This window comes from Camelus ferus, chromosome 13, assembly GCF_009834535.1.
Source record: "Camelus ferus isolate YT-003-E chromosome 13, BCGSAC_Cfer_1.0, whole genome shotgun sequence".
NCBI classification, from domain to species: domain Eukaryota; kingdom Metazoa; phylum Chordata; class Mammalia; order Artiodactyla; family Camelidae; genus Camelus; species Camelus ferus.
In genome coordinates, this window is record NC_045708.1 from 64,882,976 (window position 1) to 64,950,539 (window position 67,564).

General features: G+C 39.5%; 1 protein-coding gene across 1 annotated transcript; it reads left to right on the forward strand.

Moving 5' to 3' along the window:
• Positions 1-10,469: 10,469 nt before the first annotated feature.
• On the forward strand, positions 10,470-40,571 carry CLCA1 (chloride channel accessory 1). Its single transcript, XM_006190157.3, has 14 exons — positions 10,470-10,673; positions 14,881-15,021; positions 15,342-15,489; positions 17,831-17,936; positions 20,105-20,282; positions 23,365-23,583; positions 24,141-24,368; positions 30,321-30,495; positions 32,313-32,419; positions 34,381-34,596; positions 35,203-35,464; positions 36,578-36,748; positions 38,984-39,223; positions 40,037-40,571. Exons 1-14 carry the CDS (start codon positions 10,512-10,514, stop codon positions 40,411-40,413), a joined length of 2,730 nt encoding a protein of 909 aa, XP_006190219.1. The 5' UTR covers positions 10,470-10,511; the 3' UTR covers positions 40,414-40,571.
• The last annotated feature ends 26,993 nt before the right edge of the window (positions 40,572-67,564 follow it).

Below are 67,564 nucleotides of genomic sequence, written 5' to 3' on the forward strand. Positions count from 1 at the left end.
CCTTACACCTTACAGAATGGCCATCATTAAAAAGTCCGCAAATGATAAATGCTGGAGAGGGTGTGAAGAAAAGGAAACCCTCCTACACTGTTAGTGGGAATGTAATTTGGTACAGCTCTATGGAAAGCAGTATGGCAAGTCCTTAAAAAACTAAAAATAGAGTTACCATATAATCCAGCAATCTCACTTCTGGGCATGTATCAGGAGAAAACCCTAATTTGAAAAGATACATGCACCCCAAAGCTCACAGCATCACTGCTTACAATAGTCAAGACACGGAAGCAACCTAAATGTCCATCAACAGATGACTGAATAAAGAAGTTGTGGTGTATACATATATATATAGTGGAATATTACTCAGTCATAAAAAAGAATAAAATGCCATTTGCTGCAACATGGATGGACCTAGAGATTATCATACTAAGTGAAGTAAGCCAAAAAGAGAAAGACAAATATCATATGATAGTACTTATATGTGGAATCTAAACAAAAATGACACAAAGGAACTTATTTACAAAACAGAAAGAGATTCATAGACAGAAAACAAACTTACAGTTACCAAAGGGGAAAGGAGGGGGAAGGGATAAATTAGGAGTTTGGGATTAGCAGATATAAACTACTGTATACAAAACAGATAAACAACTAGGTCCTAGCCCACAGCACAGCACATTCAATAGCTTGTTATAACCTATAATGAAAAAAATTTGAAAAAGAAAAAAATATATAACTGAATCACTGTATTGTACACCAGAAAATAACACAACATTGTAAATCAACTATACTTCAATTAAAAAAATAAGTAAATAAAACAATGTGACAAATCCAACTGCATTAATGGCAGTGTTGCTCACATCAAACTAATCCTTTTGCTGGTAACAATTAAAACTATTAAAAAATATGAAACACAACTCTTCAAAGGTACTGGACACCAAAAAAAGCAGGCAGAAACTGGAGGAGATATGACCCTTGAACAAAGGGAAGCAATATAGGTGAGATCCACATTTAACCAACTTTCCCCTCAAAGGCATTCCCAGTTTGCTCAGAGCATCTGGATAGATCTCAGCAGAAAGCAGCAGTCTTATTGGGTTGACAAGCCAGAAGTAAGAGTTCTGGGTCACCAAAGAGGGAGGAAATCTCAGAAAGAAAGCAGCTACAAGGGAGAAGTTCCCAAATCTGCATTCTCGCAATTCTTGAATGAGTCCTAAGCTTCAAAAATTCTAATGGAAAACAAGAACTTTGAGGCTAAAATAGCTGAATAGAGATTTCAGCAACTGCCCAATCTTAAGGAGAAAAAGTTAAAGGTTCAACCCCACCCAAGTTAGAGGTGTTGGTAAGCATGTGTGTTTCCATTAAAACTCCAGCAGGGCCACATTAGGAGTAAGGACCATACTCCCAGACTAAGAGTTATGCCTTAGGAAAGAGGGCAGAACTGAAACAGATCCACTCTGACAAAATCTAAAACCAAGTCTCCATAGAATCAAAATTATATTCACCAATGATTAAACTACAGCTGTAACATAACTCAGAGGAAGATAACATAATACAGAGTCTCTACGACATATCATCCAGTGTATAATAAAACATTAATAGACACACCAACAAGCAGGAAATGTGTCCTATAAGTAATAAGAACAAAAATCTGTCAATAAAAGAAGATCCAAAAATGATCCACATTTAGAATTAGCAGATAATGAGTTTATAATAACTATTATAAATAAGATAACAAAATTATAGGAAAAGATATATATATAGGTGATGAATAGGGGAGAAATTTCAGGAAAGATGTAAAACTCTTTGAAAAGAAGCAAATGACAATCCCAAAGATTGAAAAATACAACATATAAAAAAAATTGTGCAGGGGGAGGGTACAGCGCAAGCAGTAGCGTGCAAACTTAGCATGCATGAAGTCCTTGGTTCAATCCCCAGTACCTCCTCTAAAAATAAATAATAAACCACCACCCCCAAAAAAAGAAAAAGAAAACAATTTGTAATGGATTAACAACCAACTGTTACCGCAGAAGACAGGATCCTATGACTTGAAGATAGGAAAATAGAAAACATCTAAATGGAAGCATTTCATTAAAGAAAAAAAAGAGAGAGAGAAAGCCCAGATGACCTGTGTGACATTATCCAGCAGTGTAACATACATGTAAGTGAGTCCCAGAAATAGAGGGAGGGAAAATAGGGCATAAAAATATTCAAATAAACATTGGCTGAAATGTTTCCAAATTTCCAAACTATCGACCCACAGGAAAGATGACTGACTACTCATCAGGAACAACTGAGACTAGAAGACAGCAAAGGACATCTTAGAGTGCTGAAAGCAAATCTGTCAATGCAGAGCCCCGTATTGAGTGAAGACATCTTTAAAAATGATAATTAAAAGCTGAAATGATTTTCACCAGCAAGAAATACAACAGGAATTTATTTAAGCTATTAAGGAAAATGGTATCTGGTGTATATACAGGTCTACAGCATGAAAGAAAGATCACCGGAAATGATAAATAGGTAGGTAAATATAACACACTGTTAATTTTCTTTACTTAATTAATTCCTTTAAAAGACAATTAGCAGTTTAAAGCAAAAATAGATAGTATTGTGGTACAGATGACATAAAGAAGTGAGATATAAAACGATAAGAGCAGAATGGAAAGAAAAGTGATAAATGGAATTATACTGTTTAAAGGCACTTATATCACATATACAATATTAATTCAAGGTAGACTGGGATAAATTAAGGATGCTTATTGTAACCCATTTGTGCCTATTAATAATAGAAAAAGGCATAAAATAAAGGCTAATAAATAAGATAAAATGGAACATTAAAACTACTCAATTAACACAAAAGAAGACAAGTAAAGAACAAGAATAAAAGAACACAAGGGAATAACAAAAAAGCATACAGCAAGATGTAGACTTAAAACCAGCTAAATTAATAATTATATTAAATATAAATAGACTAAAAACTTCAACTAAAAACAAGAGATTTTCAGACTTGACGAAAGAGCAAGACCCAACTATATGGAATTCACAACAGATGCATTTTAAATATAAAGATATGGAAATTGAAAGTGAAAAAAAGGAAAATGGTATATCATGCAAACACTAAGCATAAAAAAGCTGGCGTTAGTATATTATTATGGAACAAAACAGAACTCGAAAAAGGAAAGAAAAAGATGAGTCATTTCAAAGTAATAAAAAAATTCATCAAAAAGGTACAGCAATCTTAAATGTGTATGAACCTACTAATAGAACTTCAAAATACCAGAAACAAAAATTGCCAGAACTAAGGGAGAGATGATCAAATGATCAATGATCAGACTTGGAGATTTAAATCTCCCACTGTCAATAACTATAGAACAACTAGACAGAATATTTGAACAACAGTATAAACCAATCTGACCTTGACATTTATAAAGTACCAAAAGCAACTAGTGCAGAATACATATTCTTTTTGAGTGCTCATGTATATGCTATGCCATAAAACACATCGCAGAAAAGAGTCCAGAAATAGACTTATACACATTTGTCACTAGATTTTCCACAAAGGCATGTGCAAATCAATGGGGCAAGGAAACTCAATGGGTAAAAAAGAATTTCTTTTAATAAATGATGTTGGAACAATTAGACATATGTTTGGGAAAACAACTTTACTCCTACCCTGTAAAAATATGAATTCATGATGAATCATAGATATAAATATGAGTTAAGATATAAACTTTTAGAAAAAAAATAAGAAAATATCTTCACAACTATAGTGTAGAAAAATTTCTCAGAACAGAGAAAAACTAAGCATAAAAAAATAATAAGTTGGATTGCATCAAAACTAAATAACTGTGCTCATCAAACGTCATCATTAATAAATAAAAATGTAAGCTAGAGTGGAAAAAAATATTCACAACAAATCTAACAAAGAAGTTACATCCAGAATACATAAAAATGTTATAAATCGGTAATAAAAAGACAAAGAACCCAATAAAATGAACAAAAGACTTAAACAGACACTTGACAAAAGAGGATATATAAATAGCCAATAAGCACACACAAAGGCGACCAACACCTGAAACTGACATAATATTGTAAATCAATCATAACTTCAATCAAAAATGGACAATAATCAACACTATCAGTTATCAACAAATTGAAAATGGTAACTATCATGAAATACATCTTCATTCCCCAGAACAACTAGAACAATTAAATTATAAAGATTGGCAATAAGAAATGTTGACAAAGATGTGTAGCAATTGTAACTTTTCTACATTGGTGAGTGAGCAACCACTTTGGAATACTGCCTGGCCATTTCTTAAAAGTTACACATGTATCTAAACCTTGACCCAGCAATTCCACTTCAAGAGAGATGAAAAGATACATCCACCAAAAGACTTGCTCAAGAATGTACAGCCGCTTTATTCATAACAGCCCCAAGCTGGAAAAAAAATAGTTTCTATTAAAAATGGATAAAACAAATGTTGCTATTTGTGTGAATTCACAATGGAATTCACCACTCAGCCACAAAAAGAAACAAACAAGTGACACATGCAAACAAAACACCTGAATCTCAGAAGCGTTATGCTGAGCTAAGTAAGTCAGACTCAAAAGAGCACAGACTGCATGATTCTATGTATAAAAACGTCAAGAACAGTACTAAACTCTGGATATAGAAATCATAACAGTGGTTGTCTCAGAGCACAAGTGTGAGGGCTCACTGGAAAGGACACAAGAAAGCTTTCCAGAGCCATGAAAATGTTATAGGTATTTATCGGGATCGTGATTGCCTGGGTGTGCACACGTTTGTCAAAATTCATTTACCTAATTACACTTGTTCTGTGCATTTTATTGTATATGCATTTTGCCTCAAAAGAAACAATATGAATGGATTTACTGTATTCTTCCCTTTTATCAAGCATTATAGCAACGATTCTCAACCAGGAGTGATTTGTTTCTCAGGGGACACTTGGCGATGTGTGCAGACTCTTTTGATCATCACAGCTCGGGGTGTGATCTAGCAGGTAGAGGCCAGGGATGCTGCTGAACACCCTACAACGCGCCGGACAGCCCCCACAACAAAGACCTACCCGACCAAAATGTCAGTGGTGCCAAGACTGAGAGACCCTGCTTTACAGGGAGGAAGGGAAAGGCATCATTTACAAGGAAATTTGACACATGAATATAAGAAAAAGTGGCCTTAGTGAAGGGGGAAAAGGGCACAAAACTGTGAGCCAGATTTAAATGAAGTAGAGAAGACAAAAAGAAGATAAAAAGGTTTAAATAAAGTGAAGATGGTCCATGTGAGAGGACTGAATTCATAAGGCTGGTAGAAATCTAACTGACGAAAAAAAATAAAGAAGGGGGATGGATATAAAGTTGAGTAGATGCTGCGTTATGTGCTAAGATCTGTGTTGTGATCTGTGAAGGCAAAATACAGGCAAACAGGGAACAGAAGTAGAGGGGATGTCAGGTAAGCAGTGGGCTCCGAGGGAATGAGAATCTGATTTATTTTGTATGTATCATAGGAAGTAGAAAACGCACAGACCAGGCACTAAGAGAGAGACAACGTGAGATATGAAAGTGAGGGATACAATTACAGGCACACGATGACAGAGAAGCACTCAGGGGCACAGAAACAGGTGCTCACACCCATGGAGGTAATTAGAGCTTATCCTCAAAGTTCAAAAGAAATGCCTCCCTCCATAAACCTCTTCTGCACTTAGAGCACAGAGCTCTTATCAGCAAGGTGATTCCCTAGCTGGGTGGAGAGTGCCCCAGACGGTGGGTGGCCAGCTTCACGTGCCCCTCCCTCTCAGCTACAGGCTGCCAAATCTTATCAAAAATCTATCTGAGAACACTTATCTCAGGGGCACAAGAAGGAGGAAGCTATCCAGTACATCCATCTCCCTGGCTTTGTGGAACAAAAGCAATGTAAATTAACAAACATCCAAATGGAACATTACAAAAATCGGCATAGCTTATTTCACACGAATATAGGAAAGAGGAAGCAAGAGTGTGAAGAAGGCGAAAGGAGAAGAAGTGAGTGAAATGGAAGAGTAAAGAAGGAAACAGGCTGGAAATGTAACTGGAAATTAAATTTAAAGAAGACCGCACCACCACTCCTATGCTAGTATGCCAGGATTTCCAAATGATGGTCTTTAGTCCAGTATGTAATTTTATGTATAAATTTATTTCAATTACAAAAGTAATACGTGCTATTGTTAAAACTACAGATGGTGAAGTAAGGTGTGATTAACAAAATGGATGTCAAATAAATAAGCTTATTTATTCTTTCATTAATGGACATTTGGGTAATTCCACTTTTTACTATTATAAAGTGAGTTTTGAGGAACAAGTATTACTCTTGTACATATAATCTTATGCACCTGTGTGAGTTGTCCTTGGTCTATGCAATTTTGTGCAGCTGTGTGAGTCTATCTGTAGGGTAAATCTCTAGAATGGAATTGCTATGTTGAAAGATACACTTTTGATGCATATTTCCTTCCAAAATATTTGTACCAATTTTTCTCCCATCAAATAATGTATGAATACCCATTTCCTCATTGCCTTATTACCATTACTAAAGGAGGTAATGAACTGGACAGGGGAGTGGAAGCAGGAGTCATATTGAGCTACTACATGGCAAACAGCTAAACACTGACTCTTAAACATCAATATCTTAAAAATACACTTTGGTCATTCTTACTTGATTCCATCTAATGCAAAGTCCCAGCCTTCTCCTTCTTGTTGGCTCCTCTCTCACCTTTCCCTTCAAGGCTAAGGTTTGGGTAAGCAGGAGTGAGGAAGAAATGCAAAGATACTTCGTTCACTGAATAAACTCCATGTGCCAGGCATTGTGCTAACCATGCTGTATTTGCTTTAAATTTTCCCATATTCATAACACCAGTATATCATAACTAATGTCATTAAAAGTAGATATGATGCAAGAGATGTTATTAGAGATAGAGAAGACATTTTGCAATGATAATTATATAACAATCCTAAATTTGCGTGCAACAAAAATATAGCTTTAAAATATATAAAGCAAAAGTTGGTAGAACTGAATAAAAAGAAAAAGAAAGAGACAAATTCACAATTATAATTGGACATTTTAACACAGCTCTCTCAGTAACTGAGAGAACAAGCAGACAAGAAATTGGTAAGAAAAGAAAAGATTTGGATAACATGATTAACCAGCTTGGCCTAACATATATAGAACATTATACCCAACATCTGCAGAATGCACATTTTTCTTAAAAGCACACGGAACATTTTGCCAAAATAGACCATAAGCTGAAGCAAAAAGGCAAGTGTCAACAAAGTTGAAATGATTTAAATCTTAGACTATGCTTTCTGACCTCAGTGGAATTAAATTAGAAATCAAGAATAGATTAACTAGAGAATCCCCAAATGTCTGGAAGTTAAGTAACTCCTTGTTGTATAGCCCATATGCTAAAAAAAAAAAACAAAAACCAAAAAAAAAAAAAAAAAAAAAAAACCCTCAAAATGAAAGTTAGAATATTTAGAACTGAATAATAACTAAAATATGGTATAGAAAAACTTATATGATGAAGCTAAAGCAATAGTCAGAAGGAAATTTAAAGAAGAAACAATGTTTTCTAAACAAACTATTCCAGGGAATACAAAAAAGGAAACATTTCCCAACTTGTTTTATGGGACCAGATAGCCTTGATACCGATACTTGGCAAGGCCCTTACAAGTCAGTAAGTAAATCATGGTAGAGTTTTATAATGGAATGCAATGGAAAAAGAACATATTACTGCTACATGCAGCAACATGACTGAATTTCATGCAGAAAATGTTATGTGAAAATGAAAATGTTAGAGGACATATTTCTGGTTATATAAAGTACACAAATGTAAAATTAATCAGTGTGGTGATGGAGGTCAGTATAGTGATTACCATTTGGAAGTTTTTGACTAGATAGGAACACAAAAGAAACTTCTGGAATGTTGGAAATACTCCATCTTCGGTGAAAGCGTGTCTCTTGAGCTGTTACCCCCCCTGCGCCTCTGGTCTGTGTCACTGGGCCCATCTGGATTGTCTCTGACAAAGCCGGATCCCAGGTGCCCTGGTGTGATGCTTTATGTGAGCCGAAGCCTCTGTGGACATGTTTAGGGTGAACCTGGGCGCCAGAGAGGGTGGGGGTGCCCCCACAGCCTGCCCAGGGGAGGCCATGCTGAACCCTGCCCTCTGTCTGGGGATGCAGAGAAGAGCCAACGGTGCCAGGAGATGAGAAAACTGGGGCAGCAGCAAGGACTCGCTCCACTGGAAAGGCAGCCGAGGCCCAGCAGCAGGGAAGGCCAAGCGAACTCTGGAGAGGCAGCTAAAGTGGGAGGCACACCAGCTGACCCTCGGCGGGGGTGCCAGCCCCAGGCACAGCCCTGCAAGGGCAGGGCAACTGAGGGCCCGGACCCCTCAGGAATGGAGGATTGGGCTGTGCTAACAGGTAAACAAAGACGCAGATCAGCCAAAATGCTGGCGGAAAGTGAGAGAAGCTGGAGGCGAAGGGAGGAGGCGGAACCACGTACCTGTGATGGCCTTGCGACCAGCGGTAGCAGCAGCACGGCAGTTTGTTTCAGTAACTCTCTTGCTTGGGGTGAGGAGATCGCAACTGCCCACGACCTCGGCGGAGATTCTCTGAGTGAGTAGGTGTATACCTTCCCTCGGGAAGACCTGAGAGAGCGTGTGCTCCCCCCAATTCCAGCTGTACCTTATACTGTGGGAGCCAGATAGGATGGAAGGACAGGAGTGGATCTGAGCAGTCCAACGAGTAAATTGCACTGCACTCACCTCACGGAACCTCTGTAGGTTTTCTCAGCCCCAGCTGTCTACGTGGCCCTGCGGGCACTTGGTCCCCCTCAGTCACTGCCTGCTCCCTGCAAGCCCACGGGGTCCCACTGCCAGAGGCCAGTCAGGCTCTGACCCCCTGTGCGCCGCAGGGCATGGGGTTTCCTTTCCAGCTTGCTGTGAAGGGGCTGGATGACACAGGCAGAATGTTCAGGGGAGCCGAGCACCTGCAGGAGATGAGCAGGAGCCAGACACTTCCCCTTCCTCCCTACAGCGGCCTCTTCCAAGGTGCAGTGTCTCTGTACAGCCCATTAGGAGACATCCCGGAGGGCAGGGCGGGCTGCTGGGTCTCCACTGAACCACAGTGGCCAGCTTAGTCAGCACCTTCCATTGCTTCCCGGCTTCCCTGACTCATTTCCCCCTTCACTCACTCTCACTGTTCTGCAAATCATTAGCATACAAGCTTGCATTTAGCTCTCTTTTCTAGGGAACTCAGGAGAGACACATATAGTTGGTGGTCTGAGATATTTCAGAATCTAAATTTTTATGACATATGTATAATAAATGCATACATTTATTCAATAAGCATTGAATAAATTATTTTTATATTACAAGCGCATTTGGATCACCTGGACAACCACTTTATAATCGAGTACTTCCCCTCTAGTGCAATGCTTCCCTTTTGATGGATTAAAGATTATATACTTAAGCCGTAAGTACTAATTCTTAGTAACAAGTACTAATTTAATTTTTATGAGTCAAAGTCAAAGAAAAAAGACAAGATGAAATTGATGGTTACCACCACGTGGAGATCAAAGGAAGTCATGGGATGAAAGGATATTTCAAGTAATTTGAACACAGGAAAGCAGTGGACCACTTTGGGTTTTCATCGGAGGTTTGGCAGACTCAAAAAAATCTACACAGCAGCGGGCAGTCCACAATTCACGTTCTGAGAGGCATTTAATTTCAGTAAAATAATTTAACTTGGAATTTTATTGGGCAATCGAAGCTATGGAATAGAGAAATGAAGGTCTGATGAGGAAATCTGAGGGAGTCTTCCTTGCACAGTGAGAAATAAATTTTATCTTTTCTCTTCATTATAAAATATTCAATAATATCTATGTTGCTTGCTAATTGTTTTGGTGCAAGTGGATTGTCTAAGGGAGTAACAAGAGGTGCTGAGCTTACGCAGAGATTGAAGAGGTAAAGATAAAGTCCACCATGAGGGCTAACCGATACTTGGTTCACACATAACGCAGAACAGTCGGTTCTCCACGGGGCAGGCAGGGGTAAGAGCGTGGGGTTGGGTGGGTCAGTGTCCCTGGCTGGGCAAACATTTGTAAGAAGTAAACATCTTTCAATGGCAAAGCTGCTTGTCACCTGTGAGTCCTTCCAGGGAACAGGATGTAGCTCCCCACCCTTGTTCCCAGATACTGGCAAAGGTAAACGCAAGATAAATGACCCTTTCAAAATAAAATATTTAAAAGTACACAAAATTTGAGACTAAGCTATGGTTACTGTTCCTCATAGTGGAGACAAGTGCAATAGTGAGACTATTTTGGGTCAAGGGGTTAAATTCCTGTAATAAACGGCCTCTGATAACTTGGGAAACTGTGTGTCTATGTATTCATATATATAGGAGTAAGGAAAGGCGCCTCCATAACCGACACTTCTCCACAGAGAGAGCACTCAAAGGGAGATGCACAGCAATGGGGTCTTCTAAGAGTTCTGTTTTCATCTTGGTCCTTCACCTTCTGGCAGGCGCCCTGAGCGAGTCGCTCATTCAGCTGAATAACAATGGCTATGAAGGCATTGTCATTGCCATCGACCCTAATGTGCCAGAGGATGAAACACTCATTCAACAAATAAAGGTAAGTCCAAAATGGTAATGACCCGTGCTTTTTTGTTTTTAATTAAGCATAATATGTGAAAAAGCAAACATGAGATTCCTAACTCCAGCTGCATGATACTGGCAAGTTATTTTTATATCTGTGCCTTCATTTCTTCAGCTATAAAATGGAAATAATAACACTTGACCATTATGATTCTTCCGAGGGATGAGATAATAAATGCAATGCACATGACTCAGACTTTGATACATTGTTGGCGCTTAATAAATGATGCCCACGTTTACTGGCTGTGGATGATTTCATCGAAAATTATTTAGTCCTAGACTAAGGCCGAGCCAGCTACATTTAGCAGATACTGTGAGACGCACAGAAGATAATTTCTTTGCCTGATTTTACCATTGGCTCATGTCAGATTCTCCTTTTAGTTTCCTAATTGTAACCCTCCTCTGTGATCCTAATGTAGGAGTTCAGGATACAGATCTCTGACTCAGGAACAAGACAGACCCCTCCAGTGGGAGGAAGCTCTGCATTTTGCCAACCCCAGTGCCAGGGGTCCTCTCAGGCTCACTTGCTGTTCTTCTGCAGGGGAAGGAAGAACTAGGGAGGAGAGGCTTCCTGTCCTGCTGTAAAATGGAGGGACTAGACAGCTTGTGTACAACTGCAAACAGCTAGAATAAGACGGAACGAGCTTCTAAAAAACCAGCCTGGAATGTGGCTGGAGCCCACCCAGAGGCAGGATTGCATAATGAGTTAGAGTACTGGTCTGTAACACTGGGATAGTAGTAAGTACCTTCCTCACAGGACTTTGTGAGGATTGAAAATGCATGCATATAAAGGAACCTGGGCGAAGGGTGTGTGGGAACTCTGTACAATTTCTGCATATCATCTATAAGTCTAAAATTATCTCAGACACTAAAAAAAAAAAAACTTTAAAAATGCATGCAGAGTGCTGGGTACACAGGAAGAGCTCAGTAAATGGCAGGCATGGTCCTCAGTCTCCAGTCCCCCTTCTCATCCCAGATGGAAAGGGCTCATCCTTCCTGTCCAAGCCAAAGGGACTGAGACTTACTTCTCAGTGTGATCTCAGAAGTTAGTAGTGCAAGGGTCCCAAGGGCAGCTTTGAAAGATTCCTTGCTGTGAAGAGAAGCGAACCCAGAGAGATGGAGCTTGGAGAGAGAACCATCTCCACCACCAAGAGGAGTCTGGGGCTGGACAAGTGTAGCAGTTGGGGGTGTGGGCGGGGAGTCCATCTGTTTAACCAGAAGACCGTCAGATATTACTGCCATTGGTGAAAGAGAAGTTCATACCTTTGAAACCTCTCAACAGTCAGAAGACTTGGGGAAACTTTGATAGCCTCTAAACTTAGAGATGGCATCAGCAAAAAAATGAAGCAGCCACTTGGAGCAACAGGCAAGGAAAGCATGGGAGGAAATGCGGCCACCATGTTTCTGTCCCTGGCTGGACACGGGGGCTCAGGAACATGCTGGAGGGAGCACGTAGGTGCCTTATCTCTAATGGCAACGGTGATTTATGTTTATACGGTGCTTTAGAGCAAAAGCAAGAGGACTTCCACCTCACTGTCTTTCAGGAGGGGGTGCTTCCTTCTGAGAAACATACTTTTCACTACAATTATTAAGTTGGCTTTCTGCTATGAGTCCTAAGTGAGCGGGCTATGAGAGCAGTCGTTTGCATATTTCCTTCTCTGTCGCAGGAACACTGAAGGGCAACAGTGTGCTCAGAGTCCCCGACTGAGTAGTTAATACAATGAGTTCCTCCCTATTTGATGTTCCACACTTGCAGTCGAGGGCACTCACTGTGGGCTGTGCCACTTTCCTGGCCGTTCCTCCCTCTGCTTTCTCGGGGAGACTCTTCCCGGTGCCCCTGTGTAGGTGGAAGCCTTCAAGTCAGCTCTTAATTACTCGCTTCAGCAGGGCGGCCCCCACTGTCTCCCCACCTCCAGCACCGCAGATGGCGGCGCTGCGCTGGTTCCACCCACTGCACCTGCTCGGCAGGCAGTGTCGCAGGAGCGGTGGGAGCTCCCCTCACTAGACGAGGGAGTGAGAGTCGGGGAGGAGCGCGCGCTCTCTGTCTGTCTGTCTCTCTCTTTCTCACACACACATATGAAAGAAAGATACACAACGGGAGTAGTTTGGGGTCTTCTCAATTCATGGGAGCCCAGGGACTGCCTGTCTCTGCTCTCCTGGACAGTTTGCCCCTCACTGTAACCACTTCATTCATTCATTTGTTCATTAATCCCACAAATACTTCCAGAGCATTTACATTATGTCAGCTAGCAGGAATCCAGTGCACATCCCACCATCCCTGTCCTTAAGGAATTACCACCCATCCTATAACCTTCATCCTTGACATTCTTCAGATCTCAGAAGTGTAAGTGTCTACCTGGGTGTGAGGTCACTTTCTCAGAAACTGAAACGTCAAAGCAAAGATTCCTACTAATGTTTCTATTAAAACACAGAAGATATTTTATGCTGTTTATTCTTCTTCCTAGGAGACACTGAAAATTTACATTTCACAAGTCAAATTGTAATCTAATACTCTCACATAGGAAGTTTTACACCTACTTTACAGCTTTTGGTGAGACTGACTCAGTATTTGTATTGTTTTAAATGATACAATGTTAAATTCTCTTAGTGATTGTCAAAACTTCAGCTTCTTTTTTGGAAGAAGAAAGTGCAAATCATTTTGAGAACTTTTTTAAAACTAGCAAGGCAACTATATTTATCACCATTTGAAATGATGGAAACTGAGGCTCAGAGAATCAAACAAATTCCTCAAGTTTACCCCATTAGGAAGAGGCAGAGCAGGATTCACCCTTGCGTCAATACGCAAGTGCTATTTTGCCCCGTAGAGTGAGGAACTGTTTCTGCTCCTAAGACGATCCCTCCAGCAATGATCCCCTTTCTCTCCTGCATTATCAGGTTTTTTGTTTTTCCATTAACATCTACATATGTTATAATAGTTTCCATTTAAAAATCAAACGAAGCTCCCTTGCCCTCATTACTGCTTCATTTCTTGATTCCCCTTTAATCTGCAGTAAAACTCCTCGACCTGCCGTCTGATTTCACTGTCTCTGCTTGCTCGCCTCCTGCTCTCTTCAGTTCACTCACATGGAGCTGTCATCTCCGTTCCACTGCAATAGCTCACTCCAGGTGCCAAATCCTTCGCTCAGTTCTCAGTCCTCCTCTTACTTGATTGCTCAGCAGCATGTGACTCTGATGACCACTCTCTGCTTCCTGAAACGCTCTCACCCCATGCCTTCTCATTTCCTTCCTGCGCACCAGCTGCCCCCTCTGAGTCTCCTCTGCCGGCTCTTCCTTTTCCCACTTCTAAATGCTGGGGGCCCCTGGAGCTCAGTCTTCAGTCCTCTTCTTTCCTCTGTCCACACTCATTTTTATGTTTTTCAGTGGTTTTCAGCCCTCATAGACCCAATTTCCCTTCTATAATAAATACCGTGTAATACCCTTTCTGCAATCTTGTCATGATGCATCTCAGGGGATCTGCAGAGGCGTTTAGAATTTAACACTACAGCTCTTTCATTTCAAAGACCTAGAGTTAGGTATAATTTGAAAAGAAATTATGTAATTATGCCATTTTCTTCTACCTAACACTTCGTGCTATACTGGAAACAAATACTATCCTAATATTTAGATGGCCCCCCAATTATCACAGGAGTCAGCAGGTGTTAAAGTCATACTCATTTTGAGTTTCTCCCCTACCACTACTTCATGTGAAACGAACTCTCAATTTCTCCTTTAAAGGTTTATTGATTCTCAAAGGAGCAAATGAAATGAAACTAGCAGCTCATCCTTGATAAGCACTTGTGCGAGTAAACATGGTTCCAAGTGCTTTCTTGACTTCACATGATCGTCACAACAACTTTACAGCCTGGTCACTGTAGTAGTTTCCATTTTATATGTGGGGAAACCGAGGCTCAGGAAGGCTCAAGGAAATTTCCTGGTGCTCCACCATAAGTGGTAGAGCCAGGATTGGTGTCTGCTGCTGGAGTCTTCGTTGTCAACCATTACACTGTGACACAGAGCGTATGGTAAAACCTTAGAAAAGGTTAGCCATTATTATTAACAAAATAATCTCTTCTTCCCATTTTAATAAGTAACTAGTTTTTGGAAATGTTCAGATACAAATGCAAGTTTGTACTTTCATCTATGTTCTGTCGTAAGTGTGCTTGCTATGTTTTCTTTTTTTCCAGGATATGGTGACCCAGGCGTCTCCATATCTGTTTGAAGCTACAGAAAAAAGGTTCTATTTCAAAAGTGTTGCCATTTTGATTCCTGAAAACTGGAAGACAAAACCTGAATATGTGAAACCCAAACTTGAGACCTACAAAAACGTGAGAATATCAAGTTCTTTTTTCAAATTCAGTTTTCTTTAGTGATTCAGAATTTTTTTTTTTTTAAATCTAGGGGGAGGGTACAGATCAGTGGTAAAGTGTGTGCTTAGCAAGCACAAGGTCCTGGGTTCAACCCCCAGTACCTCCATTAAAAAAATAAACGTAATCACCTGCCCCCTTAAAAAAAAAAAAGGTTAGCAGAATATTTTCATCTAAATATTCTAGAGTCTAATAAAATTGATTCAAAATGCTGTAGTGTGAATGAGGTCACTTCATTTGCTGAAATTTTGTAATGAAAGAAATGTTTTCTTAAATTTCAGGCTGATATTCTGGTTGCTGAACCTAATTCTCCAGGTAACGATGGACCCTATACTGAGCAGTGGGGAAACTGTGGAGAAAAGGGTGAAAGAATTTATTTCACTCCTGACTTTGTAGCAGGAAAAAAGTTGCCTCAGTATGGACCACAAGGTATGGGTAGAGATGAGCTATTCTGCTATATTTCTCATAGTTGAATAAATTTTATGTTCCAAGTAAGTCAACAATAGCATTATCTTTCTGAGTAAGCACATATAAACCAAATAAACTACTACAGCGCTTTTTTCCACGTAAAATAGATTCAGAATAGTGCATTTCTCAGTTAGAAATTTATTTTCTTCATATTTTGCATATATGTGTAATTTTTTTAATTTTGAGAATTAGTGTCAGATAATAAGTGTAAAATAGTCTAGTATGTAGTGTTAGGTTTCTATGGCTCTGTGGGGAGACCCCTGAACAGATCGACCCTCCCTGCCTGCAATTCAGATAGTATCCACCAGATGGCAGAGATGCACAATGTTTTCGGACGTTCATGTGCTTTCAAATTATAAACAGATTTTTAAAATGAAGATTCTGGTTCAGTAGGTGTGGGTTGGGACTCAGAATTTTTTAACAGGCTCCCAGGTGATGCTGATACTGCCCAACCATGGACCACACTTTGAGTACCAGACAGAATATCCTTTGTTGTTCAGCTCTCAGAAAGATGACTAAAGAAAAAGTCAAAATTTCCTTCACAAAAATATCATTTATCATTCCCATATGAAACAAATAGAGCAATCTTTGGAGGAAATATTAAAAGAAGCAAGCAATGGAGTATATATAATATGTACTATCCAAGTATAATCAAGTGTGATTAGCATTAACTAATTAGATTAACTAATAATATTAGTACTAGGTTTCTTTACTCGCTTGAAAAGATTAGAACCAGATTGATTTTCTTGATTTAAATAGGCAAGGCAGAGAAAACAAACAAGCAAACAAAAGAGCACAGGCGCCTATCCCACCCCAAATACCCTAGAGAACTTACAGACCTTATCAGAAAGACTCTTTGTTGCTATTTTAACAACACCTTTATAAGAGGAACAGAAAATTTCCAACGTATGGCTCAAAAAACCTGTGTTGAATTGCTTTACCTAACTATGCCATCCCACCCCTGAGCCCACTCTGGCCATCAAGGTCACCGTATATAACATCATTCCTTTATACTCTCTCCTTCCTGTGTGATGACTCCACGCCTGACCCTCACCATCTTTCCTTATCTTCAAAAGGCCATCAGCTGTTCCCTAGCACCTGGAACGGTCTAAAGCCTTAATGTGAGGATATAGGGCTTACTTAAGATGCACCTCCTTTCTCAACTCTCCAAATTCAGCCTACCTAGGGATTTACAGCCCAGAAAAACTGAGCTGTACATTAGTCACAAAGATTCATCCAAATTTAGCAAATACTCACTGAGCACCTATTAAGTTCTAGACAGTACGTGCCAAGGCATGACAATGAATTAGTCACGATACTCGTCCTTGTGAAGACAAGTGTCTGCAGAGAGAGACGGGCACATAAAGAGCAATGACAGTAGAACATGATAAATGCCATCATGGCATATAGTAAGAGTGAAAAGGAGGGGTACCTGGACCAGCCTGGGGATGTCTGAGAAGACGTCTAGGTGGGTATAAGCTTAATTTTGAAAGAAGAGTAGGAGTCACCCAGTCAAGATACGCAGACAGTATCCCAAGCAGAGGAAAGTTACGTAAAAATGAGCAGAGACGAGCAAGAGCATGGTGTGGCTCTAGAAAGTAAAAGGAGCTCAGGAATTCACTGTCACTATAGAGTTTTAGAGGTGGGTGGAGAACAGCAGGAAATACGGCTGCAGAGAGGAGGAGGGCCTGAGTCATCAGGGACTTTGTATGCATACTGAGCACCACAGGGGAGCCATTGAAGACTGGAGACATGGAGGCCAATGGGTGACTTGCAGCAATTCCGGATTAAGTGGCAATGAGACTGGAAAGATGAGGTCAAAGCAAAAAGGCAGATGTGGAGTAGGCAGGCCTTGAGGTTTGTCCATATATGAGCCACTAGGAAGAAGGACCTACTGAGGGTGCCTCCCCAGCTGCCCTGTGCATGCCTCTGGCTCTCACAGCAGCCTTCACCGACCTCCGTCATTACACTTGCACTGCCAAGGATTTTAATTATCTAAAATGCTGTGTGTCATCTGCTAGACCAGGAGCTAGGTGAGGACAGGGCAGTTGTGTTTTCTTTGTATGAATAGCTGCCCGGCACTCCCTAGGAGCCTAATTAACACTTCCTAACCCAAAATAAGTAGTTGTACTTTGCAGAAACGTGCAATTGTCATATTAGATTGTTCTTTCTAAGGAAATCACACTCTTAATTTAAAAACATAGCAAAGCATAATAACGTTCAGAAGAACTTTTTTCTCCTTTTAAGAGGCTAATTTTGCCATTTTTATTGCTAATCAGGTGTTTAAAATATTTTTTCACAGGAAGGACATTTGTCCACGAATGGGCTCATCTGCGCTGGGGAGTATTTAACGAGTACAACACTGACCAGAAGTTCTACTTATCCAATAGGAGAATCAAACCAGTCATGTGTGTATATTTTGATTAACTCTTCCCAAACTATTTTAAATTGCAACCAATTTTGTCTTGACTACTTTAAAATATCAATCTTGTGTCTCATTTTCTAGCTCTCATTCTCTTAGTACCTTCTTTTTCAAATTCCCCAAAAACTGCCACTTTTGTTCACTTTACAAGTGCTTCCATTAGTTGAATTCTCTACTCTGCAGTTAGTGTGTGTACGGCTAGAAGAAATCCACAGGTGCTATGTTCAGCGTCTCCATCCTCCTGTATCATAATCAGTGACGTGAGCAGAGCTTTAGTGCCTGGAAGGTAGAACGCCGTCTCTGTGGACTATGTCAGTATGAATGGGCCCGGGAGAGGCGGGAACTTAGCTGAAAGACAGCCGGAATATTGAAACAAGACAGAAAACTCCTCCCAATTTGAATAAAACCCTGAGTGGTGTCAGTAGAAAGCAAATTGAACACATAGAAAGTACCTTGGCTGCCATGATTTTATGGGTAAGCTCCTGCAACCAAAAGTTTCAGTGAATATATACCACTTTAGTACAAACATAAAAGGTAGGGAAATTCCCAATTTATTTTAAAGAGCTAGCATAATTCAGGTACTAAAACCTGACAGGTGGCATGAGAAAGAATCCTGTAGATACAGCTTTCTAAAATGATTTTAAATAAAAGCATAGTAAATTACACCTGGCAGAGTTAAGGGATTAACGAACACACTGAGGCCAAGAAGGATGCCTTCCAGGAATCTGAAAGTGCGGTGACACTGGGTAAGTAATAACACGGCGTACCAAGTAAAGAAGGAAGATCAGTGATTATTCCAATAGGTCCTCGAAAGGACTTTGATAACCTTGAACATTTGTGCCTGAACTAAAAACCACAACCTCTTTGTAGAGACTAGAAGCTGGCACGACGCCCCTCTTCACTTTTGCCTCCAGTTCTGCTCCCCTGATGGCCGTTTAAGGAGCCGCGCTCAGCTTCCGTTTGTGACTGTCTTTACTCGGCAGTTTCCAAGGGAGGCTGCCCTGGGCTCGGAGCTCAGCCTTGGCTTCCCACTTCTCCCGCGGGAGCATCACTGCTCTCCCCCTTCCCAGTTCTGGGTTACGTTCAAACTCCTATTTCTTGATCCAGTTTCATTTCTCATTTGACAATCTATCTTAAAGGAAGCGACAGAACGAGCTCCATCAACAAGCTAGAAGACGCTCAGATTTGGGGGTCTGCTAATTCACTCCGGGAATCAGTCATGTAGGCAGCTTTTGGCTACAGAGTCAAAATTTTATGTGAAATTTTATTTATTCATGGAAATGTTATTTTTAGTACTGACAAATGGGAAGGGGGGACCAAATTAAGTAAATTAGGCTAAAGTCATATTATAGTACCAAAACATGAAATTATTAAGACCGTTTTGAAAGAATATTATTTTGAAAGAATATTATGAATCATAACAATACATTAAAAATTTAAATGTACTAAAATACTAAGTTTTCTTTAAAGCAGGAAGCAAAGCTGTATGCAGAATATTATGCTGATATACAGAGAAGGAAACGTTTCAGTATGTTAATAGTAGTTTATCTCTGACTGATGGTGGGACATGATTTTTTTCTTTTCTTCTTTATACTTTTTTGCTATTTCCCAAATTTTCTATAGTGTTCGTATATTATTCATATATTAAAAAAATAAGATGTGGGTAAAAAGCATTCCATTTATAATAGCAACAGAACTCTTAAGCATATAAAGAAAAATCTAAAATACCTATCAACATATAAGAAGTGTGCAAAAATTATATGACATAAACTAATTAGATCAAAACAACAAACAGCAATGTCAGCAAGACTTCTGAGGGAAACCAGAGGGCTCCTGATTTTCCAGGAAAGAGGGGACTAAATTAGAAAGTGCTTTAGGACTTTGATTCTTCTTAATTCTTAACAGCAACCGTAAGCCAGCCTCAGCTTTTCTGCTACACAGAAACACTCTGATATCGTTTTGGAAAGCGCTCAGATACTTTCTGGCAAATGGAAATTAATGAGAATTTAGTAAGTTTTCTATTTAGGAGGATATATTGGTTTCTTGAATTATGAAAGGAGATTATAGACAAGGCCATCTGTAGAACGTGACCACAGAGTTCAACCCTTCAAAACTATCGTGTCACCTAGACATCTAACCTTAATATATTTTCAGATGCTCGGCAGGTATTACTGGTCAAACCGCACGACCGTTGTGTCAGGGAGGCAGCTGTGTCGCCAAACCATGCAAACGTGACAGAGTAACAGGACTGTACGAAAAGGGCTGTGAGTTCATACCTGGTAGGGACCAGACGGAGAAGGCTTCCATAATGTTTTCACAAAGTATTGGTTCTGTAAGTACCCTGTTTGCTCTTATTTTCCTTTTTTTCTTGACATATGAATTTAAAGAGGTTTTTAATCCCAGATTCTACAAGACAGGGTCTAATGTTAGGAAATTATCAGTGAGCAGCTGAGTCTCTGTGGGACAAGGTGGAAATACAAAATCGGAGATAAAGTCGTATCTTCCCCAGGTCCCATTCTTAGGTCCATTTTTGCTTCTGCATCATCTCCCTCCCACTAGCTTTTAGTTTAAGGGCTCAGAATTACTTTAAATGTCCTTAAAGACAGACAAGCACAAAAATCAGTTAAGTAAGAAATTTACCCGGGGGTCAGGCGCTTCCCTTTATTGGTTAATATGGACATGATCAGTAGCCTTTTATTTAACTTTCGGAGATCTGTCTTCAGCCTGCATATTTGCTTTCGGTTGTTAAGTAACATCTTCTATCTTTTTAAGAGTATTGGTGCCCTTAGGAAGTTTGTACCTAGTTTTAATAGCTTTAAAATACAGATCTTCCTCCACTTATGAAACATAGTAAGTTGAAAACACTGTAAGTTGAAAATGCAGTTAATATACCTAACCTACCTAACATCATAGCTTAGCCTAGCCAGCCTTGAGTGTGTTCAGAACACCTACATTAGTCTACAGTTGGGCAGAATCATTTAACGTAAAAATCTGTAGTATAATAAAATGTTGCATATCTCATGTAATTTATTGACTACTGTTCTGAAGTAAAATACAGAATGGTTGTATGGGTATAGAATGGCTGTGAGTGTATAGGTTGGTACCTGCATGGTCATGTGTCTGACTAGGATCTGTGGCTCACTGCCCAGCATCACCAGGCAGTATCCTACCACATATCGTTGGCCCAGGAAAAGATCAAAATTCAAAATTCCAGGTGTGGTTTCTATTGAATGTGTATTGCTTTTGCACCATCATAAATTCAAAAAATCATAAGTTGAACCATTATAAGTCAGGGACCATTTGCAGTACTCAATGATTATTTTAATGACAGACTGGCCATAAAATAGACTTGACAAATTATCTTTCTTTACCAATGCCAAGCATACACATCAGCAAATTTGCACAAACTAAGATAAGTGCATCAGTTAACTGACTTCAGTGAGGAGTGCCTCTTATCTTCCAGTCTCTTACATAAAATTATGTTTCCCTTTTGGAATAGAGAACGAAATAACTTGCAAGAGTCTGTTTGTAACAATGCAGCGTAAGCTTTAAAAATGCAATGCGCATGGTTCGCCAGGGCTGCCCTTCAGTCCGGCTTCACAGTTATTTCCAGACTTACTCAGAAGCTTCCCAGACGGGGGCCTGGATAGTTTTACATTAATCATAGTTAAATTTGATGCACAGTCAAGTTTGGGAAACTCTGCTTGGGGTTTACATGGAAGTTTTTCAGGTTCCCTTGCTATAAGTAGCCATAATGATAATATGGAAACACTACCAAAACAATCTGAAAAAATGCAAATAAAGAGAGAAACAGGTGTTTTACAGCTACTGATTACTCTTTAAATTCCTAGAATCCCAGATATTTAATCTTTTTAATTGAATGGTAATACTGTAAAGTCACCGAGAGGAGGAGCTAGGCTATACCTTCTTTGTTCCCCCAAATGCCAGGGATAGAAAACTTCAGAAAGGGGTAGACACTATCATTGGCTGTATTAGTATTGTCACTATTGCATATTTTCACATATAATTCTTGCACAACTATTGCCATTTTTTAGATTAAAAAACTGACATGCAGATCGGTTAAGATTACTAAAAAACAACAAACTTATATTCAGCTTTATTTATGTGTCAGGCATAGGGCTAAATTTTGAGGAAGGAATATTTAATGAGACACATTTAATGTGTCACAGACGGATCCACATCCCAAGAAGCGCACTGCAGGGTTAAAGGGGCCTCATTGAAGTTTCTGGGGGGGTCCTGCAAGCCCGGAGGGTTGAGTGGGAATTCTTCTGCGGAAGGATATGAAATGAGAAAACATTTTGAAAACATGAAGGTAAAGTTCACAACGCAGAAGACAGAGGAGGAGGAGCTCCTTGACCAAGTGGGAATCCTGAGCAAAGACACAGAGATAATAAAACTGTCTGGCAAGTCTGAGCACTTACAGGCTTCAGTGGGGGAAATTAGAGACTTGGAGCGCATAGCCAGGGCGAGGATGGAGAGCGAAGGGTAAGTCCCAGCCGTGGAGATTGCTGTTTGCTGTGCGGGGTAGTCCAGACTGCAGTGTGTGAGCAACAGTGAGCCACAGAATGATTAGAAGTACAGGAGTAAGAAGGAGTGAGATGGAAAAGTCAGACAGCAGACTGCAGCAGTCTGAGGGAAGGACCACGAGGGCTTGAATGGTGGAGGTTCCTTTGGAGAAGGAGAAAAGATGCTGAGCTGGAGAGAGTGAAATGTATTGGTCTCGGTTATTTCGTAGAGGGAAGAAGGTAGGAAAACTCAGTTTCCTACTTATTCCTGACTGAATTGACAGTGGTGACATCAAGTTAGGAAACACCTGATGATGGGGAGGAGCAGAGCTGGAGGAAAGGTGGTGAGTTCAGCAATGAGCACGTGAAGTTTGAGGAGCCTGTGGGACCTCCCCGTGGATTCTGGAGAGAGCTGGGATGTTGGCTGTTGAAAGTTGGAATGCAGGGTGTTGGTGAGTGGGAAGTAAGGAAATGAGCAGCAAGTGAAAGGATGGAGAGAGAAGACGGTACCAGGAGAGAAATTTTGAGAAGCAAGTGGCTTGCAGATCATGGTGATTACTTGAAACAGCAAATTTGAGAACCAGGAAGGAAGCCAAGAGCAGGTAAATAGATTGCTGAGGAGCACGAGGGGTCCAATGAGGTCGAAGACACGTTTGAGATAGAAACTCTGAATTATGACTGATTTTCCCTAGCAGTGCTCTGAAATGACTGTGTTGAGATTGAGCCAAGGTTATGGGTTAACAGAGCAGACTGGGGAGGAGGACAGGGAATTAAAATATTTTAAATGTCAATTTAGATGTGTTTTATTAATTAAAATTAAATGTAAATTATTAAAGGATTTTAACAAGTAGTTCATTGTTCTTTCTACCATTTTATTGACAATTTCAGGTGGTTGAATTCTGTACCAAAAAAAACCACAACAAAGAAGCCCCAAACCAGCAAAACCAAAAATGCAATCTCCGAAGCACGTGGGAAGTGATCCAAGGTTCTGAGGACTTTAAGAAAACCGCTCCTATGACAGCAGAGCCACCCAAGCCCACCTTCTCACTGCTGCAGATCGGACAAAGAGTCGTGTGTTTAGTCCTCGATAAGTCTGGAAGCATGGTGGTACGTTCCGTGAGTCCTGGTCCTCTGGATGCGGGTCTCATATTTGTACACAGTACGATCTGGACCACAACTTGGAACTGGCTGAAAATAAACACCACCCCAAGGGTCAGAACAGTTAGAACAACAACACTTCCAGAAATACCCACCTTGGTTTTATGCAGCAGAAACTCAGCATCAGGTGTCTCATTTGCCAAATTACATTAGCTTTCAATCTGTGAGCAGATCTGATGAATTACATGGCATTAACATTTTTGTATGTTTCCCTGACAACATGTAGGTCTATGGAGCTATTACAGGGCGTTGAACTAATGACTGAACTGAAGTCAAATCTAGCTTATCTTTTAGGGCTATTTATACAAAAGCCCTAAAATCCTGTCCGAAGGTTCTACAAAATATAAAGGAGGGGTTTTCCTCTGTAGAAGGATATATCTTGAGTCAGCTTGTTGTCATTTACTCTACGTTGTGGCCGTCACTTCCAGATTCCCTCTAGCCTGTTCTGTTGTGAGTCTGCCCATCTAAACCCAGCCTGACTGCTTTTCTTCTGCTCCTCCATTCAGGCAGATGACCGCCTTAACCGACTCAATCAAGCAGGCAAACTTTTCCTTCTGCAGACGGTTGAACAAGGGTCCTGGGTTGGGATGGTGACATTTGACAGAGCTGCCTATGTGAAAAGTCAACTCATACAGATAAACAGTGGCACTGAAAGAGACATGCTGACCAGAAGCTTACCCATGGTGGCCTCAGGAGGAACGTCCATCTGCTCCGGGCTTCGATCAGCATTTACTGTGAGACACGTTCCCCTACCATAGTTTGCCAGTGTTTATAATCTATGTCTCCTATGTCCGCTTTCCAGTGTTTTCATACAGTCTAGTGTCTATTTGAATTAGGCAACCAAGGGCAGAGCGATGGTTCCAATGATGCAACGACACCGGCCCCTGAAGCTTTTGTTAACAAGTTCATTCAAGCTTTTGTGTTTTTCTGCACCTATGCATTCATGCTTTTCTGCATGCATTTGAAACACGCATGGTGTGCCTGCTACATGCGGGGGCACTGTGTTGTGCATTAAGACACCACACCTGCTGCTGTGGAGCCCATACTCTTATGTGGGGGAGAATCATTAACTACATCATCACACAAGTGAGTGTATAAACATGAACTGTAATGAGCGCTGTGAAGAAGGGCACACAGGGATGTTAAGAGGATATCTTCTGTGAGGAAAAAAAGGAGCTCTGAGTTATGGTAAAGTTTTGAGGCAGCCTAACGCCCCAAAATTCTGAGTATATAGGACTTCCTTTTGGGCAAGCAAATGGTTTGCTTATTGAAATAGGAGGCCTTAGGAACTGTAATTATAATTGTATTGCAGGTGTATCCAAAGACCCCACCTGACCAGCCAGTCACATCACCCCTCTGCTTAGATGTCAATGTCCCCCCATTTTCAAAAAAATCAAGTAAAATTTTCTCTGTCTAATATTTAAGTTATTTCTACAATATAGCCTCTGCCTAACCTTTTCAGGCTTAAGTACCTGGCACTCTCTTCCAAGTATTTAGTGTTTAAGCAAATTGGATCACCTGTCCTTTGCCAGCCCAGCTCCCCACTTAACTTCTCTTCTTTCCTTTGTACAAATCACACTCCTTGAGATAACCATCGCAGACACTACCTACTTCTTGACATCCTTCCTTGTCTTTTTAACTGTGTAGAATTTTTCTTTCTGAATCCTATGAACTTTTTTTCTTTTTTTAATGTCTCTTATGATTTTTGGTTCTTCTGTCTTATTTTCTATCATATTCTTTGCTCAAACAAAACTTCTTCAGAGATAGGACTTATCTTTTGACCTCCCAGGCTGCTGGTACGATATCTTTTATACAGGAGGTTCTCAGCCAATAAAATTGAATTGAGTTATTCGATCACAATTGATGCTTAATTGCTCCAAATATCGAAGAGAATATTCTATATTTATTTAGAGGCTATTTAGGGCCATAAAATAAAGAATAAGAGGCCGAAAGAAGCTAGCTGGTCTAAGGTCTTGGCCCGGTCTGCCCTCCTGCCTGCTGTGGAGCACAACATGTCATTGGGGGCTGTTCCTGATTCCCAAGCAGAAGCAGGAACATTTAGTTTCCAGCTCACATTGTTTCATGTTGACAGCGGACTCAGCCGTTCCCTCACATGCAGCCTGTCCCTCTGGCCCTTTTATTCTGCTTTGAAAGTCAGTTCCCTGTAAGTGGTTTCTATGGCATACACAGTCAGCTGCAAAACCCCTCTCCAGACGCCTGTGTACGTCTACGTTCTCTTGCCTCTGTCACTCACCCAAGCTTTGATTAAAGAAGCAAATAAGGGAGGGAAACTGACAATGAAATCACTAACGGGGCATACTAAACTTCTGCCATGCAAAGCCTGAGGGGAAGTGACTAATGCCAGGTGGCCTGGTGGTGAAGAAAGAACTTCTGGTTCTACGTTTCCCACTCAAACGGGTGAGAGAGACAGCTGGGGTTTACATGGTCCTCCTGCCTTGTAGAGTCTGGGTGTGGGAGCAGGAAGAGCTTGTGTGTGACTTCAGGGTGATGAGATAAAGGGCCATGGATCCTGTGCTGTCTCAAGTCCCCTGGCCCCTGGTGCAGGACCCTGGTCAGTCTGGCAGTGGGTCTGCTGAGCTGGGGCCACTTTGCTTGTTTTCTTAGCTTGATCATGGACCACTGGTCTCCCCAGCTGTCTCAGCCCCACTCTGGTCTCATTGTTGGAGCAGAGTTGTGAGCATCCCCACACCCTACGTCCAGCCCTCGGCCTCCATGGCAAGATGAACTGTCCTCTTGCCCACCGACTCTCAAGTCAGCTGCCTTCTACTTCCCCTCTGGGGTATGTGGGAACTTCTGCCTGTTTTCCACAGCACGTAGCAGTGGTGGGGAAGGGGACAAGGGAATCCAAACTGAGCCCGTTCTCTGGCCTCCCAGGCCCTGCAGCTTGGTCAGACTGAGGCCACAGCCACCCTGGACAGGCTCCTGGGCTCTAGGCTTCTTCCCACGGCAGCAGTCCCAGCTCTGCTCTCTTGCCTCGGAGTGGGCCAGAGGCACCTCTGTGCCCAGCTTTCCTTCCAACCTACTGATGAGGGCCTGCTCTTTCTGAGAGTCTAGTCCAGAGAGGGGGGTTACTTAGGTTTGATTGCCTGTTTCCCCTACTTCTGGGTCCCTCTTTCCACCCTCTTCAGGGGAGCGTGAGTTCTTGCCTTCCTCTTCTTAAATGGATAGCACTAGTCTTTCATCTAATTTTTCCTCTATCACAATCTTACCCAACATTGGGAGAAGCAGTAGTCTCACTATACCATGTAAAAAATTGTAATCTGTGTCAATCAGGAATAGTTAAGACAGAGACGTCGTAGGACAACTAGGAACTGGGGATTTAGATGAGCAAAATGCTTTGCTTTAAGCAGAGGGGATATTACAAATTTTAATAATTCATGTGACCTGAGTACTGGCCAATCAGAACCAATAAACAGCTGGTATGGTCAGACTGGTGAACATCACACAGGCTAAAATCTGCCCTGAGTCTAATATCCCCCAGTATTACCCTCATTACATGAGGGTGGTTTCTGAAGGCATCTGGGAACCTCTGAAAGCTGGACAAGGAGAGATCACAGGAAGGAAACTAGAAGAACCTTCTCTTCTGCTTCTCCAGTGCTGGGCGTCCCTGGAACTGCCCTGCATCTGACCTTATAGAGCCTTCTCTGCAGCAGGATAACAGAGAGAAAGGACCACTGTCAAGCTTGATGAATGTTGCAGATTTAAAATTGTACCATTTCAAGAGAGAGAGACAGAGATCTGACCATTCCCAGACACTTCTGTTCATTCCCCCCCGGAATTTCTCTTCTCATTGCCTTTTTTTTAAATATTTTTTTTTATTGAGTTATAGTCATTTTCCAATGTTGTGTCAAATTCCAGTGTAGAGCACAATTTTTCAGTTATACATGAGCATATATATATTCATTGTCACATTATTTTCTCTGTGAGCTACCATAAGATCTTGTATATATTTCCCTGTGCTATACAGTGTTAACTTGTTTATATAGTCTACAGTTTGAAATCCCCATCTGTCCCTTTCCACCCCCGGCCCCCTTGGCAACCACAAATTTGTATTCTATGTCTATGAGTCTGTTTCTGTTTTCTATTTATTTATTTATTTATTTATTTATTTTTTAGATTCCGCATATGAGCAATCTCATATGGTATTTTTCTTTCTCTTTCTGGCTTACTTCACTTAGAATGACATTCTCCAGGAGTATCCATGTTGATGCAAATGGCATTATGTTGTCATTTATATGGCTGAATAGTATTCCATTGTATAAATATACCACTTCTTCTTTATCCAGTCATCTGTTGATGGTCATTTAGGCTGTTTCCATGTCTTGGCTATTGTAAATGGTGCTGCTATGAACATTGGGGTGCAGGTGTCATTTTGAAGTAGGGTTCCTTCTGGATATATGCCCAGGAGCGGGATTCCTGGGTCATACAGTAAGTCTATTCCTAGTCGTTTGAGGAATCTCCATACTGTTTTCCACAGTTGCTGCACCAAACTGCATTCCCACCAACAGTGTAGGAGGGTTCCCCTTTCTCCACAGCCTCTCCAGCATTTGTCATTTGTGGACTTTTGAATGATGGCCATTCTGACTGGTGTGAGGTGATACCTCATCACAGTTTTGATTTGCATTTCTCTGATAATTAGTGGTATTGAGCATTTTTTCATGTGCATATTGATCATTTGTATTTCTTCCTTGGAGAATTGCTTGTTTAGTTCTTTTGCCCTTTTTTGGATTGGGTTTTTTTTTTCTTATTAAATCGTATGAGCTGCTTATATATTCTGTAGATCAAGCCTTTGTCGGTTTCATCAGCAAAAATGTTCTCCCATTCCGTAGGTTGTCATTTTGTTTTACTTATGGTTTCCTTTGCTGTGCAGAAGCTTGTAAGTTTCATTAGGTCCCATTTGTTTATTCTTGCTTTTATTTCTATTGCTTGAGTAGACTGTTCTAGGAGAACATTTTTGAGATGTATGTCAGATAATGTTTTGCCTATATTTTCTTCTAGGAAGTTTATTGTATCTTGTCTTATGTTTAAGTCTTTGATCCATTTTGAGTTTTTTTTGTGTGTGTGTGTGTGTGTGTATGGTGTAAGGGAGTGTTCTAGCTTCATTGCTTTACATGCTGCTGTCCAGTTTTCCCAACACCATTTGCTGAAGAGACTGTCTTTATTCCATTGTATATTCTTGCCTCCTTTGTCGAAGATTAGTTGACCAAAAGTTTGTGGGTTCATTTCTGGGCTCTCTGTTCTGTTCCATTGGTCTATATGTCTGTTTTTGTACCAATACCATGCTGTCTTGATGACTGTAGCTCTATAGTATTGTCTGAAGCCTGGGAGAGTTATTTCTCCAGCCTCTTTCTTTCTCTTCAGTAATGCTTTGGAAATTCTAGCTCTTTTGTTGTTCCCTATAAATTTTATTATGATTTGTTCTAGTTCTGTGAAATATGTCGTGGGTAATTTGATAGGGATTGCATCAAATCTGTAGATTGCCTTGGGCAGTGTGACCATTTTAACAATATGATTCTTCCAATCCAAGAGCATGGGATATCATTCCATTTTTTTAAAGTCTTCTTTAATTTCCTTAATCAGTGTTTTATAGTTTTCTGTGTATAATTCTTTCACCTCATTGGTTAGATTTACTCCTAGGTATTTTATTACTTTGGGTGCTATTTTAAAGGGGATTGTTTCTTTACTTTCTTTTTCTGTTGGTTCATCATTAGTGTAAAGAAATGCAACTGATTTTTGAATGTTAATCTTGTAACCTGCTACCTTGCTGAACTCTTTGATTATTTCTAGTAGTTTTTGTGTGGACCTTTTAGGGTTTTCTATATATAGTAACATGTCGTTGGCATATAGTGACACTTTGATCTCTTCTTTTCCAGTTTGGATCCCTTTTATTTCTCTCTCTTGCCTGATTGCTGTGGCTAGTACTTCCAAGACTATGTTGAATGGGAGTGGTGATAGTGGGCATCCTTGTCTTGTCCCAGATTTTATTGGGAAGCTTTTGAGTTTTTCACTGTTGAGTACTATACTGGCTGTAGATTTGTCATATATAGCTTTTATAATGTTGAGATGTGTTCCCTCTATACCCACTTTGGTGAGAGTTTTTATCATAAATGGTTGTTGAATTTCATCAAGTGCTTTTTCTGCATCTTTTGAGATGATCATCTGGTTTCTGTCCTTTCTCTTGTTGATGTGATGTATTGCATTGATTGATTTGCATATGTTGAACCCCCCTTGTGTCCCTGGGATGAAGCCCTCTTGACCATGATGTATAATCTTTTTTATGTGTTGTTGGATTCTATTTGCTAGTATTTTGGTGAGGATTTTTGCATATATGTTCATCAGTGATATTGGCCTATAATTTTCTTTTTTGGTAGTGTCTTTGCCTGGTTTTGGTATCAGGGTGATGGTGGCTTCATAGAATGAGTTGGGGAGTATTCCCTCCTTTTCAGTCTTCTGGAAGAGTTTGAGAAGGACTGGTATGAGTTATTTTTTGTGTGTTTGGTAGAATTCCCCAGTGAAGCCATCTGGTCCTGGATTTTTATTTGTAGGGAGGTTTTTTTAATTGCTAATTCAGTTTCATTTCTAGTGATCATTGCCTTTAAATGAAGTTTTTCCAAACACACTGGCCACCCTGAGTCTGATAACTTATGCTTAAATTATGTCCTTAGGTGATTAAGAAGAAATACCCAACAGACGGATCTGAAATCGTGTTACTGACCGATGGGGAGGACAACACTATAAGCACATGCCTTAATGATGTGAAACGAAGTGGAGCCATCATCCACACAGTCGCCCTAGGACCCTCTGCAGCGAAGGAACTAGAGGAGCTGTCTAAAATGACAGGTGAAGGGTGCTCTGCTGAGTCCACTGTGTTTTCTCTTCCACTGGACTGTGAGATCCGGTGCACTGGGCAGTAGGGGAAGGATGGGTCAGGGACAGATGGGAGAGCAAACTTATTGACCAGCTAGCTGCCCTTGTCCCTAAATGACCTTTAGAACTGACTGCACACATTTATTTTAAAGCCTTGGTTCTAGGATTAAAGCCATCTGGAGAAGATGGCACCAGCACCAGAGAGAACATAAGACTCTTCCCAGACACTTTATAAGGACTGGAAAGAATCTAGGAGGTTAGCCAGCAACCACTCACCTTCAGTTGGCAGCTCCCGGGAGACCCAGGAGAGACAGAGGACAAGCCACTAACTATATAATACCATGATACGAGTGCTCTATTTGCGACAGAGGGTACAATGAGGCACCAAGAAGGGAGCCCAGACTTTATCAGGGGAAGGAGGTGTCTAGGAAGATGATATCTGAATTGGGACTTGAACAAGAAGTAGCAGGGAAGGGCAAAGGGCCTGCTGAATCAAACAGAAGGGCACTCCGAAGATGCAGAGTACAATGCAGTTTCTTTGTAAAACTACTGTGCTTCTATTTTCTACATACAGACAGGGTGGTTAAAATGGGTCCTATATGAATCTGGCTGCTTCAGCAGAGTAGGTTTTTATGAAAAAACTTTTTTTCACTTAGGGCCAGCATGATGGGTGTCAATTATTATGCTGTGTTACCTTCTGAGCCAGCTGAAATGACAGGACTGTTTGCCCCTAACACTTCCTGGTTTAGGCTGGTTTCCAAGAAGCAGAGCTTGAGACAGGGGTTTGGGTGCACATGATTCATAGAGGGAGAGCTCTGAGGAGAAAGGGACAGTGGGGAGCAGGATGGGGCAAGGGAAGGAGCTAAGCACAGATGTGAACTTAGAGGCTAGCTGAAGCCTCATCCCACAGCGGGCTCTTCATTCGGTTGGATCACATGCTTGGTCCAATCTTGAAAAAGGGCTAACCTTTTGTACCATGGCGTCCATCAGTCAATGGCTATGGACTGTCAGGGCAGGACAGAGGTGAGGGGCCATGTAATTTCTCTAGCTAGGGTGGCCCCATTTGGTAAGGCAGTTCTCTGGAAAAGAAGGCAGCTCCATGCCATTAGTCACTAACGCCTACAGCAGCTGGGGAGAGATGCACCAGCCCAGACAAAGAGATCTGGGTGAGGCCCCAACGGGATGACCAAAACACTCTCCTTAGACTTTGGATGACATTAACAATTTAAAAGTGCTTTCACGTCAACTATCTTAGTTACACCTGCTCTAAACAGCCCGAGACTGCATGGCCTGGTATATAATCTCATGTTTACTACAGATGATACTTTCCTATATCTGTCCCTAGTCAGCTGTTATTTCCTGCTGTTATAACATCTTTTCTGATTTGGGAGAAAACTTGAAAGTCAAACTCGCTAAGATTTTGTCTAAAATAAGAATAAATCAGTAGGCTCAGAGTCAGGCTTGATGGAGTCTCTCATGTGGAAGTACAGGACCCTTACTGCATGAGGTTTCAGTTACCAGTTTCGGTCTGTCAGAGGTTCATGGCTGCCTTCCAGAGAGCTGAAGTGGTCCAATAACTAAGATGATGCTAAAGCTACTATTTAGTGGGATTAAAAATTTAGTATCAGCTTCTGAGCTAATCTGGACTCTTATTTGCCGTTGATCTGTTAATACTTTAATAACACAATAGGACATTCATGTTTGTGTATTCTGCTATGTTTACAATAGCTAAAATGTTGCAAATACTTGCTTTCTGGAATATAGCCTCTGATAATGTCGCTGCATTTTAGGTGGTTTACAGACATATGCTTCAGATCAGGCTCAGAACAACGGCCTCATTGATGCATTTGGCGCCCTCTCGTCAGGAAACAAAGCTGTCTCCCAGCGCTCCATCCAGGTCAGAGTCTTTCCTCTTTAGTTTTTCTTGTTTACAAATAATCATAGCCAAGACAGAGAGTTTAATGTTTAAAAGTTTTAAGTTCTACATTCTTCTAGCAGCGAATTAAAAATAAAATACAAGTTTCAGCCTGATACTAAACATTCCTACTATGCAACGCTACTCACTTAAAGAAGGCAGTTAGTGTTTATTTGTCTGGGAACAATACTAAGTGATAACTTCTTAGAAATCAGAAACGTTAAAACAGAATGGGTCCAAGAATGGGTCTTTTTAAACATCTGTTAAGGAGCGCCCGCAGCAATATAATTGGCTCAGAATTTTCTTCAGAGGGGATCGTGTCAGTTTGAATTTTCTGGGACAAGTGTTCAGGGATTTCTTGAACTATTTTCCATTACCTCAAGTCCCTGGTATTGGCCAAGATTTTCATATAATGGATGGAAAGTGATTTGTACTGGAAGGAGTCCATGTTGTCAACCCAGAAACTTGCATCTTGTTCCTGGGTCTGTCATTGACGCCGTGACCGTGGGCGAAGAACTTTACCCTGCACCTCAGTTTCTCAGTCAGACATGAACCAGGAAACTTCCATGGGCCCTTCTCGTTCTAAAATCTCAAGAAAACCAAATTTATTTCAGAAGTCTTGGGACAATTTTTTAAAAAGGACAAATGTAATTTTAATGACTCTTCTCTAACAGTAGTAAACATTATTCACATGAATTTTAAGCTAGAGCGAGTGACCAATCAGCACCACACCTGTGTGAGTTGTAACTTTAATTGTGAATAAAAGTAAAGGAATAATGTAACGTCAAAGCCAAATAATGACAGAATTCAAAACAACAGGCTTTCTGGTCTATCGATGTAGCATTTGTTCAGGCAAGGAAGACAGCAATTATACTCATTTGGGTTATCCTAACTCAGATTTGGAATATCAACTCAAGAGCCCAGTTTGGAAGTGGGAGGAACATGTATTAGAAAAGCAAGTAAACTGGTGAAATGGCAAGTTCACAGTCAAGCAGTTTCTGCCCATTACTTTTGCATTTAAGAAATCCAAAAGAGAGAGAGACACATGGGCAGGACTCATTTACCCCCCTGATAAGAATCAGCTCTCAGGACCCCTCACTTTCTCCACACCCTAGATCACAATCTACCTACAAAACTAGAAGGGCTGGCTCCATGATCAGGCCACCCTATCTTCTAAAGGATCTCAATTTAAGGACCATTAATAATTATCTAGGAAATGATCCTCAAAATCACACTTTCTCTGCCTCTACCTCTGCTCCACCACTCCTTCATTCTGCTCCAAACAACAAATCGGCCTCAGCCACTGACTTATTTCATTTATCTTCATAAGGACTTCAGTAATACTTGACCTAGCAATTCATTCATTGCAATTCAGACAATTCATATGTGGGCGAAAATAAGTCCTACTCAATCCCCATAAGAGTTTATAATCTGGTAACAAGATGAGCTGTGTATAGCAGTAGGTATAAGGCAAGATGCAGTGTGAGGACATCAAAGGAGTGATAGAAACAAAGGATTGATGGAGATGAAAGGAGGGAGACACTATTCTCAGCTGTAGGTGAGATGGACATCAGTGAGAGCTTCATGGAGAAAGTGACTTTTGAACTGAATTTTGAAAGATAGGTAAGGCTTAGACAAATGGAGATGAACGTACAGACTTCCAGGAAAAGCAGAGAATGTGACAGTCATAGAGACAGGAGTTCATGAGAATCATTTGGGGAAGTGGTCTGGTTTGAATCAGCAATGTAGGAATCAACATTGTGGACGCTAAGGCTGGAATAGTAATTTAGAATTGGATCATAATAGATCCTAAATATCAAACCAAGAGCTCAGGCATCACTGAACCCTTTTTAATGGGGGCAACTGAGAGCTGAAGGCAGAATGGAAGAGACTGTGATGGGAGCTATATTCTCTAGAAAGTAAAGAGTTGTTTTTCTTAACAGCTTGAGAGTAAGGGATTAACCCTCCAGAACAGTCAGTGGATGAACGGCACAGTGATTGTGGACAGCACTGTGGGAAAAGACACTTTGTTTCTCATCACCTGGACAACTGCTCCCCCTCAAATCCTTCTCTGGGATCCCAGTGGAAAGAAACAAGATGGCTTTGTAGTGGACAAGCAAACCAAAATGGCCTACCTCCAAATCCCAGGCATTGCCAAGGTATGGACCCGGCTTTTTGCCTTCACACAATTTGACAAGATAAAGTAAAACTTTTGCAGAATAAGCTGTAATAATTATAAATAAATATTCTGTAGCTTTTTAAATGAGGGTGGTTGCTAAAAAAGAGCCAGTACTGAATAAAAGAGAGAACAAGGAAAAATCACCATCCAATGGAAATCACTCAGTGTGATAGTAAATCACAAAAAAGTCAAGAAGAACATTGGTGACATTTTCTCCAGGTAGTAAAAGGAGAACCTTCTGATTACACAGCAGGCAAGATGCGTAATGATCCTTGACGCTTTGGCACCATGAAAACTATTTCCTCTGTCTCAGGAACCTGTCAATTGAATCCTGCCCTTGAGAAGCCAGGGCTGTGATAATGACACAGCTTTCAGACCTCATTTACCCCAACTAGGATTTTCTTGACAATAAGAACTAAGTTAGTCCAAATTCACCAGAGTTTCCCTTGGCTGAGAGAGGATCAAGTATCTTAGATAAGCTTGCCATGTACCTGTATCGGATGGGCTCTTCCTGTAGGTGGCCCTGAAGTCAGGTCTGTATTACCTAAGGTTGTTAACTGGAAACGTCTCCATTTGTTTTGGACAGGTTGGCACTTGGAAGTACAGCCTGCAAGCAAGCTCACAAACCCTGACTTTGACTGTCACCTCCCGTGCATCAAGTGCTACCTTGCCTCCAGTTACAGTGACCTCTAAAATGAACAAAGACACAGGCAAATTCCCTCACCCAATGGTAGTTTATGCAAAGATTCGCCAAGGAGACTTGCCAGTTCTCAGGGCCAAGGTCACAGCCCTGATAGAATCAGTGAATGGGAAAACAGTTACATTGGAATTATTGGACAATGGAGCAGGTAACCAACTACCCAAGGAACTGAGGAAGATACCTTTCTTTTCCAGAAGGCAACCAGGGAACAGCAGGAGGGCATGATGTGATGAGGACAGTTAGAAGCAGGGAGACCAGCACCGGGGTTCTGGCTGGGGGAGCTCTCTGCTGCCCCACAATTCCTATATTTCAAAACATTGGAAAACAGAAACAGGCCAACCTTCACTTCTATAAAGACCAGACACATCAGTAGCTCAAACTCAACAGGCTCAGAGACTCCGAGGAGTTGTCAGTGGGTATTCCACACCCCTCAAAAGGGGAGGAGAAGAATGAGTAGCTATTTTGTGTTAGGAATTTGTGTGAAAATTAGATAGATGGATAGAGACATAGATAAATAGATCTTTTTTTTTATCTTCACCACACACTTTTGATATATTATTAACCCCACATTACAGATGAAGAAACAGGTTTTCACATTTAGAAAGCAGCAGAGATGGATTCAAGTATGGTTATATGTGACTCATATCTATGTGGTTTCTATATGATCTTGCACCCAAGGTAAAAATTCTGCCTATTATTTTTGTATGTAAGATGTCTAACAGGGAGAGAGAAAGAAAAATCTACATTTACTTTTAGAAGGAACTTGACTATTTACTGTGAAGCAAGTAACCTTAATAGAACAAATTCTGTAAATAAATTTCCTAATTAATTCTACCTTGGGGAAAACTGATACATTTTAAAAAATGATCATGTAATGCTTTTTCTCACCAGTAACATACAGTGATTCAATTCAGTTCAACAGATACTTACTGGGTAGTTACCTTGTACTATGTTGGATGTAACAGAGACACATGACTTGACCTCTAATTTCAAAACAAAAGACAACAACTCAGGAAGACAGGATGTACACATATGAAATTGCACACACACACACACACACACACACACACACACACACACACACAAACTCACTGGTAAAAGAATTATACCTCGTCCTTAACATAGTCAAATCCTAAACTCTCTTGGAGATAATACCAGATTACGTTTGCTGTGAAAAATTTGAACCCCCGTATGAGTTGGAAATATACAAATGCCCAGTTACCTTTAGGATATTCACTGACTCCTTCATTTCCCTGTCAAGGTGCTGATGCTACTAAGAATGATGGTATCTATTCAAGGTATTTTACAACTTACGATACAAATGGTAGATACAGTGTAAAAGTGTGGGCTCTGGGAGGAGTGAATACGGCATCTCAGAGGGTGACACCTCAGCAGAGTGGAGTCATGTACATACCTGGCTGGATTGAGAATGGTAAGTAATCTATGATAACACACCTTGCTTGAGTAAAAGGCTTGGAATCAAAAGGAAACCATTAAACTTATGGAGAAAATCATGTAGAATTAAATCAGGGGTTTTCAACCTTGGTACTGTTGACATTTTGGGCCACATAATTCCTTGCTGTGAAGGGCCGTCCTGTGGATTGTAGCATATTTAGCAGCATTTCTGGTTTCTATTCACTAGAAATCTGAAGCAGCTCCCACAGTCAAGACAATCAAAAATGTCTCCAGTCATGATCCACTGTCTTCTAGGTGGCAAAACAGCCCCTAGTTGAAAACTGCTAGGTTGAATGTAGATTTTGACTGCCTTGGTTCAAATCCCAGCCCCTACCAAATAAAGTGTTCTAGGTGATCTCTTGTGCTTCACTTGCCTCAATTATAAAATAGGTAATAATGGTAACTGCCTCATGGGATAGACACGAGGAACGAAAAAGAAAATACATCGAGTAAGCTGTTGCTGGTAAATAATGTGTTCAATAAATGTTATTACTTGTAATAATTTTAAAGTATTTTGTAATGAAGTTTTTTCTACTGATAAAGGCATTTCCACAGAATCAAAAAATAGCAATTTGGGGCTTGTTATCCACATCAATATCACCATAACCCTACTGTCCCCTTTTCCTCCTCTTCCCTGCTCAGACCAGGGAGAACAGCAAGTGAACTGACACAGCCAGCACGCTGCGCCCACATGTGAGCATGTGGGAAAATTGTACTCCAAGAAATAGTGCCATGCTCATCTTGGTTAGAAACACTTTGCCTGGACTAGAGCTGGAATCAGGACTCAGATTGAGTCCTGATAAGTTTCGGGATGTGTTTTCCATCGGTCTCCATTCTACTCTGGACAGCTCCTGCCCCAGCACTGTTGTGTAGTAAGAACAGCTCCTCCAAGAAACCTCCAGTTGTCTCTTTACTTGGGCTGTGCTCAGTAAAGGGAGGATTCTGAAACGTGATGCATCCTCATGCAAAGGTGGTCATAGGAAGAAAAATGCTTTAAAAGACATCATTGCTTCCAAAGCTCTTTTAAACATCTCAGCTTATTTTATTCTCACCTGCCCTCCTTTTTGAGTTAGGGAAAGAAGTCGCAGGAGACTGGTATAGTGGCTACATCTAGCATTATGTTCAGTGTTGTATTAGTAGATCTCTTTCTCTTAATTATCCCATTTTACAGATGGGGAAATAGAGGCTAGAGAGGTTATTGGTCCACATTACTAACAGCAATAGCAACTGGATTGGCACTGGGATGCCATGTTCTTCCCTTCACCCCCTGTTGAGCCTTGATACCAAGAGAGACAGTCTCTACTGGTGAATTGAACTAAATTTAAACCTGCTAAAGGATTCACTTCATCTTTGCCCAAGATCAGATTAATGGGTATGATTGTCAATCTGTCTTTACAGACAAAAATTTTTAAGGGCTATAGAAGTAGAGTTTATGAGAAAGTAAAGCCTGAGTAATGTCATGTTAAGTATTATGGAATATTTTTTATTGAAAAGAGCCTGAGAACCCCACTGATGAGCAAGAGGGGGTATTTTTTTGAATTCCAGAATGATTTTTATACAACCTTTCAACAAGAAAATGAAGCAAATTGGAATTACTACAAGAACTAGGTTTTCATGCACTCATTGAGAAAATCAAGTTTTTCAAAAGTATACAACTTAGAATCCCTAATATAAAATATTTTGTAAGAAACTGCCATCTAATAAGAAAGATAAAACACAAACACAAAGAAAGAGAGAAAAACACACCAAATAAATTATCAAGGTAATTCTTGAAGGCCCATATAATTGATTAACAAATAAATAAGAAAGACAATGAAACCCACAGTATTACCTAGGTGGTTTGAGGTGGTCTGAAAAGGTTTAAAACAGAGGCAGTATTTAAACTGACCTTGTGGAAGATTAAGGTCAGGAGAGGCCAAAAGATAAGAAAAGAACAATTCCAGAACATGAAAATCGATTGCAGAAGCCATTCCACTAAATATTCAGGAAATAAGTATCTGTGAGAGAAAGAACGGTGATTCTCTCTTTGCTTTTTTCCCTCGGATGCAACCTGATTTGGAAGCTTTACAACAAATAGCTAAAGTAAATTTTGTGTTTGGGAGGAAAGAGGGGGATGGGAAGACTAGGAAGAAGGTAATCCGTTACAAAACAAAGGGAAGGACAGCCATTTCACAGAGTTGTTTGCTGTGTATTGAGAAATTTTTTAATGCAGGGGAAGTAAAATGGAATCCACCGAGACCTGAAATTAATGAGGACGATCTTCAAGGCAACCAAGTGTATTTCAGCAGAACAGCCTCGGGAGGTTCATTTGTGGCCTCCGAGGTCCCACAGGCTCCCATTCCTGACCTCTTTCCACCTTGTAAAATCACTGACCTAAAGGCGAAAATCCAAGGGGACAATCTCATTAATCTGACTTGGACAGCTCCTGGGGATGATTATGACCATGGAAGAGGTAAGCTGAGCGGGGTGTGGACCCTGTAAGAGAGTTGAGCAGCCAAGCAGAGGGGCAGAGGGTGTGAGGCAGGCAGGCACGTTATGATGCATGTGGAGGGCAGAAGGCAGGAGGGATCTTGAACATTCTCTGAGATGAAAGCTAGAGATTTTTAAATATGAGAAGTTTAGAATCTGAAAAACTGGCCTACTTTAGATATGAGATGTTTCAACCAAGAATAGGCAATCCTCAGTTTTTTTCCTGAAAAAGTGCCAAACTGTGCTTTGATAAACCCCAATTTTTGTGATGACTCCTAGATAGGATGGGAATAAAGCACAGATATCTATGGTGCAGAGCTGTCCTTTGGAAGAATCCTCAGGTTCCTCCAGATTCTGCCTCTTAGAGTAATGTCTGTGGACAGCAGGGTGGGCATCCCATGAATGCTTGTTAGAGATGTAGAACCTTGGGCCTCACTTCAGACCTACCAAAGCTGGATGCTGTGTACATAAATTCAAGTTTGAGAAGCACCAGTACCAGAAACTCTACAAATAATAAAATAATAAGCAGTATTTCAACAACCTCCTCTCTCAACTAGGTGCTATGCCCAGAAATGCAGACTAAGGCTTTATGTAAGTCAAGCCTAATCCAGTGTTACATTTATCACTCTGTCAGGATACAAAAACAAGAAGAAAAAAAGGATACTAATTCTTGTAAATAATGGACCATCAATTATATTTATTCATTAGAATTTTATGGGACGGTGATACTGTTTCTAACAGATTTCTTAGGTTTCTTTAAGACTTGAAGATGACAAGTCACATCTTTTTTTTTTAGCTGACAAATACATCATTGGAATAAGCACAGATATTCTTGATCTCAGAGATAAGTTCAACGATTCACTTCAAGTCAACACGACTGATCTCATCCCAAAGGAGGCTAACTCAGAGGAAGTCTTTGTGTTCAAACCAGAAAACATCCCTTTTACAAATGGCACAGATCTCTTCATTGCTATACAGGCTGTTGACAAGGTCAATCTGAAGTCAGAAATCTCCAACATTGCACAAGTATCTTTGTTTATTCCCCCAGAGACTCCTTCAGAGACTCCTCCAGAGACTCCTTGTCCTGCTATTACTGTCAATAGTACCATTCCCGGCATTCATGTTTTTAAAATTGTGTGGAAGTGGCTGGGAGAATTGCACATATATCAGTAGCCTAGGGCTGAGTCTTCCTGAGATAAACAAATCATCCACCCTTCTTCTGATTATAAAAAAATTTCTAAAGTGTCTTCTAGACTTCCTGTACTGTACCGGGTGATGTAATGAAATAAAATGCCAAACAATCAGATACACATATATTAAAACTACTTAAATCCAAAAGTTTAATCATTTGCTCATTTACTAATGATTCTGAGTATTAGAAAGGAGTGCTTGCATCAGTAAATGGAAGTATGTTTTAATTCACTTTCAGGAGCTTTTCCAGTTATGATAGAAAAAGTGATTGCATATGAAAGGTGCCAGAAATGCCCCACAAGATCAAACTATTTTAATACAAAAGCCATGGCTCATTTCAGAGGAGATTTGGACCAACATCACCAGGAATATGTATCAGTTTCTCTAGATTTGGGCAAGGATGATGCATTTAATGAAGAAACTGCACTGAAGAAGGAAATAGCAGCATAGTAAAAGACCCATAAGCACAGAAATGTATGCTGTGTACACGCAGTTGCAAGAGTCGATGACGCTTCAAGTCGCAGTGGTGCGGCAGGAAGTAGGAGAGGTAGGCTGAGGCCACGTGGGAAGGAAAGTGATGAGAAACAAACATCTATTGTGTACCTTGCTTCCTACACACTACTGATGCCTTGTACGCGTTGACTTCTGTAATGCAGTTCAGTTCATTCAGCAAATGTTCATCTGCTGCCTACTATACTCCAGGCTTATGCCAGTTCCTGAGTACAAAAAGATGAGTAAGATTTGGCCTTTTTCTTCTAGGCCATAAAGAACACTTGAGGGTAAATCAGGAGGTAGATATAATCAGAGCCATGCTTGAGAAGTAGCCGGGGAGGCGGTTTTGAGGATCACACGAAGGACTTAATAAAGGTGGGAGAGGCTAGAGGGATGGCGGATGGGAAGGAGAAGAAAAGGGGAAAAGGACAGATGGACTTGGCAGTATGGCAGTTCCCATCAAGGACTAATCACACATTTCAGTGCCTCGAGGGGAAAATATTCTTGTGAAAGGCATTCCAAGTTCTCATTTCGTTAGTACAATGTGTTCAAGATGTGGGTGACTCTCTGATTGAATTAAAAAAAAAAAACCTAAAAGATTGTTTCTACGTAGACTGCAAATGTATTTCTTTATTTATAGAGACTCTTGCTTAAAGGAAGATTGAAAGATTTCAAAACAGGATTTGAGATACCTTAGAGATACATCCAATAAACATAATTTTAAAACTAAGGGAATAAAGAAATGGAGTGAAGTGAACATATAATAAAAACTGGAGGAAGACTCAGTACATACAAGGCCTAATATAATATTTTGTATGGTTGCCACGGCCAAGTAGCACATTTATTTTGAGCTTCCAAGGAGGCAGAACAAAGACTGACAGAGTCTGCAATGAAAAACAAACCATAGGTCCAGGAGGATCATGACTTTTTTGTTGAAACCCATGTGGAATTTCATCTACAGATCCTCCATAAAGTAGGGTACCTTGATGTTCAGGGCAGCAGCCTCAGCCACATGCATGTAATAATCACAACAACACGTTTAATAGAGCACTGATCACAACGTCCTTCCCGGAATCACACCTGACTGTGGTGTTACAATAGAGGGACGCCCCAGCATCGTGCAGGAAAGACAGTTATATATAGCGGCCCCAATGATGCAAAACTAGCAAGTAGCTCTTGCTCGAAGACAGCAGAGAGTTCTGAGGCTAGGAAGATACTGATGTCCTAAAATTCGGTATTGTTTGCTGAGGGCACATCCAGGTACTTTGCCAATCACCTGGACAGGGGGTCAGATTGAAGTCTTTTTTGAAAAGTTACAAAACCAAACTACAGCACATGTTTGGCTAGAGTGTCACTCACCTGCCCCACGTGGACAGAGTCTGGGGCCTCCAACTCAGCCCCACAGAATACGGCTGCCGGGAAAATTTCTAAAAGGTTATTCATTGAGATTGTAATTTCCTGTTTGGGTACTTTAATGGAATGCACCTTGGGATACATGGAGGGGGAGCTACATAGGGACATATGAAGCTACTTCAGGGAACAGAGGTAAATGTCAGAGTGTAGATAAGACGAAGCAGAGAACAGTAAAGGAAGACATTCTTATGCACTCTGGATTATGAAGCAGTTTGTTGCAAAATAGATCTGGATTGTCATATGTGATAAAAATAAACCAAAATTTTGCTTTATGCCACCATTACTCCACAATGACATTTTTTTTTTTTAAGTTTCTGATAGGTCAGTTAAGTGAGTGTAGAAATGTGATGAATATATCCCAGGCATTGGTAACTTAGGGTTTTCAGATAAAGGCCTGTGTCCTGACTAGACTTTCTCAGCTGGAGCCACAGCTTTGTCTTGCTTCCTCTGTGAACGTCTTCTCTGCCTCCTTTACTTGACTGCATGCTTATTGAAAGACTCCCATTTCTCTAGAAGAGGCTGCTCTGTCTCTCAATATCCGAATACCAGGGGCTGGATGAGAGAAGTATTCTCCAAGCTGCCTTTACAACTTCCAGACTAGACCATTACTCTATGGTATCACCGTGTAAGCCTCCACTCTATTCCAATGATCCACGCCCTCCTTCATCCCTTCTCTTCACTGTCATCTACCAGTTTCACCCAAGACAGGCACCTGTTACAGCATTCTTTCCCCCTTTGTCTTCTAAAATCACTCCACCTGATATCAGAATCTACATGAATAAGTCAATTACTATCTTAGCATCAAAATTCCTTGATCTTCACCCCATCTCCACTAAATGTTAGCAAACTATTAAATTAAAAATGGGAGAATACTGGCAATTCCATATGATTTGACCTAATATTTTCAAGGCCACAATCTAGACAGTAAAGACCTAAAACAGCTCTACCTGTGAAATCTTTAAATCCATTATCTTATTCTGGTCATGTCCTCTGAGCTGTTTCCTTACTACCCGACAGTTCTGAAAGGTCATGATGACCTCTCATCATTTGATTGCCTCTTTTTCACCCAGTCCATCATCACCTTCTCTGTGCAGCCTCTCCATGTCTTGGTGTGTTACTTCAAGTCCTCCCTTCACAACCCCTTCGCTCCTTCATTGATTTATCTTCTCATCACACCTTCTCTGAAAATCCAGAGCTTTGCATTATGCATAATGTCTGTGTGCTTGAGGCATTCATTTATCTATTCAACAGATATTTTAAAGTATGTACATTGTATCCTAGGCTCTTTGTTAGATGACAAGGATAAAATGGGTAAACAAGCCAGGTATGATTTCTGCTCTCAAAAGTTTTATAGGTAGTTGGCATGTAAACAAGAAAACAGGCAATTAACAATGCACAATATGCAGGCATTATTTTAGGGGAAACATCTATTTTAAGAACCGATGGTTTGGCAGCTAATCCACATGTGGTATCTGCCAGAGGAAGTGATGCTTCCACTTTCATGATGTCTTCCTATAAGTATAAAATAAGGAGGGAAAATCGATGATTTTCTGGTGATATCAAAACCAGCAAAATAGTGAGAGAGAGAAAGAGAGAAAGAATATAAGCACTGTGTTTTTTTAGAATTATTCTTAAAAATAAAAAACTACCCGACATGGATTCATGGATAAATGGATAAATCCTCAATGGATTCCACTTGCCCCCAAACAATTCTACATTTTAGACTTTTGAAGAAATGCCAAAATATTTCCAAAGAACATGCTTTCCAAAGCATGTTGTTTAGTGCGATTCACTAAAACAAAGAAAGAGAAGACAAATCAATAGAACAGTGTTCAAGAAGGCTTAGAGTAAAATTTCACAGAAACAAAGATGACAATCCAGCTAAGAACTGAATGATGAGGACAGGAGATTCATTGAATTAGCAAGCTTAAGCAATGCCTAATTATTATAATTGAGGAAGTTCTGATTTACCTAGTTCCTGGCACCCAATTTGAAAAGGAAAATGTTAGATGATTCTTCTTAGCCTATTTTAACTATCACAGAGATAAATATTTTCCTAAATTTCAAAGTAATTCCAAATCCATTAGAAAGAAAAAAAAAAGCATATGATGTGTTGCATAATGGACAGCACAATTCAAACTGCAGGGGGCATAGCAACCAAGCTCATGCATGATTCAGGCAGGCACTGGGCCTCAGCTAATCCTGCTTACAGGGCGAGGCTGTGGGGCCCAAGGCGGCACTTGAAGGATCTAGGTAACCAGACTCTTTAGAGCTAGGCCTTAGCATACGTGGGTTGGAAAGCAGAATATTACCACTACCACTATCACCCCACCCACCGGGGGTGGGGACAGTCGGTGAAGAAGAGGTGTGGGGCGGGAAGAGGGGAGCAGGGTTTCAGGGCCTTGTCCAAGAAGAGAATGGTGCTACGCCATTACCATGATTATTTGTTATGTTATCTGATATTAATAATAGCCACCATTTACAGGGTTTTTACTAAATGTCAGGCACTGAGTGCTTATATGCTCACATCCAGACCCTCCCCTAATATTTGAGAGGCCTGAGGCAAAAGTATAAGTGGAGATCCACATACCATGTCTGTAAATATGCAAATACTATAAATCAGTCTAACAAGCTTTTAGATGTGTTTATCGCCTATCTTGACAAGTATACTTTCATAGTGACTTGAAAAGCCAGATACAAATTTAAAATCCTCTGAACCCCCTCAGAGTCATGCCCGGACATGGCAGCTCAGGAGCAGATGGGCCACAGAGCACCCTTTTTCCTTCCTACCCTCCCCAACTCCAGTCCTCACCTTGAGGGACCTCATGTACATGGGTGTGGCCCTGTCAACCCACACAGCACATCAATAGCTGCCTTTCATCCACCTCTCAAGCCTGGAAGTTCATGCACTTTTGATGCAATCTGCCCTGGATTGAACTGACCCTGGCATGCGAGTTAGTTCTGGCCCATGCAGACCACGGAAGAAGCATCAATTACTTCTCAGGGAATTTCAGGTTTCAATAATGTATAGTGTGTCCTAGAAGAGGGTACAACCCCTTGGCCCTGTGGACTCCTTACTCCATAGAAAGAAGAAAGGAGCAGATACATTATTTGGAGGATTCAGTTCAAAATAAAAACGCAGGACACCTTGTTTAAGCAGCAGTAAAAAGTAATGTTATTAGAGCTACTAAAATATAAAGCTTTCTCCTCTCTTCCATAGTCCTTCTTGGCTTGTCGTGGTGTTTTATTAATTTGTTAAAGTTGTTCCAAATTTTTTAAAAATTACAATTTTAAAGTATTTATATGACTTTTACCATTCATCTTTACATTGTGCAATGCTAGGTCTAAGTGCACATATAAGAGTTTTTAACTTGTATATGAAATACATAATTTGTATTGTGTAGCTTGTACATGCAAATGTATTTCATTCTTGCCAACATAGTGAAAACATTGCACAGAACTAGCTCAAGTGTTTTTATTTCACATTTTGCCATATGCTCTCTCCCTCTGACTCGCCGGTGAGGAAGGAAGAACTGAAAGGGAAAGGAACTATGAGTTGCCTTATTTTTCTCTTTCCTTCTATGTCATCCTTCCCAGCAAAAGTAGTTGGCTAACAAAGGAAAATAACATGCATACGAAAGGATACAATACAGCGTCTTGGTTGCTCGTGTTTCTTAGAATGTCATTGCCTTGTTTCTGCATTTAGAGTTCTGGATTAAACTGAAAGCACATTCTCTTCGGGCTGTCAGGCCATCATCTACTCAGTCATAGACGCAACACGTTTACCTTGTGCTCACTTTGAGTTTCACTGAACTCCAACGCTTGGTGGGTTCACTCAAATTTGTGCCCATGGACACCATGACTATTACAAGCACACAGAGTGGCAAGAAATGGTAGATACATATATTGCATGTATCTTCTCTGCTTAAATGTATGATCTATTGTCTCATCAGACTCCACTTACAAAACATAAGTTCAAAGACAATTATTAAGAATTTCAAGACAGCTGCAGCAGAGCATTAAACCAAGCACAGGACCTTTGGAGTGCAGGGCAGATTGTGACTACAGAAGTCTCAGACCCGTGAAGCTAGCCCGAGGAGAGGCACAGCCAGCAGAGGGCAAGGGCAGGGCCCTCTGCAGGGAAAGGGTGTCGTGTCAAAAGCGGGTATAGATGGTCAACTAAGGCTCAGAGTTAAGTAATCTGTCTGCAATCTGCAATCTGTCTCAGCTGGTTAAGTCACATAAGCAGCATTTAAACCAGAGTTAGTCAAAATCTGGAGGCCAATCTCTTCAATCTGTTTATACTTCCTCCTGAAACAGAAGCCCAGTTGCATAAATGGGACCAACACCATACAAGCCTCAGATTTTCAGGTATTCTTTTCCCTAGAGTCAAGAAGCACTTCCAGGTTGATTCTTTGGTAAGTTGACTCCAGAAACATAGTTGCAATTATACTAATGCTATTCATAAAATATTAGCCTGATGAAGAGAGAAGATGCAAGCAACTTTTCTTAGTAGGAATAATTAGAATACATTCATTCTAATAAGAACAAGAGTATTAAATTACTATTTAATAGTAATAATAAAAATAGCTAACATTTACTTAGCACTGACTAAGGGTCAGGTACTGCTCTGAGAGCTTCTGCTATTTTATCTCATTTTTATTTCACAGAAACACTATGAGGTTGGAGATACTATTGTTCACATTTTACAAATGAGAAATCTGAGAGGCTAAGGGTGGTCCAACAAATTGAGTAAGGTCACACAGTTGGTTAGTGACAAAGTCAGTATTTTGAACCCAGGAAGTCTTGCTACTTTGAACCATCTCTCTCTACGTATAGCTCCGTCCCTTTACTATGAGGTCCCCTTGCAGGCAGGTGGAACTAAGCCGACTGACCCAGGCAAGGTGAACAGTAAATAGTTCTAGAATAATATTACAGGGAACTTTAATAGCATTTTCTTTTATCAGACATAACTAAAATCTCACATTTATCAGTTTTTCTTACATTTTACTTTCCAGAAAAGACTTTTTTAAAGTTTTCATTTTAGATCTGATTTTTAAAAATCATGTAGCCAAGGTTCCATATGCAGGAAACATTTTACATTGAATTCAATGTCCTGTGTACCTTCCTTATCTACACTCATAGTAAGGCCAGGAACCAGGAAACAAAGGGAAACCCCCACTGACTAAAGAACTATATTACAAGGCACTGGTGCCAACATAGCTATTAACTTTGGAATTGTCAATCAATTTTGCTATAAAAATACAGTATTTATTGCCTAGCTTGGTTGTTTGTTTTGCTTTTCTGTTTTAATGCTGAATAGTATGTGGATCAAATTTGCTAAGATAGCATGGCTAATTTCTAGTTAGTTTTGTTGCTCTGTTCACTCCTGGATAGAATTGAATCTATCTGGAAACTCACATATCAAATATGCATACCTAGCAGTGATTCAGTGGTCCTGTGTAACAAACAGTGACAAAGGTAACCAAGTGTAACAAACAGAAGATCCTGGGCACCAGGACTGATTGGTTCACTGAACTTCCTTATCTGAGAATGAGGGTGGAGAAGTGCTGTGAGCAACCGCATTGACTGGTAACAACAACAACATCAAAGTCCTCGTTACCAAATTAAAAAAGTACGTAACACGACTTTACTTTTCAAACAAAAAGATATCATTACATGTAAATACTTATAAAGTGTAATGAGGTGTATACTCTCAAATTCCAGCTCATAGACTGTAAATGGCACTGATTTTCCAGAAAGCAACTGGCAATGTCAAGGGCCATAAAAATCTTCACCCGTCAACACATCAGTTTATGTCCAGATATCTATCACCAGGAAATAACTAAAATTGCCAATGACAACATTTACAGCAGCAGCATCTGAAAGGCACCCAAACTGGAAACAACCTCAGTGTCTAACAATAATAGTAAATTGTGTTATATTCATGTGATGAATTTCTAGTCAATCATTTGTGCTTATGAAATATTTATTAATAAAAGAAAATGCTTTAAAAATACACATCTGCTCAGTAGTTTTGGAACATTGGGCAAGTTACTTATCTCTCTGTACAAGAGCTTCTTTATCTGTAGCACAGCATGAAGGCATCATAGGATTGATGTGAAGATTAACGCATGAAGATAAAGGCCTGGCCCAGAGGAATCACTAAGTCAGTATTAATTATCTCATCACCTCCATCATCTTCATTCTCATTCCAAAACAGACTTTTCATAGAATGCTTACAATATGGCCAGTTTTTAAATGTTTGCAAAATGGAAAAATTGAATACACAGTATGGTCATTCATATATATAAATAAATAGGTCATTAAAATTTCCTTCTTTAAGGGTCAGGTACTGCTGGTCATTAAACCATTAAAGTTTTCCAATTTTTTACAATAAACATGAATTATTTGTAATCAGAACAAAGATTCTTACATATTAGAAACAAAAATCTACATAGTACAAATGCCAAAAGATATTGAGAAACAAAAAAAGAAAAGTGATGCCAGAAACTCAAAATGGCAACAAAGAATGGGCCCTGAGAAGGCAGAAAAGAGCCAGAAATGAGGGAAATGGGGAATATACGGTTTTGCAGCAAATGGACGACATCTCAGCAGTGCCTTTGGGGCCACAGTCCCCTGAGTGCACATGGGACACCTCACACCTCTACAGAGATTAGCAAATCTCCAAGAACATTGTGTTGGTCTCCAGAAAAGATCCTGAAGTTGATTTACAGAATGATGATCCTGAGTTTGCAACTAAACTAATTCTGACATTAGATAGAAGATGCCAGAGAGGCAAGCCCAAGAAACACTCAGAGGATGACGAGTAAATGAAATTTCTTCTCCCCCTTTCTCCATAACTCCTTACCATATTAATTTATTTGAAATGGATACCTAAAAAATTTGAACTCTGGCACTTCCTGTTGTGAAAATATTTGTTGTTTCAACAAAAATGAGTCCCTTTGGATAAAGATTTGGAGTATATTATCCTCCTGAGGCCTACTGGAGGGCATTCGTAAAGACTCTTGCCGTCTGCACTCACTCTTAGGTCTCGTTACATTACCCAAGTTATCGTCAATGTGCATTCCATTCAATATATTCACTTTTAGAAAGATAGGCATGAAAAGAGTTAAAATTAAGTTTTCAAACTAAATGAGATAGGCTTCAGTTATCTGGAGAGTTCTGTGACATTATTTATTCCTGACTGATGCCAGACAATCAAGCTTAGTTACCAAACACCCATACAAGTCATAACAGGGAATGTCAGAGTGGTGGAGACTGGTCTCCCAGAACAGCCTGCATGGCAGCCTGATGCATCTGCAACCAGGCCATTTTCACCTCGGGATCGCCTCAGACTTTAGGAAGTATCTCCCACATAGTTTCAGAATCTGACCTAGTTAGACAAATTTGTTGGCAAAACTGACTCTGTATTTTTCCCGGATAATCTGTAGTAGGACTGATTCCGAGGTCGCTCAGGGACTTACATCTTGTAGGAGAAACAATTAGCTGCCTCCAGTAAATCTCTGGACCAAATGGAGAGGGCCTTTGGCTACTCTAGTTTCATTACAATTCAAATGGATAGTTGCTGCTTTGAAAATAGTACAACCATGTGTTCAGAAAATGAAAAGGGAAATGCTTCAACATAAACCTAACAAGCCATAGTCCTTAAAATTACACTACCACTGGAATCATCCAGGTCAATGAGGTTGCGGGCCATGTAAGAACAGTAAGCTCAGAAAGTGTATTGAAACCACCACAGGACCACTCTAGGAATTGTTACGGTCAATGTCCAACTGTTAAATCAAGATCACCCACGGAAAACATAATGAGAGTGGAGCCCGAGGAAATAGGTCGCTGGTAGAGAAATGGAGGTTTCTAAGAACCTCCAGTTAAGTCTTTGCATTATGAGATAAGTGTGAGTAAATTTGTTATAAAAATGATTGGACAGCAAAGGAAGCTGAAATGTCTATTTCTTTGCACTTTCCCAGAGAAAAATAGTAAATGTTTCTCTGTGAAATTTCCTCCAAAAGAAATTTACAAAACTTTTCAAAACATTGCAGTTAGTTAGGATGATTAAAAATTTAAACATTTCCTTGAAACACTTTCTGCTACAACTTGAAACTAGTGCTAATTTTTCCAGCCTCAGGAGAAATAGAGAACAGCCATTCCTGGTTAATGTGCTTCTCAAACGTGAGTGTTATCTCTTGAGAAAGTAGTTAAAATATAGATTCTGGTTCAGTAGGTTCAGGGGCTCCAGATCCTTCATTTCTAACAACCTCCAGATGCTGCTGGAGGACCTCACTTTGAGAGGCAAGGATTGAGATTGCCTCGCTTCTCATATCTTTTATCTCTGACCCTGCCCTCCTTGCTCTCGTTCCTTCACCCACGGTGGGCGCCTGACTCAGGCAGAAAGTCTTCTCTTGGCTAGAGTTAACTGATTCAGGATGGGCACCTGATTCAAACAAACTTAGAGCTCTTCTCCAGGACTTTTGGAACCAGAACTAGGAAAAATGATCAGAGTCTCTCTGGCAGCAAAACAATGTGTTGGGACGTTTAGGAACATTGTCTGTCCAACTTCCTGCTTAAAGGGAGAAGCTGGTATGAAACGATTAGCCCACTAGACGAAGCGAAGTGGGCAAAGACCTGACTACATTTACAGCTCTAGTTTCTCAGTTCCCTCTGAACCTGAGTTCAAAGGGCTTCTTCACCTTTGCAATGCTATGTGAGTGAGATATGCCCAACCTCCTTCAAGCAAACAAACAACTGAATATTTAACTAACTTATGTGAGTTGGTTTTCTCTGTCTCATGCACCCAGAATGCTGTCTAAAATAGTCATACAATATAATTAAAATTTCAGAAAATAATTATCTTTTTTGAGCTGAAAAAAAAGTTCATTTTGGGGGTAGTAGCGCTCAGTGGTAGCACATTTGCTTAGCATGCATCAGGTCCTGGGTTCAATCCCCAGTACCTCCATTAACCAAAAAATAAATTGAGATAATTTAAAAAGTTTTTAAAATCTGTTGTAACCTTTATACAAGAGCCTACTTTCTAAATTTTTGTTTCTTACCTATTCACCTGAGCCTAACATCTGGAACATAATATCTGTTGACTTGGATTCATTTATTCATTGAGTACAATTTGTACCATGTGACCAGCACTGTGCTGGAGTCTGGAACTACATGGTCCCATTCCTGCTCTTCTAGGGGTTTACGATTTAGTCAGAGAGACAAAGTAATTTAATGTGATGTGATATGGTGTTAAATAATTATAGGAGCATAAAGGAGAAAAGTAAACATTTCTGTATACCCAAAGCCAGAAGAGCAGAGTGCAGGAGACTGAGGAGTAGGAAGGTAATGAGGAAGTAGCTAAGCTAACAAATTAAAGAAGGCTTTGAATAAAATCCCAGTGGTCCTGAACTTTAGCTTGCAGGCAATGGGGAAATGATAGTTAAAAAGCTGCAGCAAGATGTTTTATTTAGCAAGATCATACTAGAGAATATACTGGGAGGATCAGGGTAAAGACAAGGGGCTCTGTGAGAGCAGAGACTGTAGTCTTTGAGCTAGTGAGCTATTGTGTAAAGTAATAATGAGGTAAAATAAAATCTTTCAGGGTCAACTGACTTTGTCTTTTCCATTACCTGTTACAAACATCCCACCTTTCTTACATTTTCTTTTACACATAGATAATTTTGGAATCATTGTAATATTACCATTTTAAGTGTATCTCTATGAATAGTATATTATTGCATCTTTTCAAAATCTAAACTGAGAGCCCCTATCTTGCTAAGAATGAGTTTAATGAATTCACGTAGGTTTATTTGTTAGAAATTATTTTTGCCACCTTCTTTCATATTTCCTATTATGTATTTCCTTTTCCTAACTTCCACCAAAGAAACTGAATTTTACTCTGGTGGTTTGAAAATCACACATGATGATTTTAGTGTTCTAGGTGGTTATCTCAACAAGTTAAGACCCGTTTTTATATTTATTATTTATGTATTTATTTCTTACAGTAATAAGAGAGCAATATTTATAGCCCCCCTCTCCCCTTTACTTCCAGCAGAAATGCCTTGGCAGGCCCTCGTCTGCCTCTGGATTCCAGCAACAACCTCCCACATGTCGGTATTTTTTCTAGGGTTTAAATGGTGAATTGACAGGTTTTTGTGTTGTTCATTGCCTATTTAGACAAGATATTTTACTAAACTATTTACTGACGTTTAGTTCCTAGCTCTTCACCAACACAGCCAAGTCAGAACACTGGGAGTCATCTGATTTTCTCTCCCTTCTCACCCTCAGTCACCAGGTTCTAGAGAATGTATCCTGCAGTTACCTCTTAAATTCACTTCCCTCCTCTCTGTTCCCGCTGGAACCGCCTTAGTTTGGGCCGTACACTCTCTTGTCTGGGTTGGAGCAGAACCTCATTACTAGTTGTCTTCCAGGCCACGCCAGCAGCAGGAACCCCCCACCCGAATCCCTGCCCAGTTCCTCCTCCACGTGCTACCAGAGTGCTATCCATCTATACACTCCAGTCAGGTCACATCTTTTCTTAAAAGCTTTTCCAGGTTCTTGATCAACTCCACAGTTGACTCCACAAAGTCTAATCCTTGCTGCACAGCATTTCGGGTCCTTCGCATGAGCTCCTAGGGACAAGAACTGTGCCATGTTGCTATGCAGTCCTGACACCTGTCGTAGTGGCAGGTGTACAGTAATTACTAAATCAGTTTTTAGAGTAAACTTTTCTATTTTTCCAGCATCCTGGCAGGCCATTCCTTACCTTATCCTTTACAACCTGACAACATCAGACTTGTCATTGTTCCCAAATAGTCGATGCTATTCCACCTGCATGGCCACAATACTGTCCCCTCTGTCAGGAATGCCTATCCCACCGCATCCCGCTGTTACAAGGGAAATATACACATCTATCAAAATTCTGCTGAGACACTTCTTCCTCTTGAAGTTTTCTCTAACCATCTACCTAATCAGCCTCAAACTCTTTTCTTTGTACTATTTCTGAAATTCATTTTCTTCATCTGTAAAATAAAAACATTTCTTAAGCACTTGCTATGTGTCAGATAACTTCCTGGGCACTGCAGATTCAGCGGTGGCTAAAAAAGACATAATCTCTACGTTATATTCCACTACTCCTGCTCTATACATGAAACCAACGCAGACAGATAGATGTATAGAGAATTCACCATGTTCTAGACATTGTTCTAAGCACTTTACAAACTCATTAAATCTTCACAACAACTATGAGGCAGGAATCGTTATTATTCCTACTTTAAAAATGAGGAAACAGAGGTACAAACAAATTTAGCAACTTGTTTAAGATCACACTACTGGTAAAAGTGATCAATCCAGAATTCAAATTCAGGAAGTCTGGTTCTAGAACCTACAGTCTCAGCCACAATGTCATATATATTTTCATGATGTATAGCACTGCACTCAATTGCAATCATTGATTTCCATGTCTGTCTCTCTCCCACGCTAATCTGTGACTTCACTAAAGCCAAAGGCTATATTTAATTTGTTTTTGCACCCCTAAGGTCTGCCACAGTGAGGGTTTATAGTCAGTAGGGACTCAACAAATATTTATTGAATTACTGGCAACCCCAGTGTCATAAAGGAAAGAACACTGTGCTAATGTTCTAAAGTTATTCACTTAAACATGTGAGATAATTAAAAAAAAAAAAAGTTAAACCTTCATCCTCTTAAGTATCTGTTTTTTCTTGCTGTAGTAAAATAGACATAACACAAAATTTACAATTTTAAGCACTTTAGGTGTATGGCTCTGCCGTATTATGTACATTGTTGTACAACTATCACCACTATCCATACCCAGCACTTTTTATCTTCCCAAACTGAAGCTCCACACCTGATAAACAACAGTTCTGCACCTCCCCTCCCCCAGACCTTGGCAACCACCATTCATTCTACTTCCAGTCTCCATGAATTTGACTTTTCTGGGTACCTCACATAAGTGGACTCTGTCAGTGTTTGTCCTTTTGTGATTGGCTTACATCACTAAATGTAATATTTTCAAGGATCATCCTTGTTGTAGCAGGTGCCAGAATTACTTTCTTTTTTAAAGCTGAATAATATTCGTCTGTTGAATGTATAGATCACATTTTGTTTATCCATTCATCCACTGATGGGCACTTGAGTTGCTTCCATCTTTGGCTATCATGAATAATGCTGCTATCATCATCGGCTTACAAACATCTGCTCCAGCCCCTGCTCTCAATTCTTTTGGGCATATACCTACAAGCAGAATTGCAGGATCACATGATAATCCTGGGTGTAATTTTTTGAGGCACCATCATACTGTTTTCCATAGCAACTGCACCATTTTACATTCCCACCAGCAATGCACAAGTGATTCAATTCCTCCACATCCTCACCAGCAGTTATTTTCCATTTTTTTTGGTAAAAGCTATCCCAATGGGTGTGAAATCATGTCTCACTGTGAAGTTCTTTGTTTTTTGACCAGCAGTTATCTTTCTGGTCATGATAAACCCTCTCTATACATCTCATAATATTCTTGAATCCTAAATTGTTATTTTACTTAAAAAATTTTTTCTTCATTGAAGTATAGTCGGTTTACAATGTTGTGCTAATTTCTGGTGCACAGCATAGTGATTCAGTTATGCATGTGTGTGTATATGAATATATATATATATATTATTTTTCATATTTTTTTCATCATAGGCTATTACACAGTATTGAATATAGTTTCCTGTGCTATACAGTGGGACCTTGATGTTTATCTATTTTATATATAGTAGCTAGTATCTGCAAATCCCAAACTCCCAATTTATCCCTCTTAAATTGAAGGAAAATTTCTTTGAAATCATATGGATGAGGGACACATGCTGTAGGATAATATTCTCATCATTTATGCATAATGATATAGAGGAGCTAAAATACTGACTTGTGGTTAACATACAAAATTCACAGTTTTTTCCTACTGTGTTAACCCTAAAGTAGTCTTTGTCCTCTTTTCAATTGTAGAGTTCGTTTTGACCTAGCCTGGTTTATACCTTCATTCTATTTATCCAGCTCTTCAGGCAACCCTACTCAAGAGTCACCAGCATGTTAGTGAAGAAACATACTACATACAAATTGTTTTTTTTTTTTAAAGTATAGGGGCAAAGTTTAAAACATTTTGTATTATGCTGTTGTCATTATAATTTTATGACATCTCCCTTATAGATCTATTCCCTTTAATCACCATCCCAAGGAAATTTGCTTTTAAAAAGGAATGGAAGAGATACTTTTGACTCATGTGTGAAAGGCACTTTTCCTAAAAGAAAATTAAAATTGATCTGTTCTTTGACAATTTTCTGAATAAGAAGTTTGAAAGTATACAGGAACAGGTTAAATTTTTATACTCTACAGGGAAAACCCAATGCACAAAACTAAATACGTTTAGTGAATAAACTATTCACTAAATAAGGAGCTTAATAATAACTTTGAACGTGGTTACTGTGAAGCATTTATGTGAAAAAAGAAGAAAAGCAAGCAACCCAACCAATAATTAGTTGAGCGAGTAGTTCACTGAAAGAGGAACCTCCCCTCTGAACCACCACTAAACTGGCTGGCAGGGATTAGCCAGGAACAAGAGAAGCATCTGAGCAGACTTTACAAGAATATTTAACAAGCCATAATAAGACATTAAGGGCACAAGCTGATTCTGCACCAAGAACGAAGACAATGCCAACCAAGGAAATGCAAAGATGTAAATATCTAGCAAAGAAACCAGGTTAAGAATGAAGGATTACGTGGGTGCCAGGGCTGACACCAGAAACCTATTTTACCTTATGAGAGAGGTAATTAATAATGATGCATTTGCATCCAAGTCGTATCCACAAAGTCAAAATGTGCTAACTATGGTTAATATGATGAAAACTAGTGCTTTTCAAATTTTAATGTGCATATATATCTCCAGGGAATCTTACTAAAAATACAGATTCTGATTCAGTTGGAATGGGTTAATGCCTGAGATTTTGCACTTCTCACAAGCTCCCAGGAGATGTCAATACAGGTGAGCCATAATCTACATTTTTAATAGCATGATGATCACACAATCAGAAGATCTGGTAAACTAGATGGAAATTAAAATCTCTGGGACTTTAGGTAAAACTTTTACTTTTCTAATAAAAGAGCAGCCATTGCAGGGGCCACCACATTCATCTAACTACAGTATGGATATGAGCCCTGTGGCTGCAGCAGCCACTCATAGTCATGAGTAAAAAGTCACAAATCAGTGCTTGGTGGAAAAGAAATTTAGAAAGAGTCTCTGTCCTTGATGCCACCAGTGAGCTACTGCACAAGCCCTGAACTGGCTAGTAAGGAAAATAAAACCATATTCACTTAAGCCACTATTAATTAATTATATTTCACAACTGCAAACACTCCTAATGAATACACATAGGCTAGAAGTACTAATGTGTGAACTACGGACAAAAAAGCTAGCAGAAGAAGAAGTAGGAAGAGAAGCAAAGTACTAAGTGCCTGGTGACTCACTGAGATAAGCTTCTTTGAATAGGCAAGATCTACTGTAGATGAGTAATTCCAGCTCATTCAGAAATAATCTAGTAAGGATTATTATTTGTTTTAATGTCAAAAGAATGTCAGTGATCTGCTTTCCCAACTCATATATACAATAATAACTGATATTTATTACCACGTGTCAGATGGAGCTCTAAGTGCCCCATATGTATATATATTTGATTCACTTAAGTCTTATAACTATTCTTCAAGGCAGGTTTATTATTATCCTCACCCTACTGATGAGGAAATTGAGGCACAGAGAGGTTAAGCAGTTAAACCAATTCATCCAGTTCCTTAATAATAAAGGTGGAATATGAATTCAGGCAGTACCACTCCAAACCCTTAAATTCTTAACCACTTTGTCTTATTGCTGCCCCACAAGGTAAGAGTTCTAGTATCTCTAGCTTAGAAAAGTAATGTATATATGCACATGGACTTGAATATCCATCTCAATAAACTTGAGTCGCCTGAAGGTCTTAATCCACAGATTGGAAATCACTCCCCATCATCCAGTGCGGCCATTAATGTGGCCAAGTTCACATCTCCAAATTAAAAACATTTAAAATTTTAAAACCTCAATCTTAGAATCACGTGTAGCTATAAATAGCTATGAATATCAGAGATCACTGCTTTGGAAGTGAACATTCTAGTTGTCAAATAATTCTGGGTCATTTTAAACAGACTCTACCAGTCAACCAGAGAAAAAGAACTACTATTCTGCCCACCAGAACAAATACATGGGATCTAGGACTTTGTATTCGATTTTTAATTAGAAGTAGAGATATATGGGCCATTTTCTACCTCTGTGAGTTTGGTCTCTATTTCAAACACAATTCTGGTATGTATTCTTTCATTGTAAAACAATAAAATAGGGTTCGAGATATAGTAATGGACTAACAGACTTACAGAAAAGGGTAACCACAAGCCAAAAACTTACAAGGGAGTCACAAAAACTAAGTAAAATCCATGATAATACGAAGGAAAATTACCAAACCACAAAAGGAAGAAGAAAGGAACAAAGAGGATATACCAAATCAACTGCAAAGACAAGTTCAAAATGGCAATAAACACACATCTATCATTAATTACTGTAAATGTTAATGGACTAAATGCTCCAGTCAAAACACATGGAGTGGCATACTGGATAATAAAGCAAGAACCTTCAATATGCTGCATACAAGAGACCCACTTTAGGGAGAAGGACACATAGATTGAGAGTGAAAGGATGGAAAAGGATATTCCATGCAAATGCAAAAGCCAAAAAAAGCAGGTGTTGCAGTACTGATTTCAGACAAAGTAGACTTTAAAACAAAGGCCATAAAGAAAGATAAGGAAGGGTATTTTATAATGATTAAAGGAGTGATACAAGATGAGGATATTACCCTCGTTAATATATATGCACCCAATATAGGAGCACCTAAGTACATAAAACAATTACTAACAGAGATGAAGGGGAATATTGATGGGAATACAAACATAGTTGGAGATTTTAACACCACATTAACATCACTAGACAGATCTTCCAGACAGAAAATAAATAAGGCAACAGAGAAACTAAATGATACAATAGAAAAATTAGATTTGGTGGATATTTTCAGAGCATTACACCCCCCAAAAATAGGATATACATTCTTTTCAAGTGCACGTGGCACATTTTCTAGGATTCATCATGTACTTGGGCACAAAAGGAACCTCAACAATTTTAAGAAGATAGAAATTATCTCAAGCATCTTTACTGACCACAATACCATGAAACTACAAATCAACAACAAAGAAACAAAGGAGAAAAAAGGAAAGCATGGAGATTAAACAATATGCTATTAAAAAACCAATGGGTCAATGAGGAAATTAAAGCTGAAATTAAAAAATACCTTGAGACAAATGAAAATGAAAGCACAACCACATAAAATTTATAGGACACAGCAAAGGCAGTGATAAGAGGGAAGTTTATAGTGATACAGGCCTTCTTCAAAAAAGAAGAACAATCTCAAACAATTTAACACACCAACTAAAAGAACTAGAAAAAGAAGAACAAAAAATCCCAAAAGGCAGCAGAAGGAAGGATATTATAAAGATCAGGGAGGAAATAAATAAAATAGAGATTTAAAAAACCATAGAAGAAATCAATCAAACCAAAAGCTGGTTTTTGGAAAAAGTAAATAAAATTGACAAACCTCTGGCCAAACTCACGAAGAAGAAAACAAAGAGAGCACAAATCAGCAAAATAAGAAAGGAAAATGGAGAAATTACAACAAATAAAATAGAAATACAGAACATCATATGAGAATATTATGAAAAACTATATGGAACCAAACTGGACAACCTAGAAGAGATGGACAAGTTTCTGGAAACATACAGTCCACCAAGACTGAATCAAGAAGAAACTAACCACTTGAATAAACCGATCACTAGAAATGAAATCGAAATTGCAATAAAAGACTGTCCTACAAATAAAAGTCCAGGACCGGAAGGCTTCACTGGGGAATTCTACCAAACACACAAAGGAGAACTCATACCAGTCCTTCTCAAACTCTTCCAGAAGATTGAAAAGGAGGGAATACTCCTAAACTCATTCTATGAAGCCACCATCACCCTGATACCAAAACCAGGCAAAGACACTACCAAAAAAGAGAACTATAGGCCAATATCACTGATGAACATAGACGCCAAAATCCTCACCAAAATATTAGCAAGTAGAATCCAACAACACATAAAAAAGATTATACATCATGACCAAGTGGGGTTCATCCCAGGGACACAAGGGGGGTTCAACATATGCAAATCAATCAATGCAATACATCACATCAACAAGAGAAAGGACAAAAGCCACATAATCATCTCAATAGATGCAGAAGAATCATTTGATAAAATTCAACACCCATTTATGATGAAAACTCTCACCAAAGTGGGTATAGAGGGAACATATCTCAACATCATAAAAGCTATATATGACAAACCTACAGCCAGCATAGTACTCAATGGTGAAAAACTCAAAAGCTTCCCACTAAAATCTGGGACAACACAAGGCTGCCCACTATCACCACTCCTATTCAACATAGTCTTGGAAGTCCTAGCCACAGCAATCAGACAAGAGAGAGACATCAAAGGGATCCAGATTGGAAAAGAAGAGGTAAAAGTGTCACTATATGCTGATGACATGTTACTATATATAGAAAATCCTAAAAGATCCACACAAAAACTACCAGAAATAATCAAAGAATTCAGCAAGGTAGCAGGTTACAAGATTAACATTCAAAACTCAGTTGCATTTCTTTACACTAACGATGAATCAATAGAAAAAGAAAAAAAGAAACAAACCCCTTTAAAATACCACCCAAAGTAATAGAATACCTAGGAATATAGCTAACCAAGGAGATGAAAGAATTATACACAGAAAACTATAAACCATTGATGAAGGAAATTAAAGAAGACTTTGAAAAATGGAAAGATATCCCATGCTCTTGGATTGGAAGAATCATATTGTTAAAATGGTCACACTGCCCAAGGCAATCTACAGATTTGATGCAATCCCTATCAAATTACCCACGACATATTTCACAGAACTAGAACAAATCATAATAAAATTTATAGGGAACCACAAAAGACCTAGAATTTCCAAAGCATTTACTGAAGAGAAAGAAAGAGGCTGGAGAAATAACTCTCCCAGACTTCAGACAATACTATAGAGCTACAGTCATCAAGACAGGATGGTATTGGTACAAAAACAGACATATGGACCAATGGAACAGAATAGAGAGCCCAGAAATGAACCCACAAACTTTTGGTCAACTAATCTTTGACAAAGGAGGCAAGAATATACAATGGAATAAAGACAGTCTCTTCAGCAAATGGTGTTGGGAAAACTGGACAGCAGCATATAAAGCAATGAAGCTAGAACACTCCCTTACAACATACACACACACACACACACACAAAACCCTCAAAATGGATCAAAGACTTAAACATAAGACAAGATACAATAAACCTCCTAGAAGAAAATATAGGCAAAACATTATCTGATATACATCTCAAAAATATTCTCCTAGAACAGTCTACTCAAACAATAGAAATAAAAGCAAGAATAAACAAATGGGACCTAATGAAACTTACAAGCTTCTGCAAAGCAAAGGAAACCATAAGTAAAACAAAAAGACAACTTATTGAATGGGAGAACATTTTTGCAAATGAAACCAACAAAGGCTTGATCTCTAGAATATATAAGTAGCTCATACGACTTAATAAGAAACAACCAAACAACCCAATCCAAAAATGGGCAGAAGACCTAAACAAGCAATTCTCCAAGGAAGACATAGAAATGATCAATAGGCACATGAAAAAATGCTCAATATCACTAATTATCAGAGAAATGCAAATCAAAACTACAATGAGGTATCACCTCACATCAGTCAGAATGGCCATCATTCAAAAGTGCAGAAATGGCAAATGCTGGAGAGGCTGTGGAGAAAAGGGAACCCTCCTACACTGCTGGTGGGAATGCAGTTTGGTGCAGCCACTGTGGAAAACAGTATGGAGATTCCTCAAAACACTAGGAATAGACTTACCATTTGACCCAGGAATCCCGCTCCTGGGAATATAACCAGAAGGAACCCTACTTCAGGATGACACCTGCACCCCATAGCAGCATGTTCATAGCAGCACTATTTGCAATAGCCAAGACATGGAAACAGCCTAAATGTCCATCAACAGATGACTGGATAAAGAAGAAGTGGTGTACTTATACAATGGAATACTACTCAGCCATAAAAACCGACAACATAATTCCATTTGCATCAACATGGATGCTCCTGGAGAATGTCATTCTAAGTGAAGTAAGCCAGAAAGAGAGAGAAAAATACCATATGAGATTGCTCATATGTGGAATCTAAAAACAAACAAACAAACAAACAAAAAACCCAAAGCATAAATACAAGACAGAAACAGATTCATAGACATAGAATACAAACTTGTGGTTGCCTAGGGGGCGGATGGTGGGAAGGTATAGACGGGATTTCAAAATTGTAGAATAGATAAACAAGAGTATACTGTATAGCACAGGAAAATATACACAAGATCTTCTGGTAGCTTATAGCAAAAAAAATGTGACAATGAATATGTTCATGTATAACTGAAAAATTATGCTTTACATTGGGATTTGACACACCATTGTAAAATGATTATAAGTCAATAAAAAATGTTTTAAAAAAACAAGAAAATAAAATAAAGTAAAATTAAATTAAATTAAATAATTAAATTAAGTTAAAATGAGATAAGCCATTAAAATCCTATTCATTCTTTAAGACTCATCTTAAATATATCATTCCCTAATTCTATCGCTAGCCCTGACTTGGAATTCTTTGCTCATTCCTCCTTCCTATCATATATTTTTATTACAGCATTTATCAGATTGTATTGTAGACCTTGGTAGGTCAATCTCTTCACTAAATTGCTCGATTCTTTAACAGCAAGCACTTTCTTATCTTCTGAGCTTATCACAAAGCAAATACTCCATAAATATTCAAGGGACTGGTCTACAGACTATATGTGTGTTATATAATATGTTTTGCCCAGACAAGATTTCTTGCTCTGCCCAATTATGAAAATCTAGATCTTCTGGATTAGGAAAAGAAAATTGTAAAATATATGATAATTTGGGTTTTGCTCTGGAATTTTCATCATTTGCTTCTGTATTCTTCCACAGATGTAGAAGTTGACTATGAGGTGGCCTTCTTACCAGGAGAAGTGACATGTCCTCAAGAAGTACAGTATAAGGTTTATGAATATGGACTGGGAATCAGATCAGGGTTTCAGCTTGGTTTTGACACCTACTGTCTGTGTGATTTTGAGCAAGCTATTAAGGCTCAGTTTTCTCATTTGTAAAATGAGGAATGGTATCTACTCATGGGGTTCTTGTGAGGATTCAATAAGTTAATAGATTTAAAGAATGTCACATAGTGCTTGGCATATAGTAAGTGCTTAATAAATATTATTATTTGAGAAGTTAAGAAATGACATTCTATCTCAGAATGGATTCACCAAAAGCAAACCCTGAGACAAGGATTTATGTACAAGCAATTTGTTAAGGAAGTTCTTGACTTAAAAAATGGCAAGGGAGGAGAGAAAGCAAACAGGGAAAGAGAGTCAAGTGAGGTGCTGATTACAGGTGAAGTCCCATGGAGGTGGCACCAGGCTGATTACACAGGGATCTCTAGCATGTAAGTTACACCTTGGAACTTGTCTCAACCTGAAGCAAAGGTGCTAAGATTTCATATCTCTGCACTAGTCAGTCATTAGCTAAGGACCACCTGGGAGGATATAGGACTGCCTCTGGCTCAGAGTATAAACAGATAAAGCAGGTCTGGTAGCCTGAGGGCCATCCTCCAGAGAAGAGTTGCCAGTGTGAGCCACTGAGAGAAAAATTCCCCTGACACCAAGAGAAGAGGTATACAGGAACAGTAAAAAGGTATGAGGAGATTGGGGCGGAGCACCTACAGGGTCCACTACCATACCCCAAGGTGTAACAAACCAGGCAAAATATAGCATACCCATAGCATGATGTAGAGACATAAAGACATAAAATCAAATCCCATGTCCTTCCCTCTCCTGGCTATGCAGACTTGGACATACTTAACATCTCTGGTCTCTGTTTCACCATTTGTGGAAGGAGGAAGACAGTACCTATCTCAAAGAGTGATTATGAAAACTTAATGAGTTAATGTAAAGTTAACAGTAGGAGTATTGGACATGGGCTCTCAGTAAATACCAGTTCTCCCTAATCCTTACAGGATTCCCTAATATACGTAAAGAATGGATTATAGAGATCACTATGAACAGACGAATCTGTAAGTACTTAAAGTTCTTAGGGCAAACTTTCTGTTTAAAGCAATTTTGTTCAAGGGATTTTTTTTTTCTACTTACGGCTCTTCCAATTCTTCTAATTACATGAACAGAAATTAATTTAGGAGTCATATGTTACAATATTTCTGTAGCATCTGCTAACTTGGACAACTCCTAAAGAGAAAGGAGTATCTTGAGCTCAGAATACAGCTGGTGTAGCAAATAGCAAAGCAGCAGCCAGCGAGAGGATGGAGGGACTGGCTCAGGGGTAATGCGGTGGAAGCCATGAGAGGTGGTCACACTGGGCCAACAGTCAGATGTTCTGATTCGAGCTTTGCCACTTAGTCACTTATCTTCCTAGGACATGCTGTCAATCACAACATCAGTGGTTGAGCTAGATGTCTCTCAGGGACCTTCCAGCACTAAATTCCATTATGAGGGTATTCAAAACCTCAACTCCTCAATTCTGAAATTTGGAGGATTTCCTGTGTAGAAAACCCTGTTATTATCCAAAGGGTACGAAGTTCAGAGAAGGGTAGGGACAGGATGGATTGGTCAGGGAAACCTTCATAGGAAGTAGAGTTCAAGGCAAATATTGAAGAATAGGCAGGAATTAGAAAAATGAATGTGGTCAAGGATATCATGGTGGAAAGTAAAAATAATTTTTCACAAAAATGTGAGTAGACCCCATTGATTAGAGGGAAAGCTTTATTACAGGTAGTGTTGGGAGATAAAACTGGAAACTAAAAATTGACCAGATTGCGATGTGTTCTGAATAGCTAGTGAAGGACTGTCCCAATCTAAAGATAATGATAATCTCTTGAAGGATTAGAGAAGGGAAAGATGGCATTGTACATTAGATAATTTGGTAACGCGCAAGAATTGGAGCTGGAAAATCTGTTGGCTAAGAATTCTGTAAGAAGACTGTCAAATTGCTAGGTTATGAGATAAAAAAATTTGAAAATTGAGGGTTTTATATCATTTGGTTGGTTTTGTAAAGAGATTAGTTGAACAGGGCATATAGTTCCTCTAACAATGAGAGAAAATGAAATCATCTCTGACTGTCCATCCTCGTGGAGAACCTGTAGGGAGGTAGACTTCCTTTTGTTTATATAAGTCTATATAACTCCTTATAAGCATAAATACCTTTCCTTAACAGGTGTGAATGTGCAAGTTTGGGAGCAGGAGAAGGAGAGAGCTAAAGTACTACTTTGCAAAATAGAGAGGTTTTTGAGGTTCTAGGAATTTAACAATCCTGAAATGAATGAGTGAGAAGCAGAGAGGGAGGGAAGAAAGGGGAAAGCTGGTCACTAGTAGGAAGAAGGGCCAATAAGAACCCTTTATTGGTGAGATCTTCCAAGAATATACAAGAATATGTGATTTTACATTTTTCTCTATTTAATTAATGCATTAGGCTCTAAAATGACCAACCAACCAACCAACGAACCCACCCCAGCCATTTCCCTATGAGAGTTTGGAACTAATTTGGAAACAGACATGGGAGTCAGACAGATCATCAAAATATTAGCTATATCAGTGGCAAAACTGCACTAAGGTAAATATTACTGGACCTGAAGTCACAGTTGGGATTTCTGATGCTTCTCTCCAAGTCTAGAACTCAGAAAGACACTCCCTTTACTACCACAAAACAGTCTGCAAAGCAGATACTTATCTGACTAGGTACAGAGGGAACCACAACCACAACCACACCTAAATTCGACACTAGTAGTAGGGAAGGAGAGACTGGTTTCCAGATCTAGCTCTGGAAGGCAGGACAGGATTCTGACCTCATGTGTGCTTAGCACAAGGAATCCAGAACAGAATGCACACACTGTGGACAGGGAGATCCAAAAAAGAATGAGGAAGGAACAGTCTCAAAGGATGAATTCCAACCTATGTATTCCCCAAGTTCTGTGTTAACAGTAATTAACTCATAATAATAGAAATTCTGTTGCCTTCAGAAGATTACATAAGGGTAACTCAGCTTTGCAATTCAGAAATAAGCTCTTTTCATTTTTTAAAATGAAGATATTACAGATATCATTCCTGCCAGGAAATCAAAAGTGAAGTCATAAGCCACATGCCTGCCTCCATAACAATAATCCAAATCCTCTTCTCATAAAGAAAGAAAATGGCTGTTAACAGTCTTATCTTGCAACTGACTCATGATTTTAAAGCCCCATGACAGGAAACCTCTGTGTCATCACGGTAATCAGAAACCTGACTCTCCCTGGAGAATTCAGTGTTGTTTACCCAAATTCCCAGAGAAGAGAAGAATCTGGGATGGAATGTTAGAAAGAAAAATAGAACATAAAATTAATATCGCTTTTTCTTAGCCTGGCATACTGATTTCTCTGTGAGAATGTAAGAAGCCATTAAATGCTCATCACTAAGGGAACTCTTAAATTACAGTTAATCTATGTTACAAAATTATACTCAATATTTAACAAGAATAAGATAATTCTATATGAACTGCTGTATACCAGGTTTTCTAACCTCACGCATGTGCATACTAATTTCAGGATTATTGCCATGTTTATGTACCCATTCTGTTATTTTTTAATGTATCTTTAAATCAACTCACTTGGAAAAAATTTGGCATCATTTTAACTGTAGTATCTGTGAAATCGTGAGTTTGATGTGTCGTATAACAACTAAATTTTTTCAAAGCTCCTTGGTCCAGTAATGGACAAGGAAATTAGAGCCCTAAGTGAGGTTATTTCCCTAAGCACAATTTCATTTAGACTGACTGAGTACAGACCTTTTTGATTTTTGACCAGCCAGCCTCTACCCCAAATGCCTACCAGAGGTTGAGTTGATGGAGACAGTGGCTCTTATAGCTGGGGCTGCCAACTGGGAACCTGGAAGAGGCTGACTAGTTATGGATGCTGATGGCTCTGAGACACCAGAGCAGTTCCTCACTTTCCTCTTTACAAAGAGTATTAGAAATTCAGCAAAGGAAGAGAGGGTGTGAAGAAAAGGGAACCTTCCTACACTGTTGGTGGGAATGTAGTTTGGTGCAGCCATTACAGAAAACAGTATGAAGATCCCTCAAAAGAACTAAAAATAGACTGACCATATGATCCAGCAACCCCACTCCTGGGTATATATCCAGAGGGAATTCTAACTTGGAAAGATACATGCACTCCAATGTTCATAGTAGCACTATTTGCAATAGCTAAGACTTGGAAACAATCTAAATGTCCATTGACAAATGACTGGATAAAGAAGTTGTGATATATTTATACAATGGAATGCTACTCTGCCATAAAAAAAGAATAAAAGAATGCCATTTGCAGCAACATGGATGGACCTGGAGATCATAATTCTAAGTGAAGTAAGCCAGGAAAAGAAAGAAAAATACCATATGATAGCACTCATACGTAGAATCAAAAAGAAAAAAAAAAGACACAAATGAACTTATATACAAAACAGAAATAAGCTTGCAGACATAGTAAACAAGCTCATTGTTACCAGAGGGGAAAAGGAGTGAGAAGGGATAAATTGGGAGTTCAAGATTTGCAGATACTAACTACTGTATATAAAATAGATAAGTGACAAGTTTATACTGTATATATAACACAGAGAGCTATATCCAATATTTTGTAGTAACCTATAATAAAAAAGAATATGAAAACAAATGTGTATATGACTGAAACATTATGATGTACACCAGAAATTGACAAAACATTATAAACTGTCTATACTTCAATTTAAAAAATGGGAAAAGGAGATAGATGAAAAATAAGTTAAAGGTGTACAATTATCTTCAATAACAAAGAGGTCCCTTTTTAGGCCCCACAAAGCAACACTCCTTTCTATGCTGCCAGAAACAAGT

Coding starts and splice junctions, on each gene's coding strand:
- CLCA1 (XM_006190157.3), top strand. CDS start 10,512: ATGGGGTCTTCTAAGAGTTCTGTTTTCATCTTGGTCCTTCACCTTCTG. Junction 32,420..34,380: donor TCTCCCAGCGCTCCATCCAG/GTCAGAGTCTTT, acceptor TTTTCTTAACAG/CTTGAGAGTAAGGGATTAAC. Junction 35,465..36,577: donor ATTATTGGACAATGGAGCAG/GTAACCAACTAC, acceptor TTCCCTGTCAAG/GTGCTGATGCTACTAAGAAT.